Source organism: Triticum aestivum, chromosome 3A (assembly GCF_018294505.1).
Source record: "Triticum aestivum cultivar Chinese Spring chromosome 3A, IWGSC CS RefSeq v2.1, whole genome shotgun sequence".
In the NCBI taxonomy this organism is placed as follows: domain Eukaryota; kingdom Viridiplantae; phylum Streptophyta; class Magnoliopsida; order Poales; family Poaceae; genus Triticum; species Triticum aestivum.
In genome coordinates, this window is record NC_057800.1 from 134,656,652 (window position 1) to 134,728,740 (window position 72,089).

The 72,089-nt window shown below is 44.8% G+C and overlaps 1 protein-coding gene across 1 annotated transcript; it reads left to right on the forward strand.

The window, feature by feature from the left end:
- The first annotated feature begins 30,083 nt into the window (after window positions 1-30,083).
- On the forward strand, window positions 30,084-34,727 carry LOC123060687 (inactive TPR repeat-containing thioredoxin TTL3). The gene is made up of 7 exons (XM_044483506.1): window positions 30,084-31,135; window positions 31,770-31,965; window positions 32,052-32,236; window positions 32,384-32,717; window positions 32,797-33,001; window positions 33,964-34,070; window positions 34,162-34,727. Exons 1-7 carry the CDS (start codon window positions 30,297-30,299, stop codon window positions 34,312-34,314), a joined length of 2,019 nt encoding a protein of 672 aa, XP_044339441.1. The 5' UTR covers window positions 30,084-30,296; the 3' UTR covers window positions 34,315-34,727.
- The last annotated feature ends 37,362 nt before the right edge of the window (window positions 34,728-72,089 follow it).

A 72,089-nucleotide genomic window follows, 5' to 3' on the forward strand; every position in this document is an offset into this window, starting at 1 on the left:
GGAATTCTATACACGTATGATTGGAACTATTAGCAAGCATCTGCAACTACTAATGTTCATTAAGGTAAAACCCAACCATAGCATTAAGATATATTGGTTTCCCTTCAATACCATATGCATCAATTTCTATGTTAGGTTGAAACTTCTGTCACTCTTGCCCTCCAATACATAGTCCTATCAACATACAATTACCCCTAGGGTGTGATCCACGCGCGCAATCATATGATGGGCACCAAAGGACAGCAACATAACCACAAGCAAATTAAATCAATCATAGTAATTCATCAACCACCGATAGGACAACGAAAATATACTCAGACATCATAAGATGGCAACACATCATTGAATAATAATATGAAGTATAAAGCACCATGTTCAAGTAGAGGGTACAGCGGGTTGCGGGAGAGTGGACCGCTGTAGATAGAGGGGGGAAGGTGATGGAGATGTTGGTGAAGATGGCGAAGGTGTTGGTGTAGATCGCGGTGATGATGATGGCCCCCGGTGGCACTCCGGTGCCACCGGAAGCGAGGGGGAGAGCTCCCCTCCTTCTTCTTCTTCTTCCTTAACCTCCTCCCTAGATGGGAGAAGGGTTTCCCCTCTGGTCGATGGCATCCATGCCAAGGGAGGGAAGAGAGCCCCTCCGAGATTGGATCTGTCTCTCTGTCTCTCTCTGTTTCTGCGTTCCCAGATTCTTCCCTTTCACCGTTTCTTATATTCCCGGAGATCCGTAACTCTAACTGGGCTAAAATTTTGACACGATCTCTATCCGGATATTAGCTTTCTTGCGGCGAAAGAAGAGCATAAACCGCCTTACGGGTGGCCCACGAGGGTCAGGGGCACGCGCCCCTGCCTCGTGGCCACCTCGGGCACCGTCTCGCGTGGATTTTTCTTCCAAAAAAATCTTCGTCAATTTTTATCCCGTTTGGACTCCGTTTGATATTGATATTCTGCGAAAACAAAAAAACATGCAATAAACAGGAACTGACATTGGGCACTGGATCAATATGTTAGTCCCAAAAATAGTATAAAAAGTTGCCAAAAGTATATGAAAGTTGAATAATATTGACATTGAACAATCAAAAATTATAGATACGATGGAGATGTATCAGCATCGCCAAGCTTAATTCCCGCTCGTCCTCGAGTAGGTAAATGATTAAAAAGATATTTTTTTATGTGGAATGCTACCTAGCATAATCTTGATCACATATCTAATCATGGCATGAATATTAAGACACGAGTGATTCAAAGCAATAGTCTATCATTTGACATAAAAACAATAATACTTCAAGCCTACTAATAAGCAGTCATGTCTTTTCAAAATAACATGGCCAAAGAAAGTTATCCCTACAAAATCATATAGTCTGGCTATGCTCCATTTTCACCACACAAAATACTCACATCATGCACAACCCCGATGACAAGCCGAGCAATTGGTTCATACTTTTTAACGCGCTTCAGCATTTTCAACCTTCACGCAATACATGAGCGTGAGTCATGGACATAGCACTATAGGTGGAATAGAATGATGGTTGTGGAGAAGACAAAAAGGAGAAGATAGTCTCACATCAACTAGGCGTATCAACGGGCTATGGAGATGCCCATCAATAGATATCAATGTGAGTGAGTAGGGATTGACATGCAACGGATGCACTAGAGCTATAAGTATATGAAAGCTCAAACTGAAACTAAGTGCGTGTGCATCCAACTTACTTGCTCATGAAGACCTAGGGAATTTGAGGAAGCCCATCGTTGGAATATACAAGCCAAGTTCTATAATGAAAATTCCCACTAGTATATGAAAGTGATAACTCAAGAGACTCTCTATATGAAAAACATGGTGCTACTTTGAAGCACAAGTGTGGTAAAAGGATAGTAACATTGCCCCTTCTCTTTTTTTCTCTCATTTTTTTTCTTTTTTTCGTTTTTTTTCTTTTTTTAGGCTTTTTTGGCCTCTCTTTTTTTTGGGGGCTTCTTTGGCCACTTTTGGGACAATGTTCTAATAATGATGATCATCACACTTTTATTTACTTACAACTCAATATTACAACTTGATATCTAGAACAAAGATATGACTCTATATGAATGCCTTCGGCGGTGTACCGGGATGTGTATTGATCTGACGTAGCAATGACATCAAAAAACGGACAAGCCATGAAAACATCATGCTAGCTATCTTACGATCATGCAAAGCAATATAACAATGAATGCTCAAGTCATGTATATGATGATGATGGAAGTTGCATGGCAATATATCTCGAAATGACTATGAAAATGCCATAATAGGTAGGTATGGTGGCTGTTTTGAGGAGAAGGTATATGATGGGTTTATGATACCGGCGAAAGTTGCGCGATACTAGAAAGGCTAGCAATGATGGAAGGGTGAGAGTGCGTATAATCCATGGACTCAACATTAGTCATAAAGAACTCACATAATTATTGCAAAAATTTATTAGCCCTCGAAGCAAAGTACTACTACGCATACCCCTAGGGGGATAGATTGGTAGGAAAAATATCATCGCTCGTCCCCGACCGCCACTCATAAAGAAGACAATCAATAAATACCTCATGCTCCAACTTTGTTACATAACGGTTCACCATACGTGCATGCTACGGGAATCACAAACCTCAACACAAGTATTTCTACAATTCACAAGCACCCACTAGCATGACTCTAATATCATCATCTTCATATCACAAAACTATTGCAAGGAATCAAACACATCATATTCAGTGATCTACAAGTTTTATGTAGAACTTTATGACTAACCATGTGAATGACCAATTCCTGTCATCTCTCTAAATAGATATAAGTGAAGCTAGAGAGTTTAATTCTTTCTACAAAAGATATGTCCACGCTTTAACAAATATAATTGAAGTAAAAGAGTATTCTACAAATGGCGGTTGTCTATGTAAAGAGAAACAGGCAATCCAAACTTCAAATGATATAAGTGAAGCACATGAAGCATTCTATAAAGCCATACTCAAATGATATAAGTGAAGTGCAAAGAGCATTCTATAAATCAACCAAGGACTATCTCATACCAGCATGGTGTATAAAATAAAAATGAAAACTAAATGCAAAAGACGCTCCAAGATTGCACATATCGCATGAACGAAACGAATCCGAAAACATATCGATACTTGTTGAAGAAAGAGGGGATGCCTTCCGGGGCATCCCCAAGCTTAGGCGCTTGAGTCTCCTTGAATATTTACTTGGGGTGCCTCGGGCATCTCCAAACTTGAGCTTTTGCCTCTCTTCCTTCTTCTCACATTGAGACCTTCTCGATCATCGAACACTTCATCCACACAAAACTTCAACAGAAAACTCGGTAAGATCCATTAGTATAATAAAGTAAATCACTACTCTAAGTACTGTTGCAAACCAATTCATATTTTGTTTTAGCATTGTGTTTACTGTAATATAACTTTTTCATGGCTTAATCCACTAATATAAATTGATAGTTTCATCAAAACAAGCAAACTATGCATCAAAAACAGAATCTGTCAAAAACAGAACAATTTGTAGAAATATGAACATTCACCATACTTCTAATACTTGAACAATTCTACCAAAATTATGAAAAATAATAAATTTTTATAGGAAGACAGTGCAAAAAGAATCAGAACCATATGACGTTTCAGCTAAAAATGTAAAATCACGCACTACAGCCAAAGTTTCTGTCCTGCACCGTACAAACCATCAAGCAAATGTAACATCCTAAAGGCAAACCTTGGCACATTATTTTTATAATACAATGGAATTGTATAAGGGGATAATTATTTTTATTGAAAAGTTTCTGTAATCAAGATTCACAAAGTTTCCACGAGCATGAACAAAGTTTACGGGTAGCTCCCACTTCAACAATGTTTATATTTCTCACTTTCGCTTTCCTTTTTGAAAAAAATTTGGGTTCCACTCTTTATTTTTGTTGTTTTTAAACTATATAAAAGCACTCAACAGAAATAAATGACTCTCTAAAACTTCCGGGTTGTCTCTCTGGCAGCGCTTTCTTTAAAGCCATTAAGCTAGGCATATAGTGCTCAAGTAATGGATCCACCCGGATCCCAAGGTATATCAAAGCCAATTTTAATTAACTATGATTTATAATTTAGTAGTGAGCACAAAATAACATATATAATGTAATGACGAAGTCTAACTCTCTTCCTACGCATCGGCATGTCATAAAAGAACAATTCATGCACACAAAGTAAAGGCCAATGCATAGTATAAACAGTTTCTTGCAATTTTATCATATTGAAAACATAGAGAGGTGGAGATATAGTTACTCTCTCATAATAATTGCAAGTAGGAGCAGCAAGCACATGCATATTATATTCATCAAAATCATCATGTGCAACGGTAAAAGGCAACCCATCAATATATTCCTTAATAAGAGCAAACTTCTCTGATATAGTGTAGTTTAAAGAATTCAAAAAGATAATAGGACTATCATGTGTGGGTGCAATAGCAACAATTTCATATTTAACATAAGAAACTATAGCAAGTTCATCTCCATAAGCATAATTCATATTGGCATCTTGGCCACAAGCATAGCAAGCATCATCAAAAAGGTATATTTCAAAAGAATCAACGGGATCATAACAATCATCATAGCAATCATCCTCCGGTAAGCACGAAGAGAAATTAAACAATGTATGAGTTGAAGAGTTACTCTCATTAGAAGGTAGGCATGGGTAGCTAATCCGCTCTTCCTCCTTTTGTTCTTCGCTCTCCTCCTCATCTTTTTCATCTAATGAGCTCATAGTTTTATCAAATTCTTCTTCCATAAACTCCTGCAAAATATTAGTCTCTTCTTGGACAGCGGAGACTTTCTCAACAAGTGCATTAATATGGGAATTGTATTCATAATTCTCATAGCAATATTTCAATATAGCAAAAAAAAATAGGCCTATAAACATCATCATCAAAAGCTTCATACTTTTCAAACAAAGATTCAATTTCATAAGCACCCTTAAAAGCAACAAATTCTTCTATTTGTTCCACACCATAGTAATCATATATACCTCTAGCATAAGAAGCCAAGGTTTCATTATCATTAAATTCACATGAAAAGAAAAGGTGTGGAGCCTTCATCCTAGAGCAACAAGTATAATCATATCTCAAGCATAGTTGCCTAGCATACCAATACAACATATAAATTTGATCCCATAATAATTTCCCTTTTTGTGTCAAGCGATAATCCCTAAAGTATTCACATTAATCCAACGTTACTCCCATTACATAATTGAATGGGGTTTTCTCAGGATTATTAAAGTAGTACATAATATTTTTCACATAACCAGCATTGAGGGTTTTAGGAGGTTCCCCATCTCCATGAGTAGCAAGTACACCTATTTTTTTTGGTATTCCGTGTTCCATATCCATAACTAAAGATAGAGAACAACTAAGAACAGCAAATAAAAATTACTTAGTGATAAAGCAAACAAGCACACACGAGAATATTCACCCCACGCTATTGCTCCCCGGCAACGGCGCCAGAAAAAGGTCTTCATAACCCACAAGTATAGGGGATCGCAACAGTTTTCGATAAGTAAGAGTGCCGAACCCAACGAGGAGCTAAAGGCAGAACTAATATTCCCTTAAGTTCTATCGACCACCGATACAACTCTACGCACGCTTGACGTTCACTTTACCTAGAACAAGTATGAAACTAGAAGTACTTTGTAGGTGTTGTTGGATAGGTTTGCAAGACAATAAAGAGTACGTAACTAAAAAGTAGGGGTTGCTTAGATAAAGGAACAATAAAGTAAATATAGCGAGTGTGGAAAAGTGGTGGTAGGAGTTGCGAAATTTCCCCTAAGCAATTGACTACTTTACTAGATCGATAGCAAATATTATGTGGGAGAGGCCACTTCTAGCATGTCATCCCTGACTTGGAATTCTATACACTTATGATTGGAACTATTAGCAAGCATCCGCAACTACTAATGTTCATTAAGGTAAAACCCAACCATAGCATTAAGATATATTGGTCCCCCTTCAATCCCGTATGCATCAATTTCTATGCTAGGTTGAAGCTTCTGTCACTCTTGCCCTCCAATACATAGTCCTATCAACATACAACTAACCCTAGGGTGTGATCCACGCGCGCAATCATATGATGGGCACCAAAGGACAGCAACATAACCACAAGCAAATTAAATCAATCATAGTAATTCATCAACCACTGATAGGACAACGAAAATCTACCCAGACATCATAGGATGGCAACACATCATTGTATAATAATATGAAGCATAAAGCACCATGTTCAAGTAGAGGGTACAACGGGTTGCGGGAGAGTGGACCGCTGTAGATAGAGGGGGGAAGGTGATGGAGATGTTGGTGAAGATGGCAGAGGTGTTGGTGTAGATCGCGTTGATGATGATGGCCCCCGATGGCACTCTGGTGCCACCGGAAGCGAGGGGGAGAGAGCCCCCATCATTCTTCTTCTTCCTTGACCTCCTCCATAGATGGGAGAAGGGTTTCCCCTCTGGTCCATGGCCTCCATGGCAAGGGAGGGGCGAGAGCCCCTCAGAGATTGGATCTGTCTTCCTGTCTCTTTCTGTTTCTGTGTTCCCAGATTCTTCCCTTTCACCGTTTATTATATTCCCGGAGATCCGTAATTCTGATTGGGCTGAAATTTTGACACGATATCTATCCGGATATTAGCTTTCTTGCGGCGAAAGAAGGGCATAAACCGCCTTACGGGTGGCCCACGAGAGTCAGGGGGGCGCCGCCCTTCCTCGTGGCCACCTCTGGCACCGTCTCGCGTGGATTTTTCTTCCCAAAAATCATATATATTCCAAAAAAAATCTCCGTCAGTTTTTATCCCGTTTGGACTCCGTTTGATACGAATATTCTGTGAAACAAAAAACATGCAACAAACAGGAACTGACACTGGGCACTGGATCAATATGTTAGTCTCAAAAATAGTATAAAAAGTTGCCAAAAGTATATGAAAGTTGAATAATATTGGCATGGAACAATCAAAAATTATAGATACGACGGAGACGTATCAGTATCCCTCGCCGTATCCTCCAATCGTGTACACACCTCCGTAAACAGGTCTCGATTCTCTACACGTTGTAGAGAGGATCATAAACGAAGAGTCCCGGTACATCTATAGATAACCTGCATCAGAGAAGTACTTTTATCGGTAAACACCTTATCATTTCTACATAGCTAAAGCGACCAAAAACGGCAAGCGCTCCCACCCTAAGAATAGTTTTAAACCAATCTATCCCATGTAACCAGTTGCCAAATACTAGCAACACTACAAGAAGGATACAAGCTAGAAGCTATCTGGATGACTGATCATATAAAACGAGCCAATTTGCATTGAAAGAATAAATATTTTATTGTATTATCGTGACAAAAGACAAGCAGTGGAAAATTGTACATGCCAAAGCCAGTAACTCGAATATATTATGTTTTAGAGAGAAAGAACTTGGGTGTGTCTACGTCTCAAGTGATATACGGAGTAGTATGTAACAAGAATAAAAACTGAAGAAAAAATGTAGGAATCTTAATGCAAGATTAAAGAAATATAGCATCGATAAGTCTCAGTGGACTGAAACTTGGCAAAACTGAAAGAACTTATTTACGCGTCGGTCGTGAGAGATCGTCGTGACCCTCGTCAGAATCAGATGGACGGGTAGCGAACAAAAGAAGCTGCTCAAAATGGGCGTATGCATGCACGGTTGGTCGGTCGTACGAGGGAGCGAGCGAGCGAGCACACATGCATGGCATGGCATGGCGACGCCAGCGTGGTTCCGGGCTGGTCCACCGGGGCTCCAGCTAATCCAGCACAGGTGGTATTAAAGGGAGCTGGCTACACTAGACGATACATATTTCCAGCTAGGATGGAATAAGCATACTGTACGCCATGCCTGCATCCGCGGCTCTGCTGCTGCAATCTGCGTCCCCCATGCGGCCGTGCCTTCCCACCCACACCACCCACAGCGAGTGATTCGTGGCGGGCGTGGCGGCCGGCGCGCGCGCGCGTCCGAACCCATCCATCCATCCATCCTGGACAAATCGACCACCGAAACGTACTAGTAGTGCCACGTACTACGCGCCAGGGTCTGCCCTGGCGCCGTGCGACGTCCCGGCCAACGTACTAGGAGTACAAGGACTTTGGCGGCCTCTCGCAGGGCGACACGTAGTGCCACTAGTACAACGCTCAACACACACTCTCTATCAGAGAGAGAAAGAGAATGTGTTACCGGCATAAGACGCAGGCTTTAGGCTTAAACTAGGGATGAGCGCGGCCATGATTCGGCACGCCGCCTCACGCACGCACAGTGGCAGCGGCAGTGGGGGCTGGGCTGACAAAAGCGGCCCAAAATCTTATTTGCTCCGCCTTTGCCGTAGGTGACGCGGGGTGACGCCACCAAATATTCCCCTGCCCGAGGAGGACAGCATCGCCATCATGGATGGTTTCCACAAAGAGAGGTCGTCACTAGCCCCCCCTCGCCAAAGCGCAACGATTAACTTTAATCTAACCATGGCAGCACTGGTTGATTAATCGCAAAGTATATCTCACTCCCCTTTCCACTGCTGACTCACGCAGCGTCATCCCTTGCCTTGGCAATCAGTCGGCTTCAGATCCGAGCTGTGCTGCAGGCAGGAAGGCGCCGGAATTTTGAGGAGGAAGAAATCAATGCAGGTCAGGCGCGATTTTGGGGTTTTCCAGTTCCAGGCCCCTGGAAACGGCGCCGTGTTGACTTGAGAGGCCCAATTTGCCATGATATTCGTGGCAGCTCGTTGCATCTGAAAAATGCGTGCGTGATCAGAGACGACAGAGCTGAATCCTTCTTTGAAAATATGTTGGCGGGTCTTTTCAGGACGGATCGGTCGACCTGAGTATTGTGTGTAGATAGATAGATGCTGACATGGAGTAGCCGATAAAGTCTGGATTCCTGCTCAAGTGACCTGCCTACCCTGTGGCCAGGGGAAATGATAAACTAAGGGGGTCATCACATGGTTAACATGCCTCCTCTTTTAATCGCCCACGCCAGCTGTATTAAGGTGCCTACACAAAGAAAGAAAATAATCCAGATGCTGCTGCCAATGGCCTCGTTAGATCGTTAGATCGATCGATCGACACCATTTTGCTGCTTGGACAGCATATAGCCTTCTCGCAGCATCATGGCTTGCCTAAGCTACTACACGGGCGATTAATACAATTATACAAATATATGCTCCATATGCCTGCCTGCTAGTAGAAAAGGGAGGGCACTCCACACATGTGAATCCTAGGCACGATCATGATCATGAGATGCTCAGTTAGTTGCAAGCTTGCAGCTTCAGATTATAATAACCCAGCAGCTTCTACCATCATCGGTCGAGCGTCGCCACTTCGTCTCTAATTTCCTCATTTGTAATATTTTTTTGCACTGGCAATAATTAGTGGAATGTCGATCTGGCGGCCCATTTCTTTAACATGAATATGCGTTTTTTTCTTTCAAAACGATATGATTTCTTTTTTGGGGGGCAAAAGATAAGATGAATTTGCATATGACAGAGTCTGCTGCCACAGGCACTGTTAATACCTCGTTCATTTTTTTTTAGGAAATTAGTACCTCGATGTAGAAAGATAACATATCGGCTCGTACATCCCGGGCCTGAATTGCACGTTTTTGTTTTTTACCCAAATTTTCTCCAGTTCCAGTGGAAATGGAATCTTACCATGCTGGTAGTAGCGTTTTGTGGCTAGTAGAATATTCCATTAAAGTCCTACTGTGCAGGAAGAGTGGGCAGAAGTAAGAATCTGCAGAAAAAGGCCCCAGGATTTTGGATAATAAATTATACAGATAGGTGGTACTGCTCTTATTCCCGAAAAGATAGAATCAAGGTTAGCCTGAACAACTGGCTGTTGCAGGCTATATGCATAAACCTTAAGTTAAATTATTACTCTGGATGTAATAGCGTCTTATATTATGAACGAAGGGAGTATGAATACTCCCTCCATTCCAAAATATAGTGCGCCCACGCTTCCCGAGGTCCAACTTTGACCATAAATTTAACCAACGAGACCAACTGCGGCGAGAGAAAAAATTATATAATTGATAACTTCTTTCGAATACGAATTCATTGATATAATTTTTGCTCCCGCCGCAATAGGTCTTGATAGTTAAATTTACGGTCAAAGTTGAAGCACGTGGATAGAGAAAGCGCTACATTGTGGAATGAAGGGAGTATTATTTTTGCGCGGAATAAACCTCACGTTAATGACTGCGTAGATACCAAGAACGCAGCGACAACACAAACTGCACCATAACTACATAGCCATCCAACTCATGCGGCCACTGCCTCCTCGAGAAGAAAAAAGCTAGGGTTTCTCTGGCTCACGTCGGCGTCGCCTTCGGTCTGACTCATCACGTTGGCCCTAGGGCTATGGAGGCATGGTGGACCCTGGCCTTGCCGGCGGGAGGGATCTTACTCCGTTTTTAGGTGTTTTGTGTTGTTTAGGGTTTATTTAATGTTCAGAAAGACGAGACGGTGACGGATCCTGAAAATGGAATAAGGTCTCGTTGCCTAGCCCCCTGTACCGGTGATGCATCTAGCTTTGTCTGAGGGCCTGTGGAGGTGTGTCTTTGACGGATCTCACGGGATCGGTCAGCGTTGGTCTTCGATGGATCTGTTTGGATCCAGTCTTTGTTCACCTTCGTATGTGTGTCTATAGATTGGATTTTTCCGATTCATACTTCTCTTTTTCCGTGGTAGTTTGTCTATAGATTGTTGTTCTGATCGCCACCATTTTGCTGCTTGGACAATAGTACTCCCTCTATAAACTAATATAAGAGCGTTTAGATCACTAAAATAGTAATCTAAACGCTTTTATATTAGTTTACGGAGGGAGTAGTATATAGCCTTCTCGCATCATGGCTTGCCTAGCTGATGCTACACCAACGATTAATACAAATACTCCTCCATATGCCTGCCTGCTAGTAGAAAAAAAAGGAGGGCACTCCACATCTGAATCCTAGGCATGATCATGATCATGAGATGCTCAGTTAGTTGCAAGCTTGCAGCTTCAGATTATAATAACCCAGCAGCTTCTACCATCATCGGTCGAGCGTTGCCACTTCTTCTCAAGTTTCCTCACTTGTAGCATTTTTGCACTGGCAATAATTAGTGGAATGTCGATCTGGCGGCTCATTTCTTTAACATGAATTGGCGTTCTTTATTTCTTTCAGAAAGATATTTTTTTTGCGAATGTTTTAAAAAGATATTTGTGGGGGAAAATATCAGAGGCAATTTGCATGACAGAGTCTGCTGCCTCAGGCAGTGTTAATACTTCGTTTTTTTTAGGAAATTAGTACCTCGTTCCAGAAAGATTACATATCCGCTCGTACGCCCCAATGCACGTTTTGTTTTTTACGCAAATTATCTCCAGTTTCCCCTCCAAAAAAATCTCCAGTTCCAGTGGAAATGGAATCTTACCATGCTAGTACCGTTTTGTGGCTAGTAGAATATTTCATTAAAGTCCTGCTGTGCAGGAGGAGTGGAGCAGAAGTAAGAATCTCCGGAAAAAGGCCCGAGGATTTTAGATAATACTTCCTTCGTTTCATAATATAAAAACGTTTTTGTCATTAGTGTAATGGTAAAAACGTTCTTATATAATGTGACGGAGAGAGTAAATTATACAGATAGATAGCGCTCTTATTATTTTATAAAAGATACCCCGTTTCATAATATAAGAGTGTTTTTTACTAGAATCAAGTTTAGCGTGCACAACTGACCGTTGCAGTGCATAAACCTCAAGTTAATGATTACCGTGCACGTCACTGGGTTGATCTGCAGCCACTCTTCCACTGCTAAAACTATCGCTTGAAAATTGTTGGCACGCGGCATTTACTCACGGTGTCGATGATCACGTTCTTCTCCTTGGCAATATATGCTTAGCTCGACTAAGCTTAGCTTCTGAATTCGGCCGTTAGATAGTCTTGGAAACGTGGCACGTAGAGCAAGTTAGCCGCACGCCATGCATGCATGCTTCACTCACCGTGACTCTTTAACCACAAGGGACGAAGGGCGCCACGTACTACTAAATTTGTTTTCTCTCTCGGGGCGTTCACCTCATTCTCGTCACATATCCTCTACTTATCTGTGCACTGTGCTGGATCCAGGAAGGAACAAAACGCCCTTTTTTCCCGTGTCACAGCCAATTTGTTGGGCCGGTTTCCGGCACTACATGAGTTACTTTCGAGTTTCGACCGGTCCCTCCCCTCCATCCATCCGTTCCATACAACGCAACGGCCTCGTTCCTCCTACGGCTTTGCTTTGCTTGGTCCCGGCGCCGCCTAGCTGGGACTACTTGGCCATGCATGGCTCGGATCCAAACACCGCGTGCTCGTGTCATGCGTAGGCAGGTGGCCTTGCAACGGTTAGCAAGACGACGTGCTCCAATAAAGAGTTCGATGGCGCGTGCGCCTTATTAGCTGTGGCGTGCTTGGAAGCCACGGCTATGTGTATACACACGTTGCGGACTACGTAGCTGGAATAAATTGTGCTTGGCTTTGTCTTGCGGAGAGCTGAGGAGAATGCGTCGTGTATGCTACCACTGTAACTTAGTATAAAACGTTCGAAGTTACATAGGGGGTACAACTTTACGGTTAGAACTCACGGCGACCGACCTACAACTTGGTTGCACAAAGCCAACGCGAAAAAAAGGAAATTTATTTTAGAGGCCTGCTACGCGTCGGCCGGGTGATATTTAGAAAACATCTGCCGCCTCGGTAGCCGTAGGGTCGTGCGCTCGACAACCGCCCGATCTTCTTCCCATGAGCGTGCATCAACCTTTGCAACAAGACTTGTGTTGCGCTCGACGCTTCGCAACACAAACCTTGTTGCGCTCGTGCCGAACCGTTATAAAAAAACTTTGCTCTTGTCCCTTTGCAACAAAGGTAGTGTTGCGCTCGTTCCCTCTGCAACACGAGGCTTGCTGCGATCAGTGACCATCTATTATATGGTGTTATAAAAAATGTTTTGCAACATCAATGACCTTTTCTTGCAACATGAAGGATGTTGCAAGAAAAAAAAACATCATCGTTTGCGCCGACCGGCGAGCTCGCCCTTCCTCTTCCTCCCCTCCTTCTCCTCTCCCTCCCTCCCTCCCTCCCTCTCTCTCTCTCTCTCTCTTTCTCTTTCTCTCTCTCTCTCTCTACTACTCCCTCCTTACCGGTTTATAAGGCTCATATCTGAAATCTCACCAACCAAGGGAAATGTCTATTGGCTGGGATGAATTGAGCTGGTTTAGAAAGTGCCCAATAAGCTTTGGGCTTTTTCTTCGCGAAAACTGTGCGCGCCGCAATATTAATTCTCGGCCGTTCGACCCCCAACGCAATAACTCCAGCGCCCGCGTGCTCTATATGCTGCGCGCTAACGGCTGCATGCGCACGCTCTCTCCCGCCTCCGCTCTGAACTTACTGCATGCGCGCGCTCTCTCCCGCCTGACCTCAAAACTAAACCGGCCCGTGCGTGCGGTCTCTCCCACCTCTCTCTCTCTCATCTGCATGGCGCATGCATAGGCCAGTTTCATTTTCATGGTTTGCATGCACGGCGCCAAACAACAAATGAAAGAAGCACCGCCAAAATCCTCTGGTGCCATTAGCTCAATTTTTGGTTTTTCAGCGTCGGGGCCGCGAACTCGAACACTGCCTCTCCCGCCATAGCAAATCGTACATGCACTGTAGTATAAAGTGGTGGGCAGCAAGCAAGTTTAGCCACACCATTCTTCTCGACCTGGGTGATCGTGAGCTGGTGCACGAGCTGCTCGACCTTGTCGAGGAGCGCTGAGAAGTTATCGACGAACGCCTCGACTTGGTCCAGAAGCGCCCCCACTTCATCATCAGCATCGTGCTGACCCTCGCCTCCGGCGGGAAGCTGGCTCTCTGCGTGTGCATCAAACACATCATCAGCGGCGGACTGTGCGGACTGCATCTCCGTTGACAGCTACGTCAGCAGCGCCCATGGCTACGGCGCCGCCGGAGTTCTCCGTGCCCATCACCAATGGCTGGAGCTCCTTCTCGACGTCCGGAATCCAATCTGACATCGCTTTGCTGCTCCCGTTTCGTATGTGGATGAAAAGAGTAGAGGAGGGTGGGTGAAAGAACACGAGTGCTTCGAGTCATTTTAAAGAAGTGGGTGGTGCATGCATGCATGCATGCAGCGAGGGAGAGGAAAGGAGTTGGCCATTTCTCTTCGTACGAGAACAGCAGCCAGCGAATTAATTGTGTGCGTAGGGATCAAAACGACCGCAGCGCTTCAACCGAGCGGACCACGAATTGAGCCTTATGTTATGGAAATCTGGCGATTTTGAAATGAGCCTTATAAACTGGTAAGGAGGGAGTATGATGTGTACAACGCGGCAGCCAAGCACATCGGTTGCTTGACTTGCGGGTAGTGGTCGGGGTAGCACGGGGTGGCAGCGGCTTGACGGAGAGCTCAGGAGAAGCACGGGAGGCAAATGCTCTCGACGGATCCAGATCCCGCAACACACCAGTTGTTGCGGTGGGGGAGATTGCAACAAATGCTCATTTTGCAAAAAAAAACATGGTTTACGTAATGGCCGGTGCTACTAATCAACCGGATGATTTCTCTCTAGAAATCATCCGGCTAGGCAGCCGTTGGATGGGCGCATTGCTGGCCCTTAGATGACAGCGACGCCACAGTAGCAGTAACTAGTAAGCGGGCAAATGCTTCGACGCAGAGCTGCTGCACCCCGGCAGCTTTCATGGCACGCCGCCGGCGTCCGGCGAAACTCCAACACAGCACCGACGGTGCCCAGCGAAGCTTCAATGCAACTCCAGCGACTCCAGTGAAACTCCAACGCAACTCCGGCGACTCCAGTGAAGCTTCAACGCAACTCCGGTGAAGCTCCAATGCAACTCTGGCGACTCCGGTGAAGCTCCAATGCAACTACGGCTACTCCGGTGAACCTCCAATGCAACTACGGCAGAGAAATCCTGTTGCGGCATGGACGTCGCCTCCGGCGATGCTTCAGTGTAGCTCCAAGGACGCTTCATTGCAGCCCTGGGCGGCTTCAGTGCAGCCCCGGACGGCTTCAGTGCAGCCCGGCGACGCACCATTGCAACTCCGTCGGCATGGAAAAAGCTCCAACGCAGCACTGCCCACCTCCTCCTCGCGTTCTGTGTTGCATCACCGGCGACGAGCGGACGTCTGACTGCACTCCGGCCTCCATGCTGTGTTGCAACACGGCGACGAGCAGCCAACCTCCCATGCGTGCTACGTTGTAGCACCAACGACGATGAGCATCGGGTCGCAACGCCGACGGCACCGTCGAGTCGTCGGGTCGCAGCACGGGCATCATCTGAGTCACCGACGAGGCTGCGTTGCAGCACTAGCTCTCATCGACAAAAATCACCAAGTCACGGTGCTGTCTTGTGGACCTTGAGCTGCAGCATGTAAAGCTTGGGGCAGGCCATGGCGGACAAGACTTGGAGGAGAGGACCTTGAGCTACAGCAGATGAAGCTTGGGGGCAGGCCATGCTGAAATCGTTTGGTTTCAACTCCGGCGGCGATGGCGGTCAGCGCAGCCGTGGGCACCCTCTCTCTCTCGATTGCAACGAAAGAGAGGAGATCGGTGGAGGAAAAGAAACAAAGAGGAGAACAAGCGAAGGAGAGGACGAGTGGAGAAGATAAGGCTAGAGGAGGAAGCGGTGGACGCGAGGGAGACGTGTTGGGCGGGTGACCCGGTTTACACGATGATGTTTTCATCCGGATGTTTTTAAATGTTTTCCTTATGTAATAGGTTGATCCCAAGCCATGTGATTAAGATCAGATCCAATGGCCGCAAAGATGGCGGACACACACATCATAATCAGTCGGATGATGTTAATCATTTCTCTTTATTTTAAGGGGAATTGATGCTTTATTTATGCAATTACATCATGATCCGACTTTGACATGTTCGAGATACACCCTGGTGGAACATTAAACCAAGTCTTGCAAGCTTTATTTAAGCAGTCAATCCAAGCCAAACTATGAGTTGCCTTGTTGGCATGTCGCCTCACCCATTTGATTTGTCGTTGATCAAAATTCCGTAGTAACACCTTGATCTCCTCAATGAGAGGCCCATGCATGGCTTGGTCTAGATTGGTGTTCAAAAGCGCCTTCACCGCTCCTTGATAATCCATATCCAAGCTTTTGAACACCGACCTCCATAGCTAGTTGTGCGGCCCGTCGACACAGGAGCAACTTGATAAGTTTCAGGACACTAGAAGATGGGGGAAAATGGCATGCCCCCAAGGAACTCGCCACGGTGATCTCAGATGATCTCCCCACCGCCTCCGGAGTTCTCGCTTCTGTTAGTTGCTCCGCCATCGTTTGCCTTGACCTAACCCTCTTCCGGTGGACGCCACTACTCCTTCGACGTGGGTGTAGGCCTTGCGACATCGTTGTGGAGGCGTAGCCATTCACCAAGCAATATGCACACCTGATCCAATGATCCCCCTCGGATCTTTAATAGGCTTACCATCTCATGCATCATTCTGGGTGAGCCAAATGTGATACAACAGCATAAGCACACGGACCCTGTCCGGTTCCGCATCCTTCACCATCAAACCAAGAAGCCATCACCATAATTGTTCTATAATCGCTTTTGGCAGCTTGAAGTCAGGAACCACCCGATCATGGTACGGTAGTTTCCAACACAACTTTGCATGCAGACAAGACAAAAAGCAATGCAGTATCATTTCCAACCTTCTACAAGTCGTGCAAAGAACACATGCCTTGATCAGTCGATGTTGCATCTCAGTGCCTGCCGCCAAGCCATTTTTGATGAGGCATCGTGCATGGATGCATGTTGACCTTGCCTGGCTTGTATGTATCCCAAAGCCCAAGATAGTTTCGGTTGTACCCACGTGCCTATGCTTGAGCTCCATGCATATGTGATATGCAGACCTAATGGTGAACACCACATTCTTTTGTGATGTTCCGTACTAGATAGTCTTCTCTGTCCGGGCCGCCGACTACCACCTGCTACTGTATGTCATCTTATCAGTCTCATGGAAAACCTTCTGTAATATTGCCTGGCTCCAGCTCCTTCCGTACTCATCTAGCGTATCACCCACCAGATTAATATCTGGGTTGTCCTTAAATCCCAACGGACTATAATAACCTTGCCTCATTATCCATCTATATCCATGTACTCTTATTTTGGAGTCATTGCCAACTCTCCATATCAGGCCTTCTTTGAACAATTCCTTATCCCATAGGATACTTCTCCGTGTAAAGGAGCCATGCTTGGGGCAAGTCGTGATCCATTAAATCCTTGTCAACTTAGTATCTTGCTTTTAACACTCTAGCACATAATATGAATCGGGTAATGTGACCAACCTCCGCCATGCTTGTTTGGCTAGGAGGCCTTGCTTAAACAACTCAAATTCATGAAATTCCATGCCTCCTGTCCTCGTGTTTTTGCACGTCATATCCCATGCGACTCAATGAACCTTGAAAACATCGGGAAAGTTGAAAGAAATACGTTGGATTGACATATCCTAAGTTTTTTGAACCGGTAATAAGATGGAAGAATACCATGGATGAAAACTAGTCATGTTTATTAAAGTGGAACGAATAGTTGGCGTGAAGTGCATATACAACGCCTGTTGTAATTTTCGGGAGGATGCATCAGGTTTAAGGGAAATATGGCTCCATGCGGCTAACCACTTCATGCACGTTCACTGGAGTCTATTCTTAATACACTGAAAATGTACCTTCAATTTTTATTGGGTTTTGGTGAGTAGTAACAAGGAAATTAAGAGGGATAATGTTTATTGAGTTTTTTAATCATGGTTCGCCCAGCTATTCCACATCTCTTCATCTGTCTGGAAAAGTCAACAATGTTGTGCTTACGGAGCCGACTATGTGAAGAAACGAGTGTCCTAGAGATACGAGTGGCGACGCTCATTTCGACATGGTTAACACATGTAAACCACATATAGTCTGTGCATTCTCTTTCTTCGTGGAGTGCCAAGCTATTTGACATTGTTGTCTATTTGATTGAAAAGCCACTGTTATGCTACGCGGTAACCGTGTAACGTGCAACACCCTCCTCGGCAATCATGGTGAACAACACTTGTAAAACCATTTTTTTTTTGTCCTTGAGGATCTCGTTTAGTAGTAGTGTTGTTTGGCTAACCAGTGTCAAGAATGCAACTAGAAATCAACTGCTACTGCATAAGAACAATGTTGGACATCCTCCTGGCGGCCCCCACGGCATGCGTTGTAGTTTGCCGAAATTTTCCTCTTTCCTGGAAGTAACAACAAAGCAATGAGGGAGACCACGCGTGAAAAGCATTCTCACTCGCTGGGTGGGGGGTGCCTCCTTCTCTTTCCATTTTCACTCCACGACGCCATGTCGCTACGACACTATTTAGTGCCCCCTCCTCTCTCCAAATCTAGTCCTCATTGACAAGTGGAAAAATTATTGGTGACCTGCACTTTTTGTGCTAACGAATGGTTGGCCTCTTAAGCTCATAAAGTGTGATTTATAGTATTTTAGTGGATACAATATTCACACTATGTTTAATCACAACCGTACTATCCAGAGGTGGGTAGGCAAAACTAACTAGGGTTGAACTCCATGTCAAGATCCTCAACCAATTCCCAATAATTCCACTTCATTTCTCTAGGGTTTTCCCTTCTTCGTACTTTTGAGTGTTTTGCATGGTACTACTAAATTTGTGGCAATTGAGTGTTTCTGGTGAGATAACCAGATTCTTCAATTTGTGTTGGAACCATCCAGATGTTTTCTCCAGTATCAACGAGCTATGTTTTCACTGAAACTGTTTATGTTACATCTGATACCTCCGAGCCGAACCGTTTTTGACACTTCCAAACACTTCTTAGTTTGATTCAGGTTGATGTCTCGGGTGGTACTTCCGAGCAAAATCTGGCCCTACAAGTTGATGTTGGAAATATGCCCTAGAGGCAATAATAAAATAGTTATTATTATATTTCCTTGTTGATGATAATTGTCTATTGTTCATGCTATAATTGTGTTATCCGGAAATTGTAATACATGTGTGAATACATAGACCACAACATGTCCCCAGTGAGCCTCTAGTTGACTAGCTCATTGATCAATAGATGGTCATGATTTCATGACTATGGACATTGGATGTCATTGATAACGGGATCACATCATTAGAAGAATGATGTGATGGACAAGACCCAATCCTAAGCATAGCACAAGATCGTCTAGTTCGTCTGCTGGAGCTTTTCTAATGTCAAGTATCATTTCCTTAGACCATGAGATTGTGCAACTCCCGGATACCGTGGGAGTGCTTTGGGTGTACCAAACGTCACAACATAACTGGGTGGCTATAAAGGTGCATTACAGGTATCTCTGAAAGTGTCTGTTGGGTTGGCACGAATCGAGACTGGGATTTGTCACTCCGTATGACGGAGAGGTATCTCTGGGCCCACTCGGTAATGCATCATCATAATGAGCTCATTGTGACTAAGTAGTTGGTCACGGGATCATGCATTACGGAACGAGTAAAGTGACTTGCTGGTAACGCTATTGAACGAGGTATTGGGATACCGACGATCGAATCTCGGGCAAGTAACGTACCGATTGACAAAGGGAATTGTATACGGGATTGCTTGAATCCTCGACACCGTGGTTCATCCGATGAGATCATCGTGGAACATGTGGGAGCTAATATGGGTATCCAGATCCCGCTGTTGGTTATTGGCCAGAGAGTTATCTCGATCATGTCTGCATGGTTCCCGAACCCGTAGGGTCTACACACTTAAGGTTCGATGACGCTAGGGTTATAAGGAAGATTTGTATGTGATTACCGAATGTTTTTCAGAGTCACAGATGAGATCCTGTACGTCACGAGGAGTTTCGGAATGGTCCGGAGGTGAAGATTTATATATGGGAAGTCATCATACGGTCACCGGAAATATCCGGGGGTATACCGGTATTGTACCGGGACCACCGGAGGGGTTCTGGGGGTCCACCGGGAGGGTCCACCTGCCCCGGAGGGCCTTATGGGCTGTAGGTGGAAGGGAACCAGCCCCAAGTGGGCTGGGGTGCCAACCCCCCCAGGGCCCATGCTTCTAGGGTTGGGGGAACCCTAAAGGCCCCCCCCTTGGTTTGGGGGGCAAGCCCCCTCCCCCTTGGCCGCCCCCCCCCCCCCTCTAGATGGGATCTAGATGGGTCGGCCCCTTCCCCCTTCTCCCTATAAATAGAGGGGCGAGGGGAGGGCGCAGCACCACATCCAAGGCGCAGCCCCTCCCCTCCCCAACACCTATCCTCCTCCGCAAGAGCTTGGCGAAGCCGTGCCGGAGTACTGCCACTCCATCACCACCACGCCGTCGTGCTGCTATTGGAGCCCTCTTCCTCAACCTCTCCCTCCTCCTTGCTGGATCAAGGCGCGGAAGACGTCACCGGGCTGCACGTGTGTTGAACGCGGAGGCACCGTTGTTCGGTGCTAAGATCGGATTCGGTCGCGATCTGAATCGCTACATGTACGACTCCTCCAACTGCATTCTTGCAACGCTTCCGACTCGCGATCTTCAAGGGTATGAAGATGCACTCCCCTCTCTCTCGTCGCTAGTTACTCCATAGATTGATCTTGGTGATGCGTAGAATTTTTTTAATTTCTGCAACGACCCCCAACAGTGGTATCAGAGGTAGGTCTATGTGTAGTTTCTATGCACGAGTAGAACACAAGTTGTTGTGGGCGTCTATTTTGTCAATTTACTTGCCGTTACTAGTATTATCTTGATTCGGCGGCATCGTGGGATGAAGCGTCCCGGACCGACCTTACACGTACACTTACGTGAGACAGGTTCCACCGACTGACATGCACTAGTTATATAAGGTGGCTAGCGGGTGTTTGTCTCTCCCACTTTAGTCAGATCGGATTCGATGAAAAGGGTCCTTATGAAGGGTAAATAGAAATTGGCATATCACGTTGTGGTTTTGGCGTAGGTAAGAAACGTTCTTGCTAAGAAACCTATAGTAGCCACGTAAAAATTTTGCAACAACAATTAGAGGACGTCTAACTTGTTTTGCAGCATATGTCATGTGATGTGATATGACCAAAAGGATGTGATGAATGATATATGTGATGTATGAGATTGATCATGTTCTTGTAATAGGAATCACGACTTGTATGTCGATGAGTATGACAACCGGCAGGAGCCATAGGAGTTGTCTTAATTTATTTATGACATGTGTGTCAACATAAACGTCATATAATTACTTTACTTTATTGCTAAACCATTAGCCATAGTAGTAGAAGTAATAGTTGACGAGACAACTTCATGAAGACACGATGATGGAGATCATGATGATGGAGATCATGGTGTCATGCCGGTGATGATGATGATGATGATGATGATGATGATCATGGCGCCCCGAAGATGGAGATCAAAAGGAGCAAAAATGATATTGGCCATATCATGTCACTATTTGATTGCATGTGATATTTATCCTGTTTTACATCTTATTTGCTTAGAATGACAGTAGCTTAAATAAGATGATCCCTCGCAATAATTTCAAGGAAGTGTTCCCCCTAACTGTGCACCGTTGCGAAGGTTCGTTGTTTCGAAGCACCACGTGATGATCGGGTGTGATAGATTCTAACGTTCGAGTACAACGGGTGTAAGCCAGATTTACACACGTAATACACTTAGGTTGACTTGACGAGCCTAGCATGTACAGACATGGCCTCGAAACACGGAAGACCGAAAGATCGAACATGAGTCGTATAGAAGATACGATCAACATGAAGATGTTCACCGATGATGACTTGTCCGTCTCACGTGATGATCGGACACGGCCTAGTTGACTCGGATCATGTATCACTTAGATGACTAGAGGGATGTCTGTCTGAGTGGGAGTTCATTAAATAATTTGATTAGATGAACTTAATTATCATGAACTTAGTATAAAATCTTTACAATATGTCTTGTAGATCAAATGGCCCATGCTAATGTTGTCCTCAACTTCAACGCGTTCCTAGAGAAAACCAAGCTGAAAGACGATGGTAGCAACTATACGGGAACTTGAGGATCATCCTCATAGCTGCCAAGAAAGCATATGTCCTTGAAGCACCGCTAGGTGAAGCACCAGTCCCAGCAAACCAAGACATTATGAACGTTTGGCAGTCCCGTGTTGATGATTACTCCCAGGTTTAGTGCGGCATGCTTTACAGCTTAGAACCGGGCTTCGAAAAGCATTTCGAGCAGCACGGAGCATATGAGATGTTCCAAGAGCTGAAAATGGTTTTCCAAGCTCATGCCCGGGTCGAGAGATATGAAGTCTCCGACAAGTTCTACAGTTGTAAGATAGAGGAGAATAGTTCCGTCAATGAGCACATACTCAAAATGTCTGGGTTACACAACCGCTTGTCTCAGCTGGGAGTTAATCTCCCGGATGACGCGATCGTTGACAGAATCCTTCAGTCGCTTCCACCGAGCTACAAGAGCTTTGTGATGAACTTCAATATGCAGGGGATGGAGAAAACCATTCCTGAGGTATATTCGATGCTGAAATCAGCGGAGGTGGAAATCAAAAAGGAACATCAAGTGTTGATGGTGAATAAAACCACTAAGTTCAAGAAAGGCAAGGGTAAAAAGGATTTCAAGAAAGACGGCAAGGGAGTTGCCGCGCCCAGCAAGCAAGCTGCCGGGAAGAAGCCAAAGAATGGACCCAAGCCTGAGACTGAGTGTTTTTATTGCAAGGGAAGTGGTCACTGGAAGCGGAACTGCCCCAAGTACTTAACGGACAAGAAGGCCGGCAACACCAAAGGTATATGTGATATACATGTTATTGATGTGTACCTTACCAGTACTCGTAGTAGCTCCTGGGTATTTGATACCGGTGTGGTTGCTCATATTTGTAACTCAAAACAGGAGTTGCGGAATAAGCGGAGACTGGCGAAGGACAAGGTGACGATGCGCGTCGGAAATGGTTCCAAGGTCGATGTGATCGACGTTGGCACGCTACCTCTACATTTACCTACGTGATTAGTTTTAAAACTCAATAATTGTTATTTAGTGCCAGCTTTGAGCATGAACATTGTATCAGGATCTCGTTTAATACGAGATGGCTACTCATTTAAATCCGAGAATAATGGTTATTCTATTTATATGAGAGATATGTTTTATGGTCATGCCCCGCTGGTCAATGGTTTATTCTTAATGAATCTCGAATGTAATGTTACACATATTCATAGTGTGAATACCAAAAGATGTAAGGTTGATAATGATAGTCCCACATACTTGTGGCACTGCCGCCTTGGTTACATTGGTGTCAAACGCATGAAGAAGCTCCATGCAGATGGACTTTTGGAGTCTCTTGATACGAATCATTTGACACGTGCGAACCATGCCTCATGGGTTAAATGACCAAGACTCCATTCTCCGGAACAATGGAGCAAGCAACCAACTCATTGGAAATCATACATACTGATGTGTGCGGTCCAATGAGCGTTGAGGCTCGCGGTGGCTATCGTTATGTCCTCACCCTCACTGATGACTTAAGTAGATATGGGTATGTCTACTTAATGAAACACAAGTCTGAAACCTTTGAAAGGTTCAAGGAATTTCAGAGTGAGGTTGAAAATCAACGTGACAGGAAAATAAAGTTCTTACAATCAGATCGTGGAGGGGAATATTTGAGTCACGAATTTGGCACACACTTAAGGAAATGTAGAATCATTTCACAACTCACGTCGCCTGGAACACCTTAGCGCAATGGTGTGTCCGAACGTCGTAATCACACTCTATTGGATATGGTACGATCTATGATGTCTCTTACCGATCTACCGCTCTCATTTTGAGGCTATGCTTTAGAGACTGCCGCATTCACTTTAAATAGGGCTCCGTCGAAATCCGTTGAGACGACACTATATGAATTATGGTTTGGGAAGAAACCTAAGTTGTCGTTTCTAAAAGTTTGGGGATGCGATGTTTATGTCAAGAAACTTCAACCTGAAAAGCTCAAACCCAAGTCGGAAAAATGCGTCTTCATAGGATACCCTAAGGAAACCATTGGGTATACCTTCTACCTCTTATCCGAAGGCAAGATCTTTGTTGCCAAGAACGGATCCTTTCTAGAGAAAGAGTTTCTCTCAAAAGAAGTAAGTGGGAGGAAAGTAGAACTTGATGAAGTATTGCCTCTTGAACCGGAGAGTGGCGCAACTCAAGAAAATGTTTCTGAGGTGCGTGCACCGACTAGAGAGGAAGTTGATGATGATGATCAGAAAACTTTAGATCAAGTTGCTACTGAACTTTGTAGGTCCACAAGGACACGTTCGGCACCAGAGTGGTACGGCAACCCTGTCCTGAAAATCATGTTGTTAGACAAAGGTGAACCTTCGAACTATGAAGAAGCAATGGCGGGCCCAGATTCCGACAAATGGCTGGAAGCCATGAAATCCGAGATAGGATCCATGTATGAAAACGAAGTATGGACTTTGACTGACTTGCCCGATGATCGGCGAGCCATAGAAAATAAATGGATCTTTAAGAAGAAGACAGACGCGGATGGTAATGTGACCATCTATAAGGCTCGGCTTGTCGCTAAAGGTTATCGACAAGTTCAAGGGGTTGACTACAATGATACTTTCTCACCCGTAGCGAAGCTGAAGTCCGTCCGAATCATGTTAGCAATTGCCGCATTCTATGATTATGAGATATGGCAAATGGACATCAAAACGACATTCCTTAATGGTTTCCTTAAAGAAGAATTGTATATGATGGTATGCAAGCTCCAACGCTCAATCTATGGGCTGGTGCAAGCATCTCGGAGTTGGAACATTCGATTTGATGAGATGATCAAAGCGTTTGGGTTTACGCAGACTTATGGAGAAGTCTGTGTTTACAAGAAAGTGAGTGGGAGCTCTGTAGCATTTCTCATATTATATGTGTATGACATACTATTGATGGGAAATGATATAGAATTCTTGGAAAGCATAAAGGCCTACTTGAACAAGTGTTTTTCAATGAAGGATCTTGGAGAAGCTGCTTATATATTAGGCATCAAGATCTATAGAGATAGATCGAGACGCCTCATTGGTCTTTCACAAAGTACGTACCTTGACAAGATATTGAAGAAGTTCAATATAGATCAGTCCAAGAAGGGGTTCTTGCCTGTATTGCAAGGTATGAGATTGAGCACGGCTCAATGCCCGACCACGACAGAAGATAGAGAAAAGATGAGTGTAGTCCCCTATGCCTCGGCCATAGGGTCTATTATGTATGCCATGCTGTGTACCAGACCTGATGTAAACCTTGCCGTAAGTTTGGTAGGAAGGTACCAAAGTAATCCCGGCTTGGAACACTGGACAGCGGTCAAGAATATCCTGAAGTGCCTGAAAAGGACTAATGATATATTTCTCGTGTATGGAGGTGACGAAGAGCTCGTTGTAAAGGGTTACGTCAATGCTAGCTTTGACACAGATCTGGATGACTCCAAGTCACAAACCAGATATGTGTATATTTTGAATGGTGGGGCAGTCAGCTGGTGTAGTTGCAAGCAAAGCGTTGTGGCGGGATCTACATGTGAAGCGGAGTACATGGCAGCCTCGAAGGCATCACAAGAAGCAATCTAGATGAAGGAGTTCATTACCGACCTAGGAGTTATTCCTAATGCGTCGGGCCCGATGACTCTCTTCTGTGACAACACTGGAGCTATTGCCCTTGTCAAGGAGCTCAGGTTTCACATGAAGACCAGGCATATCAAGCGTCGCTTGAACTCCATTCATGAAAATGTTCAAAATGGAGACAAAGATATTTGTAAAGTGCATACGGACCTGAATGTCGCAGATCCGTTGGCTAAACCTCTTCCTCGAGCAAAACATGATCAACACCACAACTCTATGGGTGTTCGATTCATCACAATGTAACTAGATTATTGACTCTAGTGTAAGTGGGAGACTGTTGGAAATATGCCTCAGAGGCAATAATAAAATGGTTATTATTATATTTCCTTGTTCATGATGATTGTCTATTATTCATGCTATAATGTGTTATCCGGAAATCGTAATACATGTATGAATACATAGACCACAACATGTCCCTAGTGAGCCTCTAGTTGACTAGCTCGTTGATCAACAAATGGTCATGGTTTCCTGACTATGGACATTGGATGTCGTTGATAACGGGATCACATCATTAGGAGAATGATGTGATGGACAAGACCCAATCCTAAGCATAGCACAAGATCGTGTAGTTCGTCTGCTAGAGCTTTTCTAATGTCAAGTACCATTTCCTTAGACCATGAGATCGTGCAACTCCCGGATACCGTAGGAGTGCTTTGGGTGTACCAAACGTCACAACGTAACTGGGTGGCTATAAAGGTGCACTACATGTATCTCCGAAAGTGTCTATTGGGTTGGCACGAATGGAGACTGGGATTTGTCACTCCGTATGACGGAGAGGTATCTCTGGGCCCACTCGGTAATGCATCATCAGAATGAGCTCATTGTGACTAAGTAGTTGGTCACGGGATCATGCATTACAGAACGAGTAAAGTGACTTGCTGGTAACGATATTGAACGAGGTATTGGGATACCGACGACCGAATCTCGGGCAAGTAACGTACCGATTGACAAAGGGAATTGTATACGGGGTTGCTTGAATCCTCGACATCGTGGTTCATCCGATGAGATCATCGAGGAGCATGTGGGAGCCAACATGGGTATCCAGATCCCGCTGTTGGTTATTGACCGGAGAGTCGTCTCGGTCATGTCTACATGTCTCCCGAACCCGTAGGGTCTACACACTTAAGGTTCGATGACGCTAGGGTTATAAGGAAGATTTGTATGTGATTACCTAATGTTGTTCGGAGTCCCGGATGAGATCCTGGACGTCACGAGGAGTTCCGGAATGGTCCGGAGGTGAAGATTTATATATGGGAAGTCATCATACGGTCACCGGAAATGTCCGGGGGTATACCGGTATTGTACCGGGACCACCGGAGGAGTTTCGGGGGTCCACCGGGAGGGTCCACCTGCCCCGGAGGGCCTTATGGGCTATAGGTGGAAGGGAACTAGCCCCAAGTGGGATGGGCGCCAAGCCCCCAGGGCCCATGCGCCTAGGGTTGGGGGGAACCCTAAAGGGGGCGCCCCCTTGGTTTGGGGGGCAAGCCCCCTCCCCCTTGGCCGCTGCCCCCCCTAGATCCCATCTAGAGGGGCCGCCCCCCTTCCCCCTTCTCCCTATAAATAGAGGGGCGAGGGGAGGGCTGCAGCACCACATCCAAGGCGCAACCCCTCCCCTCCCCAACACCTATCCTCCTCCGCAAGAGCTTGGCAAAGCCCTGCCGGAGTACTGCCACTCCATCGCCACCACGCCGTCGTGCTGCTATTGGAGCCCTCTTCCTCAACCTCTCCCTCCTCCTTGTTGGATCAAGGCGCGAAAGACGTCACTGGGCTGCACGTGTGTTGAACGCGGAGGCACCGTTGTTCGGTGTTAAGATCGGATTCGGCCGCGATCTGAATCGCTACGTGTACGACTCCTCCAACCGCGTTCTTGCAATGCTTCCGACTCGCGATCTTCAAGGGTATGAAGATGCACCCCCCTCTCTCTCGTTGCTAGCTACTCCATAGATTGATCTTGGTGATGCGTAGAATTTTTTTTAATTTCTGCAACGATCCCCAACAGTTGAGACTTAGCCATATCTACACCGATCCTTTGTGGGACGTGCTTTTGTCGACTATTACATACAATAGTCATTCCTCTAGTATTTCCAAACATGTTCTTTATATCGCATAAACAAGCTACCTTTGTATCTGGTACCTTTGAGCTTTTTTGTTTCAAGTGTCTTTGGGATTTTGTATTTCTAAGAGGCTTACTCAACAATCTGGTACCTTCCGGTGCTGCACACTTCTTGGAACATTTGTTTCGCTTCCTACTGTTCAAATTTTGAACATGTATGGTAAAACCAAGAATCTTCTTTCGGGGCTAGCAAGCTAGCTACATTTTTAGTAACTGCCAGATTTATGCTCTTTCCAAAAATAGATCCCATACATCATTTGATGGGTGCATGTTTAGGAACCACTTGGTCATATCTTTGAGAGCAGAAACTTAAGGGTTTGAAGGCCAATATCCTTCCTTTTCTTGAACCCTTGCTTAGTGCTCCATCTCTCTTTACTTTCCCCTACCTTTGTGTATCTGTGTGTGTGAGAGAGAGATCATATGGGTTCTTGAGATAGTTGGTTGAGGTCTTTCGAGGATTTCATCTAAGAAAATTTGATTTGCTTGTAACTATTGGTGGGTATACGCCTCCTATATGGTTAGAAGTCACTTGAGAGCCTTGAAGGTGTGAAGGGATCAAGAGTATGTGCAAGGCACGAGGATCTCTTTCTTTGTGCAATATCAACCCTAGTGAGTTTCCTTAGCGGTTGCCATGGTGGAATAGGAGGCCAAGGTTCTTGGAGCATTCGAGGTTTATTGTGATTAGCCTTAGTGGTCGATCTTTGTAATCATTTGGTTGAGATATTTGTGGTCTTCGAAATATGAAGTGTTAAAGTATTCAAACCATAAGAAAACATCGTCACGTCAAATGTGTTTGCAATATCTTTTCATCCCGGGAAAACATCACCATCATCAAATGTGTTTACAATATCTTTTCATACTCCTACTTTTACAAGTTTCACTATCCATATTCGTGCTTTTGTTGTAAACTTGCATGTTTATGCTCGCTGAGGAACCTTGATATAAAAGCTAAATACTTGGCAACTACAAAATGGAGTAGAATTTCCAATATGTCTTTTCACCCCCTCCAAAACACAAAAATCCTACAAAACACACATAAATTCATCATGTTAGGTTTATACTAAAGCTTGTTCAAACCATTGGTCTTTGTTGCTCTGTGTTGATCAAGCTAGATTTTGTTCTTTCATATTGGTTTTTCATGGGACCCTCGTATTTGTTGACAAGACGGTTTGTATGCTCAAGCAAATTAGCAAAAAAGCACCCTCATCGAGTCATCGTATACGAGTGTTGCACACCTCCCAAAGCAAGCAATACTATTAAGCCCAAATATCATTCATATCAACATTCCTTGAAGCCTTTAGGTATTCAACTTTTGTCAAATTTCTTGAAAAGACAGCCAGTGTACACATGTAAGCCTAGACACAAGCGTTACTCATTGATATCACCGAAGCAACGCATACGCTAGCTCATTGTGAGTTTCATGCTATTCTACACTTGTCGTGTTACTTGAAAAGTTGGGCAGTTTTCTCAGTGTGCTTTGTAAAGCACCTTCTCGGAATAGTGTCCTACAAGGAACCTTCCCTGGATGCATCTGGCGCTCATCGTGTTCTACAAGGAACCTTCCCTAGACACACCTGGTGCTCATCTATCCCAGGCGACCAACGCCTGCATGCTTCTCTCTCATTTGAACGATACGACTTTTGTCAACTCACTTGAAAAGTCGCCTGGTATGCTTACGCGGTCAAGATGACGGCCCACAGATACGAGCGGCGATCGCAGAAACGAGGCGAACAACAACCATCAGTAGCACTTTAGATATATCTTTCTTCTATCATTGACCACCTAGCTATTCGATATCCCTCCGCCGATCGGAAAGGTCAGCGGTGCGGTGCGTACGTAGCCGGCGTGCGCGAGGAAGCAACCGGCCCAAAGATACGAATGACGATGCTCGTCGAGTCGAAATGGTCAAACATATCTACACTGATTTTGCATTCACATGTCCCAAAGATACGAGTGACGATGCTCGTCGAGCCAGAATGGTCAAACATATTTGAAACCGACCTTTACAATTCACCTTTTTCACGGAATGCCGAGTCGTTTGACATTTTGTATGTTCGATTGAAAAGTCACTGTAATTCTTATTGACAGTGCCACGAATGCAAAATTGGGAATCAAAAATCAACCGCAGCTGCATAGGAAGTGCGTTTGACCTCCTCCTGGCGGCAGGAAGAAATCTTTCTCTTCCCTGGGCGCGCTAGGCCTCCTTCTCTTTTCATTTTCACTCCACCGCGCGGCGCCGCTGCGGCGCTGTTTACTGCCCCCCCTCCTCGCCCCAAATCTACCCTCCCCTCCCCTCCCCTCCCGCAGCGCTCCACTCCCACCCCCGCCCGCCCGCCCGCTCGCCCGCTCGCCTTCATCATTCCTTGCTTGCGCCCTCCCCTCCCCTCCCCATTTCACGAGATCCCCATCCCCATCTCCGCCTCCACCTCCCCCGGCCAGGCCGCCGCCCCATGCTGCATTAGCGGCCGAGATCTGAGCGCGCGCGCGGGCAGGCAGGCAGGCAGGCAGGCAGGTGCTCCGCGGAATGGCCAGCCGCCCGCCGGCGCCAATGCCGGACACGCTCTCCGACGCCTTCGCCGCCGCCGTGCTCCTCTCCTCCAACGACAAGCCCGACACGCTCCCGCCGGGCCGCCTCTCGCCCGTCTCCCCGCTCCCTCACTCCTCCTCCAAGCACCACCACCACCACCACACCCCGAGCTCCTCCTCGGGCTCCTCCGGCTCCGTCTCCCGGGCGCCCGCCTTCGCCTCGCGCCGGAGCCACTCCGGGGAGATCCCGCTCCCCTCCGACGGGCCCCCGCGGGGCGCGCGCCCGGGCCACCGCCGCACCGGCTCCGGCCCCCTCATCTTCACCTCCGGCTCCACCTCCAGCTCCGCCACCTCGCCGCTCACCAACGCGCTCCCCGCGGGGAACATCTGCCCCACCGGCCGCCTCGCCAAGCCGCTGCCTTCCTTCTCCGCGGCCTCCACCCCGCCGCCCCCGGCCCCTCCCCGCGCCATCCGCCACGACGTGCTCGGCTCCGGCACCGGCAACTACGGCCACGGGAGCATCATGCGCTCGCGCAGCGGCGGCGTCGCCCCCGAGGAGGACGCCAACGTCAGGCGGGCCATGTCCAGCGCCGACCCGGAGGAGCTCAAGAGGGCCGGGAACGAGCAGTACAAGAAGGGCTACTTCGAGGAGGCGCTCAGGCTCTACGACCGCGCGCTCGCCCTCTGCCCGGACAATGCTGCATGCCGGGGCAACCGGGCCGCCGCGCTCACGGGGCTCCGCCGCTTCGGCGACGCCATCAAGGAGTGCGAGGAGGCCGTGCGGATCGATCCGTTGTACGGACGCGCGCACCAACGGCTCGCCTCGCTCCACATAAGGTGAAAGAATTGCTTGCTCTTAGATCTGCGGGGCTACCGCGAAATCATTATCCTTCTTGGCGCTCTCACTGTCGGTCGGCGAAAACAACTCAATTTTTTTTATACGTCACGTAAGATTATTTGCTCCGGCGATCTGAATAAATATGGTTTGCCCCCCCACACAGACCACAATGTAGCAGTAACACGAAAGCGAATTTGCTATTTTTAGTAGGGCTTACAAAACACACATGTGCATGCATGAAGTGTTTATTTCATTATTGGCTGGTAACGGAAGGCGATTTGTACAGTGGGCACACGTTTTCTCTAACTTTATTTCGGAAATGCTTTGACGAGTTGGCATCCATATATATGGAGACTGATTGATCTGAAATGGACACTGCTTTATGTGCCCCTGGATTTCCCTCCTTGGCATGAAAATATCTGCTCCTCCAGTTCCGCGAGAATCAGAAATAGCTGAATTTGGAAGAAAACGTAAATGGCAACGATGGGTACACGGATGTGCCCCTTTTTGCTATAGTTAGTAAATCGGTCAACACTAGTTACTACCTAGATTCATCACTGGTACCAGATTAAGTGAACCTTGAATTCTTCAGCTGTGCAAGTTATTCATCTGAAGGATCTTACTGAATTGCAGGTTGGGACACCTTGAGGATGCCCAGAGGCACCTTTCCCTGGCAACCCCACAGCCTGACCTCCTAGAGCTGCACAAATTACAAACAGTGGAAAAGCACCTGGGCAGATGCCTCGATTCGCGGAAGGTCGGGGACTGGAAGAATGTGCTTAGGGAATGTGATGCCGCCATTGCGGCTGGAGCTGACTCATCTGCTCTGGTATGACTCTGCCTGTTATCCAATCTGATATTGACTAGCGATTTCTTTAGCAGAGAGTATATACTTATGTGATTCACCTCTTGCAGCTCTTTGCCGCACGAGCAGAGGCTCTTCTCCGGCTCAATCAGCTCGATGAGGCTGATATGGCCATCTCCAGTGCTTCCAAATTGGATTATTCATCTTCCTGCATCTCAGACACTAAATTCTGTGGCTTCTTTGCCAATGCATATCTCTATTACGCACATGCCCAAGTTGACATCGCATTGGGAAGGTAATTCAGTGATTACTCATTATACTCGCACAAATAAGAGCATGTGAGTGTAGCTTGAAAAACAACTTTGTTCAAAGCGTTTTGTCTTGGCAGGTAAACTCATCGGTTGCCTGTTATAGCTCTGCCCTTACATGATTTGTTTTGCAGGTTCGATCATGCTGTCTCTTCAGCTGACAAGGCCCGAATAATAGACCCAAGAAATGTGGAAGTGATAACAATGCATACCAATGTGAAAGCTGTAGCAAGAGCACGATCTCTAGGGAACGAGCTATTTAAATCTGGAAAACTTTCAGAAGCTTGCATAGCTTATGGCGAAGGGCTCAAACATCACCCTGTAAATCCAGTCCTTCACTGCAACAGGGCAGCTTGCAGGTTCAAGCTAGGGCAGTGGGAGAAGTCTATTGAGGATTGTAATGAAGCCCTCATGATTCAACCCAACTATACCAAGGCTCTGCTGAGGCGTGCAGCTTCCTATGTCAAGGTAGCATATTGTTTATCTTTCTTGCCTTTTCTGATTTAGAATTGAAAAACTCAGAAATCGTTGCGCATTTGGTGTTTAGATGGAGCGATGGGCTGAATCATTGAAGGATTATGAGGTTCTCAGAAGGGAACTCCCAGGTGACACTGAGGTTGCTGAGGCCTATTTCCATGCTCAGGTTGCCCTCAAGTCGTCTCAGGGTGAGGAGGTATCTAACTTGAAGTTTGGAGGAGAGGTTGAAGCAGTTACAGGAATGGAACAATTCCAGATGGCTACTTCCTTGCCAGGTTTGTCTTATTCGCTGATGTCCTTCGTTTGAAAATGCCACTTCATGTCTTTTTTGGTCAGCACCATTTGCTAATTTGTTATAACCTTATAACACATACAGTTACTGAAAATAATGACAAACTATTATGTACTCACTCCGTCCCATAATATAAGACTGTTTTTTGCAAGGGAGTACTTAATGTAGAGTTCCTGAAATAATGAGACATTAAACACATTCCTTAAAATAAAGCATAAAACAGTAAGATTGTCATGTAAGCCTTGCATTTGATAATCGACACATTGATTCGGCCGTTCTTGAAAACAGTTAGTGGGTTATGGCAAATATTAGTGAAATGCGAAAATGGTGCCCCTTGATAAATCATGTTTCTTGTCTTTTTTGCTCGCTTTGAGGGTATTTCATGGACCTATTACAAAAGGAGTGGCAGTTGGCTTAGGTGCAGAGTAACCAAACAATGAACTGGAATCCTATTTTGCCAGGTTAACCTTGCCGCTGATTTTTTTTCCTTTGGGTGAAATGGAAGGCTTTTATTAACAACCTTGCCACATACGACAAACACATTATTTACTCTCTTCTATAGAAGTTGCTGCTTCTCAAGAATGAGCAATCCCGTTTGATCATTTTGATTAACCTTGCATCTTGGGAGTGTTTTGCTGCTTCTGCTTGTATCTTGCGCCTGCAGTTTATGATGTTGACTTGCAGACGAGCAGCATTTTACAGTACACTAGTACTGCAATCTTGACTTTTGTTGATAGGTATGAGGTTGTACCACGAGTTGGTAGTACTTATTACTGTTTAGTGCGTTGCAAGCAAACCTTCACGTGGCCTTTGTTTTGCTGGCACTGTACCATGGCTATTCTTTTGGAAGTCTGCACTTTTACCTTGCTCTCTCTATCTTGTAGCAGCGGTGAAAGTTGTTAGTTTTTATTTAATCTGATGCACTGTCATTTGATGGTTTTGCAGGTGTTTCGGTTGTCCATTTCATGACTCATTCGAATCAGCAGTGCTGCAAAATTTCCCCATTTGTCAATGCACTGTGTACCAAATACCCATCTGTTAATTTCCTCAAGGTAACTGATTGAGTCAAATGGTTGATCCTTGTCACCTTGCTTGCTATCTCTGGCCTATTCTTGACATATACTATTCTCTTATTTTACTTAGGTGGATGTAAATGAGAGCCCTGCCGTTGCGCGCGCAGAGAATGTGAGGACAGTTCCAACATTCAAAATCTACAAGAACGCCATAAGAGTGAAGGAGATGATCTGCCCCAGCCAACAGCTGCTGGAGTATTCAGTGAGGCATTACGGGACTTAGGCCAAGAAGCCGATGACTTCGACGTTTCTTCGCGCCTTGAGCTCCCCTCGAGCAAACCGTGGGCAGTGGGCTAAACCGGAGGGAGGTCCAGAGCAGAGCCAGTGAAGGTAATCTTTGATGATGAGGGCAGCGAAGCATGAAAGAAGACCAGAGAGAAGAGCAACTTCCTCTGATCTTTTTTCCATCCGAACCGCCCTTCCAAGTCGCATTTCGCCACCCTTTTCCCCCATTTGTTGATTACCAACTTGTTTTTATTCTTTTCATTTGTCCCGTGCGTACATCATTGTTGCCGAATTCCATCCTTTAGAAACCAAAAAACATTATCTTCCGACTATTGGAAGAGCGACTGTAAATTTTTTACTTTCATGTTTACCAGACCAGACAACCCAAGGAAAGAAAAAGTATAGATGCCATTTGTACTCTTGAAATTTGATAGTGTAATATGCAAGTCTTAAGCCTCCATATCTCGACATGATCAGTAGATCAAGTACATGCTATGTACTCCCTCTGTAATAAGAGCGTTTAGATCACTACAGAGGGAGCAGTATGGAAGAAATGTCCATTGTCCAAGCAGATGGGTCAACGATCGGTTTTGGCCAGCGTTGGGTTGGGGTAATTTAGGGCATCTCCAATACCGTGCATCAAAACAGGACGGACTTTGTGGACATCAGATAGTGGGGCGACCATCCAACTCAATGCACCAAAATTTCACCCTTTTCCCCTGAAAAAATAATAGAATAAAACTAAACCAAATGTCTGCCGCATGGGCCCACTTGCCGTGCGGGCTCACTTTGAATCATCGATCAATATCAATTCAACCATACATTTAAATCCTATAAAAGCGCCGGATGTTCAATAAGTTCTTAAATTCATTGATTTGAAATTCAACCATACTCCTTGAAAGCGGTCTTCATCTCAAGCTTTCTCTCCTCGAGCTTGACCATCTTCATCAACACATGTTGTTCCCCCAAATAATCTGCCCCTTGAGCTTCATCTAACAATGTGCTAATGTGAAGGCCCTGTCCTCCATCCTTTGGTATATCGCGGCAGCACGTCCAGGATATACAATGACGTGATCATCAAGTTGCAACATTGGGTGAATCAAAGAATTGACCAACACATAGAGCAACAAGAAGCGATCTCCATCACTGATGCGTCCGTTGGCCACATTCTTTCCACTTGTGCAATCGGATTGTAACACTTCATGAAGACGTTTGAAATGGTGTACCACCCATGGAGTAACGACTTCACACTGCAATCATGGATCATATCCAAATTGTAGTGCGCGTAGTGCCTGTGCTCATGAAACCAAGAATGCACATGCTACCAAAATATCGTGCCATTTTGCTTCACGCCTACAAACTCCGCACTTGTGGCCAACTATGCGTCGCACGAGAATGCACTCTCCCTCAGCGAGTCCCCTTGCCATCGTGCTTGCTTCATTTTAAACAAGGATAAAATAAAAAATATATTCTCAATGGCATTTGGTCGAACACTTCTGGGCGTGGTGTCCGCCATGGATGGTGTCGGTAGGGGGCAGACGAGTCGAGGGGTGCAACAACGGCGAAGTACAAAGCACCTGAGTGGAGCAACGGTGGTCCGACAAGAACTGGGCGGCGGCTGGAGTGGTGTAAAGGCGATGGCAGTCTTAGGCGAATACAAAGCAGGAAGGGAGGAACAGAGTGGGAAAAAAGGGTCCGAGAGGGGGTTTTGGGTGGGCCTTGTATGCCAGAGTCCAACATTACGGGCGTCCGGACTCCCCCAAACGTCGCATAAGTTTGTTTTCTGAGTTGGTGGAATTCGGACGTGCAGTCTGGTTCACAAACGTTTGATGCACGGCGTTGGACGACACAAAGTGTCCGAAACATGTTGCCTGAATGCTTGGCGGGGTAGGAGATACCCTTTACCTGTAGTAGGTCCCTGAAAAGTGAAGAGAGGCATTGCATGTTAGGTTAAACATGGCTCCAAATCTGGAGGAAACAATTATTGTGGCATGGCATATGGCCTCGCAGCTTGCCGTGCATTGGATCCCTCCCCTGTGTTGACCGTTTTGTTAGTTGTTTCGCTAGCGCCAGGTGGACCAGGTAATCCATCCACGAGGCCGACACGTTCACGCCTAGCCCCTGGCTCTGGCTGGCCGGTGTGTTGAGAGCCGTCGTTTTGGCATCTCCTCTCGGCCAGATCGGCACGCACTCCTCCTCCCTATCGCTGTCACCGGCGGCGCCAGGTCGTGTGCCCGTGATGCGTATGGGTATTTTGTTGGGCACCACCAGAAAGGAAAAGAATGTTGATTCTATATAAGTCAAGTTATTAACTGTCTAAAGAGTAAAGACGATGCCTCACAAACTTGTACTGCTCCTCAAGATGAGAAAAGCCCTTCGTCTGGTTGCTCAAAAAAAAAGAAGAAGAAGAGAAAAGCCCTTCGTCTAGGCGGGCGCCCATGCCTAGTTAGGAAGCAACTTCTACCACGGCTGACACATTATCTCCCGCAAAGACCAAGGACCCCTTCCGAAGAGAAGTTGACCGACGGGGATGTCTCAAGAAGAAATTCTAGAATTGTAGCCTCCCAAATCAATGTACCTGCAAGTTCCAAGCCCGGCCAGCTCCATGACGCTCGCCGATGACGGCACAAGGCGAAGTCGAGCCCCGTACGCGAGTAGATCGTAGTCTGTCTCCGAGGGGCGGTTAGGCCCGAAACCTCCTATCTATCGCATTCTGCCACAGAAAATGACGATGGTTCACAGAAGACGCCGAACTAACGGGCGACCCATTCGCATTGCCGAGCTGGTAGCAAACCCCCGCGACGGCCCAAAAAAATCCTGAAAAATGCTGGCCGCTAGCGTCGAATCGAATTCGCGACGTGTGACTCGCCAGTGCGTGTCCCAAGACACTGGAGCTGATGACAATCTATGATTAACTAGCAAACATGTCCATAAAGATAAAAATAGCACACGATGTTACCATTCGGACGTGATCAAATCGGAGGGGATGGGCTCCCGCTCCTGCATGTTGAGGATCTCGATGCTCGTCGCCATGTAAAGCATGTCAAACTCTTAGATAGCCGTTAAAGGGATGCACTAATGTTACCATGTGCTAACATACAACGGCAATTGGTATCTCATCAGATCATAACAAAATTTAACGAACAAACCACACATCACAACAAACATGGGGAGCCAATATGCATTAAAAATTCCTCAAATACTCATTTTTTTGCCTTTCTGTAGTAAAAGAAAAAGGGAAAACACATGATGGTAAGCAAATAAAATACTTACATGATTTAGAATTATATGGAAAGTTCGCCATATATAAAATCAAGCAAAATTGAATTATCTTTGTCACTCTGGGAATTAATAAAAAAAAGAATGTAGCACTGCAATTAGTCCTGGCCATGGGCAGCCCGGCCCGGCCGGCCCAACCCGAAAAAGCCCGACCTTGTCCACGGGCCGGGCTCGGGCCTAGGTTTTGAGTCCAATGGCCGGGCTGGGCCAGGCCTAGGCCCGTCATTTTTGCCGTTTAAGGAAGAGGCCCGGCCCGTGGCCCGAGGCCCGACAGGCTTTTAGCATGATGGGCCGGGCTCGGGCTCGATTTTTAGGCCCGACAGCCAGGCCAGGCCAGGCTCGGGCCTGGGTTTTTTGCGTCGGGCTTTGGTTGGCCCGGCCCGGCCTGAGGGATGGCCAGGTATAACTGCAATAACACACTCCAAGGCAAATAACAATCAACGGACTTATTTCTCCTTTGTAGTTGTACTGTTCAACAAAGAAGTAGTACTTACAATATCCACAATAACTGATTCATCCAAGAAATGTGTTCCCAGAAATTTTATATACCAAATGGTACCCCGCGTGTTGCTACGAAAACTTTTAATAAATAATTCGATGTTTAACAACATGAGAAAGTTTATGAAACATAGTATGCGTAGATGTGAAGAATTTTGTTTGGAAGAAATATTGTTTCGAGTAAGTATTTAAAGGAAATTTAACGAAAAACCAAAAATAAGTGTGATTTTTGTTCTGTTAATTTCATCACCTTGACAATATATCAACGAGGCGATATGAGGTGAAATTAACGTTGCGTAGAGACAGTGGAGATATCTCAACCCTTGGCTAAACCTAAAACAACGATATCAACTATAGATTTGCATTCATTTTAAAAAACATAGCTTGGATAGAAAAATAAAACACGAGTTTACTCATAATTTGATTTTCTATTGAAAAAAAGAAGGCCACTTACCTAGGTTGCTCATTCACCACAATATACCTAGGTAGCTATAATTCCTTTTGTTTGTCTGGTCTCGTGCGCAACCATGCATGCCTGCCCATCAGGTGAAGTTTAGTTCCATCACAAAAAAGTCTGATTAGCTACTGGGTGTATGCAATTGGATAAAATTGGGATTAAAAGGTTGGATGAGAATATTGGGTTCTTTAAAAGGAAAAAATTGATGAGCTACCTCTTTATACGCAATCGAATCAAATTGAGATTAAAAGGATGCTTGGAACAATGGAGGTTCAAGGGAACGAAGGCATCTAATGCAATTCTCTGACCTCTAGGGAGCAAAGAGACATGTAAAAAAGGTGCAAGAGAATGGTAATGAAAAAAGACGATCGTTTGGTCTTTTAGAATCCGGAGAACGCATTAACAACACATGAAGTCTAACCAATGGTTTGACAAGGACTCGTGAAGTATGTCTGGTGTGAATCAGATGACGTCAAGACATATACAAATAGCAAAAAACACATAGGATGATGTGCCTACTTGAGAGTGCATGCGAAAAATCGTTACTGATTATTTGCGGTAGACTGCATGTGCATGAAGAATTAGTGGGAGCATACACATAAAGAGTTAATGAAAAAATATTTTTAAATGGTGGATAGTTTGCATGTCAAGATAAATAGGATAGTGAGGATGAATCTCTTAGGTATATAGGATTATTAACACAATGTTAAAGGAATTAAGTTTTTCAGTTCAACGAAAACATGACATTGCTTGTCCTCGGAGGCAGCCCTTAATGGCCTGCACAGAGAAATGCATATGTAGCTTTAAAAGGACTAAGTAATATGTAAACGTCAGCGACGGAATGGAAAATGTTGAGAAATGCAATGCATACTTGGAGGGTTCTAGAAATATGAATAATGCCGCAAGAAGCTTCTAGAATAATATGGAATATTTTAAGAGAAAGGAGGATATTTGGAAAAAGGTTCTAGGAGCTACATGAATAGCCATGGTGGAGAGATTTAGAGATAACTCTAGAATTATGGAAAGTTCTAGAGTAAGATATTTTGGTGTAATAGGAAATATATAGAAACAAGATATTTGCCACAAACACCCTACAATAAACATTGGACATGGTTCACGGCTAATAGTACATAAATCTATAAATAAGGCATATATATGGAGTTCTCTAGAATTGTGTTGTAGGACTTTGGAGGTTACCACTTGGCAATGTTCCAACCATATTGTAATCCTATAAATAGGGGTGCCACCCCTCCCATGTAAGTAGGCAAGTAAGCAAGCTATGAAGTAAGAGCTACCGAGTGAGAGAGATAGACATGTCATAGTAGTGAAGAGGTAGCCATGGAGTTGTACCAAATTATAAGTTGTGAATAATAAAGGGTTGAGTTACCAAATTGTAAGAGTGTGATCTCCCACGTTTGTGAAGGTCCTTAAGAGTGTGGGTACTAGGGCCACCACAAGACGGGTTCCTACAGTTCATCTCGGAGCTGGGGAGCCCTCAGATTTTCAACAGTTGGTATCAGAGCAGACGGCAAGGGACCGACGAAAGGAGGAGTAATAGGTTAGTGTTAGGCACTTACATTAGTCGATGCAGTCTTCGCTAAGCATGTGGTGCTTATATTGATTGGAGTCTCTAAGAGGTGCTAAGGAGACTCTACCAGAGCATAGTCTGGAACTAAGTGAAGGGTGTAGGGCATCAATTGAGATGACAGATCTCATGAGCGTAGGAAGTGTCTTGAAGAGACTCAACAACCACAACTATGGCTATTGGCAGACCTGCATGGAGTAATATATGCAAGGCTATGACCTATGGGAGGTCATTACAACCACTGATATATACTACTCCTCCAGAGAGTGCAGAAGCCTTGTGGAAGTGGCGCATCAAGGCGAGCAAGACTATGTTTGCATTGAAGAACACCATTGAGGAGGACCTAGTGGAGCATATTTGAGATGTGGAGACACCGAAGGCGGCTTGGGAGACTTTGGCAAAGTATGAGCTCACATGTATCTCACAGGGCACCCTCAGTCAGTATTTACAAAGGTAAAGTATATTTGCTGTGAGATATCCTAGTTTGATCATGAAGAGAAGATAGGTGAGGCAAGGATGAGAAGGACAATTATCCATGGCCTAATACCAGACTACAATGGGTTCATAGCCATAGTGAGAGGATGTCCAACACAACCATCTTTGGTTGAGCTAGATAATTTGTTGGCTAATTAAGAGGCGTTAGCTAAGGAGATGGGAAGGATCACCTTGAAAAAGATGAATGAATAGGAGGTGCTCTTTGTCTAAAGAAACAAAGAGAAGTCCATATTACAACCTCGAACTACATTCAAAGTCTAAAACATAACCTGAACCATGAAAGCGTCTGGTTTACAAACCTCAACTTTCAAAATCGAACAAATAACAACCCTGGGCTGGGTTTTGACATGTTTTGGCTTGTTTTGACCAGTCAAGATCCCAGTCAGCATTAAAAAGCAAAAAAGAACTTTATAATACATCACACCGAGTCGCCCCCTCCCCCGCTTCTTCCACGGGAGCCCGAGCCCTCCGCGTCCTCCTCCTCCACCCGCACGATGCCGCCCAACGACCCGGCCACCTTCCTGCCCCGCGTCGTCGGCAGCGAGCACGAGCGCCGCCACCTCCGCATGCAGTCCTACCGCCACACACGGATAAGAGCGCCACTCCTCTATGCCGCCCAACTCCCCGCTCACCTCCGTCGCCTCCCCACTTTAGCGCCGCACAACTTGGTTGTCGAAGGCGATGACCCAAGCATGCTATTTCTACCTCTTGAGCATGCGTTGGTTTTCCCTTGAAGAGGAAAGGGTGATGCAGCAAAGTAGCGTAAGTATTTCCCTCAGTTTTTGAGAACCAAGGTATAAATCCAGTAGGAGACTACACGCAAGTTGCCTAGTACCTGCACAAACAATCAAGAACCTTGCAACCAACACGATAAAGGGGTTATCAATCCCTTCACGACCACTTGCAAAAGCGAGATCTGATAAAGATAATAAGATAAATGTTTTTGGTATTTTTGTTGTATAGATTGGAAAATAAAGATTGCAAAATAATAGTAAACTAGAATTATAGATCGGAAACTTATATGATGTAGAGTAGACCCGGGGGCCATAGGTTTCACTAGTGGCTTCTCTCATGATAGCATATATTATGGTGGGTGAACAAATTACTGCCGAGCAATTGATAGAAAAGCGCATAGTTATGATGATATCTAAAGCAATGATCATGAATATAGGCATCATGTCCGTGTCAAGTAGACCAAAACGATTCTGCATCTACTACTATTACTCCACACATCGACCGCTATCGAGCATGCATCTAGAGTATTAAGTTCATAAGAACAGAGTAACGCATTAGGCAAGATGACATGATGTAGAGGGATAAACTCAAACAATATGATAAAAACCCCATTTTTTTATCCTCGACGACAACAATACAATATGTGCCTTGCTACCTCTGCTGTCACTGGGAAAGGACACCGCAAGATTGAACCCAAAGCTAAGCACTTCTCCCATTGCAAGAAAGATCAATCTAGTAGGCCAAACTAAACCGATAATCCGAAAAAACTTGCAAAGATATCAAATCATGCATATAAGAATTCAGAGAAGAACCAAATAATATTCATAGATAATCAAATTCATAAATCCACAATTCATCGGATCTCGGCAAACACACTAAAAAAGAGTATTACATCGAATAGATCTCCAAGAACATCGAGGAGAACTTTGTATTGAGAACCAAAGAGAGAGAAGAAGCCATCTAGCTAATAACTATGGACCCGAAGGTCTGTGGTAAACTACTCACACATCATCGGAGAGGCTATGGTGTTGATGTAGAAGCCCTCCGTGATCGAATCCCCCTCCGGCAGATCGCCGAAAAAGGCCCCAGATGGGATCTCACGGGTACAGAAGGTTGCGACGGTGGAAAAGTGGTTTCGTGGCTCTCCTAGATGTTTTTAGGGTACATGGGTATATATAGGCGAAAGAAGTACGTCGGTGGAGCTCCGTGGGGCCCACGAGGGTGGGGGGCCTACCCCCCTGGGCACGCCCCCTGCCTCGTGGAAGCTTCGCGGACTTCCAGACTTGCACTCCAAGTCTCCTGGGTTGCGTTTGTTCCAAGAAAGATCCTCGCGAAGGTTTCGTTCCGTTTGACATTCCTTTTCTGCACACCACTGAAATAGGCAAAAACATCAATTTGCATTGGGCCTTCGGTTAATAGGTTAGTCCCAAAAATAATATAAAAGTGCATATTAAAGCCCATTAAACATCCAAAACAGATAATATAATAGCATCGAATAATAAAAAATTATAGATAGGTTGGAGACGTATCAAGCATCCCCAAGCTTAATTCCTGCTCGTCCTCGAGTACGTAAATGATAAAAACAGAATTTTTGATGTGGAATGCTACCTAACATAATTTTCAATGTAATTTTCTTTATTGTGGCATGAATATTCAGATCCAAAAGATTCAAGACAAAAGTTTAATATTGACATAAAAACAATAATACTTCAAGCATACTAACCAAGCAATTATGTCTTCTCAAAATAACATAGCCAAAGAAAGCTCATCCCTACAAAATCATATAGTTTGGCCATGCTTCATTTTTGTCACACAAAATGCTCCCATCATGCACAACCCCGATGACAAGCCAATCAATTGTTTCATACTTTAGTGTTCTCAAACTTTTTCAACTTTCACGCAATACATGAGCGCGAGCCATGGACATAGCACTATGGGTGGAATATAATATGATGATGGAGGTTGTGCGGAGAAGACAAAAAAGGAGAAAGTCCCACATCGACGCGGCTAATCAACGGGCTATGGAGATGCTCATCAATTGATGTCAATGCAAGGAGTAGGGATTTCCATGCAACATATGCACTAGAGCTATAAATGTATGAAAGCTGAACAAAAGAAACTAAGTGGGCGTGCATCCAACTTGCTTGCTCACGAAGACCTAGGCATTTCGAGGAAGCCCATTGTTGGAATATACAAGCCAAGTTCTATAATGAAAATTCCCACTAGTATATGAAAGTGACAAAATATGAGACTCTCTATCATGAAGATCATGGTGCTACTTTGAAGCACAAGTGTGGAAAAAGGATAGTAACATTGCCCCTTCTATCTTTTTCTCTCATTTTTTGGGCCTTCTCTTTTTTTATTTGGCCTTTCTCTCTTTTTTATATTTCCTCACGGGACAATGCTCTAATAATGATGATCATCACACTTCTATTTATTTACAACTCAAAAATTACAACTCGATACTAGAACAAAATATGACTCTATATGAATGCCTCCGGTGGTGTACCGGGATGTGCAATGATTCAAGAGTGACATGTATAAAAATTATGAGCGGTGGCTTTGCCACAAATACGATGTCAACTACATGATCATGCAAGGCAATATGACAATGATGGAGCGTGTCATAAAAAATGGGACGGTGGAAAGTTGCATGGCAATATATCTCAGAATGGCTATGGAAATGCCATAATAGGTAGGTATGGTGGCTGTTTTGAGGAAGATATAAGGAGGTTTATGTGTGAAAGAGCGTATCATATCACGGGATTTGGATGCACTGGCGAAGTTTGCACCAACTCTCGAGGTGATAAAGGGCAATGCATGGTACCGAAGAGGCTAGCAACGATAGAAGGGTGAGAGTGCGTATAATCCATGGACTCAACATTAGTCATAAAGAACTCACATACTTATTGAAAAAATCTACAAGTCATCAAAACCAAGCACTATGGGCATGCTCCTAGGGGTATAGATTTGTAGGAAAAGACCACCGCTCGTCCCTGACTGCCACTCATAAGGAAGGCAATCAAAGAACAGCTCATGCTTCAAATTTGTCACACAACGGTTACCATACATGCATGCTACGGGACTTGCAAACCTCAACACAAGTATTTCTCAATTCCACAATTACTTAACTAACATGACTCTAATATCACCATCTTTATATCTCAAAACAATCATCAAGTATCAAACTTCTCATAGTATTCAATGCACTCTATATGGAAGTTTTTATTATACCCATCTTGGATGCCTATCATATTAGGACTAATTTTATAGCCAAATAAAATTACCATGCTGTTCTAAAAGACTCTCAAAATAATATAAGTGAAGCATGAGAGATCAATAATTTCTATAAAATAAAACCACCACCGTGCTCTAAAAAGATATAAGTGAAGCACTAGAGCAAAATTGTCTAGCTCAAAAGATATAAGTGAAGCACATAAAGTATTCTAATAAATTCCGATTCATGTGTGTCTCTCCCAAAAGGTGTGTACAACAAGGATGATTGTGGTAAAATAAAAAGCAAAGACTCAAATCATACAAGACGCTCCAAGCAAAACACATATCATGTGGTGAATAAAAATATAGCCTCATGTAAAGTTACTGATAGATGAAGACGAAAGAGGGGATGCCTTCCGGGACGTCCCCAAGCTTAGGCTTTTCGTTGTCCTTGAATTTTACCTTGGGGTGCATTGGGCATCCCAAAGATTAGGCTCTTGCCACTCCTTGTTCCAAAATCCATCAAATCTTTACCCCAAAACTTGAAAACTTCACAACACAAAACTCAACAGAAAATCTCATGAGCTCCATTAGTATAAGAAAACAAACCACCACTTTAATGTACTGTAATGAACTAATTATTTATTTATATTGGTGTTAATCCTACTGTATTCCAACTTCTCTATGGTTCATACCCCCGGATACTAGCCATAGATTCATCAAAATAAGAAAACAACACACGAAAAACAGAATCTGTAAAAAACAGAACAGTCTGTAGCAATCTGGAGGTTTCGAATACTTATGTAACTCCAAAAAGTATGAAAAATTAGTAAGACCTAAATAATTTGTATATTGATCTATTAAAGTTGGAATTGGTATTTTATCGCTCTCTGGTAAAAAATTAAAATTAGTCTCGTGAGCGCATACTTTCTGTTTTTTTCAGCAAGATCAAACAACAATCACCCAAGAAGATCCTAAAGGCTTTACTTGGCACAAACACTAATTAAAACATAAAAAACACAATCATAACAGAGAATAGATGATTTATTTATTACTAAATAGGAATAAAAAGCAAGGAACAAAAATAAAATAGGGTTACCTCCCAACAAGTGCTATCGTTTGACGCCCCTAGCTAGGCGTAAAGCAAGGATAGATCTAGGTATTGCCATCTTTGGTATGCAATCCATAAGTGGATGTCATAATAGATTCATAAGGTAATTTAATTTTCTTTCTAGGAAAGTGTTCCATGCCTTTCCTTAACGGAAATTGGAATCTAATGTTTCCTTCTTTCATGTCAATAATTGCACCAATCGTTCTAAGGAAAGGTCTACCAAGAATAATAGGATATGTAGGATTACAATCTATATCAAGAACAATGAAATATATGGGCACATAATTACTATTTGCAACAATAAGAACATCATTAATTCTTCCCATAAGTTTTTTAATGGTGAAATCCGCAAGGTGCAAATTTAAAGAACAATCATCAAATTCACGGAAACCTAACACATCACACAAAGTTTTTGGAATCGTGGAAACACTAGCACCCAAATCACATAAAGCATAGCATTCATGATCTTTGATCTTAATTTTAATAGTAGGTTCCCACTCATCATAAAGTTTTTTAGGGATAGAAACTTCTAGTTCAAGCTTTTCTTCATAAGATTGTATTAAAGCATCAACGATATGTTTATGTAAAAGCCTTATTTTGATCATAAGCATGAGGATAATTCAACACGGATTGCAACAATGAAATACAATCTATCAAAGAGAAATTATAATTAAATTCCTTGAAATCCAAAATAGTGGGTTCATTGCTATGTAAAGTTTTGACCTCTTCAATCCCACTTTTATTAATTTTAGCATCAAGTTCTAAAAACTCCGAATCATTGGGACGCCTTTTAACTAAAGTTGACTCTTCTCCAGTCCCATCTTTATCAAGATTCATATTGGCAAACAAAGATTTAATAGGAGACACACCGATCACTTTTAGATCTTCATCATTATTATCATGAAAACTAGAAGAACACGCTTTTACAAAGCAATCTTTTTTAGCACGCATCCTAGCGGTTCTTTCTTTGCATTCATCAATGGAAATTCTCATGGATTTGAGAGACTCATTGATATCATGCTTGGGTGGAATAGATCTAAGTTTCAAAGAATCAACATCAAGAGAAATTCTATCCACGTTCCTAGCCAACTCATCAATCTTAAGCAATTTTTCTTCAATCAAAGCATTGAAATTCTTTTGCGAATTCATAAATTCTTTAACACTAGTCTCAAAATCAGAGGACATCTTATTAAAATTTCCATAAGAGTTTTTGTAGGAATTACCATAATTATTAGAGGAATTATTAGGAAACGGTCTAGAATTAAAATTTCCTCTATACGCGTTGTTACCAAAATTGTTCCTACCAACAAAATTCACACCCATAGATTCATTATTATTCTCAATAAAAGTGGACAAAGGCATACCATTAGGATCAGAAGAAACACTCTTATTAGCAACAATTTCATAAGTTCATCCATCTTTCCACTCAAAACATTAATCTCTTCAATCGCATGAACCTTTTTACTAGTGGATCTTTCAGTGTGCCATTGAGAATAATTAACCATAATATTATCTAGGAGTTTAGTAGCTTCTCCTAAAGTGATTTCCATAAAAGTGCCTCCCGCGGCCGAATCTAAAAGATTTCTAGAAGCAAAATTCAATCCGACATAAATTTTTTGTATAATCATCCATAAATTCAAACCATGTGTTGGGCAATTACGTATCATTAATTTCATCCTCTCCCAAGCTTGTGCAACATGTTCATGATCAAGTTTCTTAAAATTCATAATATCGTTTCTAAGAGAGATGATCTTAGCGGGAGGAAAATACTTAGAGATAAAAGCATCTTTGCACTTATTCCATGAATCAATACTATTTTTAGGCAAAGAAGAGAACCAAGTTTTAGCATGATCTCTAAGAGAAAACGTAAATAGCTTCAATTTAACAATATCATTGTCCACATCTTTCTTCTTTTGCATATCACACAAATCAACAAAGTTGTTTAGATGGGTAGCGACATCTTCACTAGGAAGGCCAAAAAAATGATCTTTCACGAAAGATTCAACAAAGCAGCAATAATTTCACAAGATTCAGCATCGGTAATAGGAGCAATCGGAGTGCTAATAAAATCATTGTTGTTGGTATTGGAAAAGTCACATAATTTAGTATTATCTTGAGCCATCGTGACAAACAATCAATCCAACACACAATCACACAAGAGCGGGCAAAAGGAGGCAAACGGAAAAAGGGGCGAATAAAACGACAAAGGTGATGTGGGGGAGAGGAAAACGAGAGGCAAATGGAAAATAATGTAATGCAAGGGAGAAGAGTTTGTGATGTGTACTTTGTATGTCTTGACTTGAGCATAGATCTCCCCGAAAATGGCGCTAGCAATCACTACAAAAAGATACACTTCCGTGATGATACGTGTTTGTCACAGTAGGTCACGTTTTCTGTCATGCATGTACATCCATGACAATTGTATGACAGAATCAAGATAGTGATACCTGTGCTGTCGTAGAAGTGTTACATGACATTACCAAAATTATCATCACGGAAGTGTCCACTTCCATGACGATAAATCGCGCGTCACAGAAGTGATTTCGTCAAGCGTGACTGTCGGTGTCAAAACCGGCGGATCTCGGGTAGGGGGTCCCGAACTGTGCGTCTAAGGCGGATGGTAACAGGAGGTAGGAAACACAATGTTTTACCCAAGTTCGGGCCCTCTTGATGGAGGTAAAACCCTATGTCCTGCTTGATTTATTCTTGATGATATGAGTATTATAAGAGTTGATCTACCACGAGATCGAAGAGGCTAAACCCTAGAAGCTAGCCTATGGTATGATTGTATGTTGTCCTACGGACTAAAACCCTCCGGTTTATATAGACACCGGAGAGGGTTAGGGTTACACAAGGTTGGTTACAAAGGAGGAGATATACATATCCGTGTTGCCTAGCTTGCCTTCCACGCCAAGTAGAGTTCCATCCGGACACGGGACGAAGTCTTCAATCTTGTATCTTCATAGTCCAACAGTCCGGCCAAAGGATATAATCCGGTTGTCCGGATACCCCCTAATCCAGGACTCCCTCTGTAGCCCCCGAACCAGGATTCAATGACGATGAGTCCGGCGCGCAGTATTGTCTTCGACATTGCAAGGCGGGTTCTTCTCCAATTTCCAAGTGTTTGTAAAGCAGTGTCCGGTCCCATAAATGTTTGGACCTCTTGGCTTCTGTGCCCAATAAGGGCTTTCTCCCATGCGTCGAATGAATATGAGGCGCCAGGGCACTTTTACATTCGCCCCCCTAGCCAGATAAATAAATTGTCTATTAAAGGGATGGGGATCCTTAGATCCGATCCATACCACCCTCCCCCAGCGAGAGTCTATCAGAGTGCGTTTCGGAAAGATCCATTCCAACATGGCCGACCTCCGCAGCTCCTCCTCCCGCCCCGGAAGCCCTAAGCCCGGTGATTGGGAAAGGTGTTCAGTTCCGCACAGTCGTTTAGTCGAACTGCAAACTAAGGGATTTCTCCCTCTGGCGTACATGGTGCGTGTTCGAGCCGGGCTTGCCACCTATAATGGCGGGGAGCAAGCGGAGAGCTTTCCCTGAACCTCCATGGGGGAACGGGTCTGCCTTGTTCCTTATTTACTAAGGGGACTCGGATTTCCAATTCATCCGTTCCTCCGCGGGCTCCTGGAGTTCTACGGCCTCCAATTACACAATTTCACCCCTGCCTCCATTCTACATATCGCTGGCTATGTAGCTCTCTGCGAGTTGTTCCTGGGCTGCGAGGCTCACTTCGAGCTGTGGAAAAGGCTATTTTGCCTCGTCCCCCGCACACAGAGGGGGTGACTTTATCAAGTGGGTGGAGCTGAAATATGGCGCATCGTCGATACCGGATACCTGTCCGGTACTCCGAAGAAGTCACCCGAAGACTGGCCTTCAGAATGGTTTTATATGGAGGACGTTCCCCTTCCGGACCCTGTTCGGCGGGGTCTTCCTGAGTTCAACAATACTCTGAAGAAACGCCGAAGTTGGCGCCCACAGAGCCCCCAGGAGGAAGATAATGGAGAAGTCCTCTATCTGATGAATCGAATTAAAGCTCTGGCTCGATCAGGATTGATAGTAATCGAAGTTATGTCGATTTGCATAATGCGGGGAGTGCAACCACTTCAATATCGTGGGCACCCCTTGTGGTGTTATAACGGGGCAGATGACGCCACCCGCTGCGGGCGTAAGGGTCCGGACAATGCTGCCGCTTTAGCAAAAATTCTGTCCGAATTGTTCAAGGGTGAGGAAGAGGAGTTTACCCGCATCAAGCCACGGGATGGATTCTCCATGTACAATCCTCCAAGCTGGGTAAGTTATATCTCCTCACTCCCATTTTTCCCGCATTCTTTGTCATATGTATTCACCTTGCCACTTTGCGGCAGGAACTGCGAAAAGCCATAAAGGAGGTCAGCATCCCTTCTCCACAACCAGAGGACCCTGACCGGGCCCTCGACTCCGGACTCGAAGAAGATTCGGTTATATCCGTGGAGCTGATAGACCAGCAGTTCTATCGGTTAAGCTGCGATGATGCCATGGTGGCCATTATGGCCGACTATCCCGGACTGCTCCCTGCATCGCACGTAAGAAAAAAACAAAAATCCCAACTCTAAAACTAGGATCCCCTTTTAGACACTTCACCCACCATATACACATGGCATTTTACAGGGAAGGCATTCGGGACGCACTGCCGAATCCACAACAACGCGCCAACAGGAGGCACCGAGGCCGGGTAGGCCAAAAAGGAAGGCGGTCAGGACGGAGACGCCGGCGCAAAGGTATAACAAACCCCGCTCCGTGGTTGTCGTCTTTCTCTAAATATAATGACGCCCGTGTTTCTTTAACAGAAAAAATGCTCGCCGGAATATGTCCGGCGATGTTACTAATCATGCTTCCACCAGCCGGGCGCCAGGACCGGACATAGAGGCGGAAGCCGATAAGGGGTGGGCGCCGGATAATCCCCCTACAGAGGATGCAAATAGATTATCCGCTATAAACTCAGAAGTGGAAAGCGCCATGAATCTTAGGCGCCGCTGGGCCGTACTCCGTGACGCTTGTTTCTCACCAGAGGCATTTGATGCCTTCAATTCTGGAGAGGCGTACCTCCGAGCTGCTCAAGATGGTCTAGCCAGAGCCACGGATCACTATGTAAAGGATGTATGGGTAAGTAAATCTGTCGATTTATATGTATCAGTAGCCCCTGAGACTTGAAACAGTTAGCAGAACTGATTTAAGGATCATCGTTATTGTACAGGTTCTTACAGAGAAGAATACTAGGCTGTCACAGGAGCTAGAGGAATGCAAGACCCAACTACGGGCTGCTATGGCCGCATTGCAGGAACCGAAAAGTCCCCTGATGGTAACATTTACTTTAAAGAATGATGGTTACCATATAATGTGCGGCATGGCTGCAGATCTAACAATAGATGTTGCAGATGAATCCGGAGAAAATCTGGAGGACCAGCATGTTATGCGACAGCTAGAGGCTGGCAAACGCGTGCTGACTGAGGTTAGGTGGGAGAAAAACAATCTCCAAGACGCCAATATTAAGCTGAGCGTGGAACTAAAAGACGTTCGGGGCCAGCTTGCAGACTCCGAGAAGGAGAATAAGCGGCTTCGGCGCGGCATTTTCAGTAAGTGCTTGAACGAATCCTTTTAAAGGAGTTCGGCGAAGAAGCCGACTAACAGCGTTATGTTTGTAGGTATGCTGACAGGTCATCCCGCGGGGGAAATGCCCGGGTCTGCGGGTGATCTTCTATCCGAGCTGTCACATCTGCACGAACAAGTTCGGCAGGTGATGCATGGTGTTGCCCAGGCCTTGTGGCCGTCCGTCTCCCTGCCCGAGGGCGTTGCAGAGCTTGCGGAGAAGCTCAAGGGAGCACGGCGGTGCTTCCGATTATGGAAGATATCAGCCTGTCGACAGGGTGTCAGAGAAGCCCGGGCCATGGTGAAGACGTGGTATACCAAGGCAGACCCAAATCACATGGCCGAGGTCGGACCTATGGGGCCCGACGGAAAGGAGATCCCCGTTAGCTTAGTTTATGGGCAAGTAGAATTGGCCGCAAAGTATTCTCAATAGGATTGTAAGCTAGACCGCCTGTTGGATGGTATAGAAGAGGAATTTAGTCAGTCTGCATGACTATGTAATTAAAGTGACATGTATAATGCCTTCTAGCCGGATTGTAGATCATTTGTCGTTGCAGACCTTTTCGCTTCAACCTCCGGGCCCAATAGTCCGGAGTGTATCCGAATACCCGCTCAGTTATATAAGAACCAGGGTATGCGTGGAGACCAGGCGTAGGGGTCATTAGTGCTTTATCACACAAGTGCCCAACTAGTTATGTTATATTACATGGGTAGTAAGAAACATCTTCCAGGGAGAATAGTTCCGTCAAGGGTTCCTTTCCCTGGGTAAGCATGCCCTAAAGTGCATGTCCGGACTGCAATAGGAAACATAGGAAAAACATCTGGGGGCAGATATGGACAATAAATAAAAAAATCATCTTTTGTTCACCGACCGAATATTCCCTTAAGAATGCTAGCTTTCGGCTTCACCCAGTCTGAGGTACACATCCGGCTGACCCGGCAGTAACAATCGCAGAGGTGCTCCCCTTATGCCCTAGCCGAATTAACGGGAACGTAGGGCATAAATACAAGAGCCAGGCAACCCAACTTGGCCAAAACTTAAGTCATATCGATGCATATAATGGTGAAAAAAGATACATGCGGAAGTATAACACATGTGTGGGGCATGAGGCCCAGATAAATAATTTAAGCTTCTGTGAAAGAAGCCCCCAGGTATGAAGAGTGCGGCTAGCGCATCTGTAATGTGCAAGCGAGGCACAAGGTGACCCTTGAAGGCCTAGAGGAATAATAAAAGAAAGAAAGAAAGAAAAACAAGACAGATAATGTATATGCAGAAAATGGACAAAGGGAGGGGACTAACATAGAGTCCGGTGCTAGGCGTAGAATCTTTGGAGCCTGGCCGTGTTCCATGGGTTCGGATAGAAGATCACCTTGTATGGGAGTGTTCGCTTGCGCCTATTATTTGACGCGAAGGTCTCAAAGACTGTTAACACCGTATTGTTATCCATGGGATGGTGCTCTGTGGTATTTGGAATAAGAAGATCCTCACCACTTTTGGCCACTTGCCGGAGCATCCAACATGCTCTAAGGCTGTGCGTTGGTGTTGTATCCGCTGTACTATGAATTTTGCAGGGTCCGTTGAGCCATCCCGCCAGTACGGTTCCATGCCCTGTAGAGGGTTTTTGATTTTTGGTAGTTGACCCGGGTGTATTGTGATAATGCACCCTTTTATTTCGGACTGGGTTTGTAGTCAGGGCCGGATTATCTCAAAACTTTGTTTCGGTTTTCCAGGCACTTTCCATCACACAGTACTTTCGTATTATGGACGCCAAGTCAGCAAAGCGTGTTATTTCACGGCGATTTATGGCGTTAAGGATTCCCTTGTCCGTGCAATTATTGCAAAAAAATAGGATTGCGTCTTCCTCGCGACAGTCCTTAACCTTGTTCATCGCAAGGAGGAATCTGGCCCAATAGTGATGTACTGTTTCCTGGGGCTCTTGCCTAATGTGGGAAAGATCGCTTATGTTTAGGTGGGTGGGTGGAATTGAATCCGAACCCTTACCTGATCTAGGATCCAGGGGCCGAGGAGTTTCCAATTTTGGAAGTTCTGGTTCCGGGGTGTTACTCGATAATCCTGGCCCGCTGCCTGACTCTAAGTTCAGGGATTAGATGTTGTCCTCCCGCGAACGGGCATCCAGCTCGAAGAGCTCAGGAATCCGGACATAGTTGGTCCTCAAGATAGAGGAAAGGTCGCCGCATTGTTCCTCCACCACTGCAATATGATGGGTGACCGGTGGAGAGTTAATCTCCCTTTGATCGGGTTTAAGCCCAATCCGATCATAGTCCGTAGCGACTCCAAGGCGGCGATGCGATCCAAGAGCTCATTTTAAGGAGGCAAGCTCCATTGGATCCATCTGTTCGGCGAGTGCCAATTTGACGTGGAGGCTGTTTTCGATGACTCGAGAAGTCATCGTCGGCGTGGCGGCCGAACAGGCGGTCATGATGAAACCACCTAGCCGGAGAGTTTGGCCGACAGCCAAAGCTCCCCCAACAGTAGTACCATCTTTAAAGACGAGACGGGACATCCTTCCTTCTGGCGACGACACAGTGGAACTCTCAATGAAAGCACCAATGTCGGTGTCAAAACCGGCGGATCTCGGGTAGGGGGTCCCGAACTGTGCGTCTAAGGCGGATGGTAACAGGAGGCAAGGAACACGATGTTTTACCCAGGTTCAGGCCCTCTTGATGGAGGTAAAACCCTACGTCCTGCTTGATTTATTCTTGATGATATGAGTATTACAAGAGTTGATCTACCACGAGGTCAAAGAGGCTAAACCCTAGAAGCTAGCCTATGGTATGATTGTATGTTGTCCTACGGACTAAAACCCTCCGGTTTATATAGACACTGGAGAGGGTTAGGGTTACACAAGGTCGGTTACAAAGGAGGAGATATACATATCCGTATTGCCTAGCTTGCCTTCCACGCCAAGTAGAGTCCCATACGGACACGGGACGAAGTCTTCAATCTCGTATCTTCATAGTCCAACAGTCCAGCCAAAGGATATAATCCGGTTGTCCGGATACCCCCTAATCCAGGACTCCCTCAGTGACCGACACATGGCATCCACCATAACGGAACGCTGTTAAGCTATCGAGTCCGGTTTGGATCCGAACCCGCTAACAGCCCCGGCCAATGGGGATTTTCCACGTGTAAAATCATCATTGGCTGGAGGAAACACATGTCGGCTCACGTTGGGACATATGTCATCCACTCATTGGACCGAAGGCGCCTATGATACGTCAACACATGGCATGGCCGAACAGAGGCCCATTCCTATGGAAAGGCCGGCCCGTTTGACTTGGTCAAAAGGTGGCGGGCCGGCCCACGGAAAGCCTGTTAACGGCCTCTTCGCATATAGCCCATTTACGGCCCGCTAACCCAGGGCCCGTTACGACCTATTCGAATTAGGCCCAGTAGCGTCATCTGGGCCGTCCAATAAGATTCCATCCCATTTTAAGTTCCGACCCATGTATGGCCCATGAAGTCTTTCGGCTCATATGAGGCCCTTTGTAACTCTTGGCCCATTAATAACCCGTGGTGAAATTGGCCCGTACTGAACAGTGTATCACTTTATACCCATTAACGGCCCATTAATCCATTGGGCCGTTTGCAGCCCATGTTATCTTTCGGCCTTCTCAGGGCCCATTTATTCTTGGGCTCATTTCCAGCATTCGGTTACTTACGGCCCGTTACTGCCATTTTCTGCTTGTAGGCCAAATTCAGCCCGTGGTTACAGTCGGCCCGTTTGTGGCCCATTAATACGTTTGGCCGTTTTCATAGCGTCATCAAATACGGCCTATTAATGACGGCCCATTATGGTTGGCCCATGAACGGACAACTCCAACTCTAGCCCGTTTACGGCCATAATGCAGTCTATTTTTGGCCCATGTTTGGCTAATCGATCATACGTTCCGTCTAAGGCCCATTGATGGTACGACCCGTAGAAGGCCCATTGTTTCTACGGCCCGTAGAAGGCCCATTGTTTCTACGGACCATAGAAGGCCCATTGTTTCTACGGCCCATAGGAAGCCCAGTGTCACTACAGTAAATATGTAGCCCATGGCCTGTTAAAGGCGGGAAACTACTATAGGTTTAGACTTGCTAATGGCCCAATATGATTATAGGCCCACGTTTTGGCCCATATGAGTAATGGGCCGGCCTGAAGACCGACAACACTGAGATCCACGGAACCTTCCGGCCTAAATTACAACATACCGACCAAAGAATAAACCTAGACTATACAACAAAGAAATTACGACATTATTACATCCACTGGGAATCAAAGTTTGCTACCGGTGATAATAAAGCGCAACATGACCACGGATTACATACACTAGGCATCAAAGGTCGCCACTAGTGCATATAAACGCGCCGACAAAAGAATATACAAAACTGAGAGCACTTCAGAAGGCACTAGACCTGGGAAGCTCGGGCCCCGCAAGCAGCCGAGCAAGCTGATGAGACCTTAGTTGTGTCAACGATAGATGCTTCATCCCTAGCTGTATGGCACCATAATGCGCAAGGCAGTCCCCTGACATCTTCATTACATCTTTGACTTCAAGTCGGAGCTGACCTGAAGCAAGCCTTTCCGCTTTAAGTTGAGACTGAAGAAGTCAAACTGATTGAGGCAGCGACTGCACAGAGGTTGTCTCACACCTACTGGTGAGTAGCTTCAACTCACTTTCTTCATCAAGACAGGACCTTGGGGTCATCTCGCTGTCCTCAAGATGGTTTGGCTCACTATCTTTCCTAAAGTTCTTCCTGGCATAAGAGATACAACTCTGAAAGAGAAACAAGGAGACATGTAACAGGTTTCACAATTACATAAGCAAATAAATGGATCTGTTTTGCATAAGGAACATGTTTTTACAACTACAATTTAAAACTAGTAGTTGTTGCAAACATCCAATTAGATGTAAACAACAGTGGAGGAAATGATGCCTATCCAAATCTATACTAGAACAAAGTTTGAAGGCTTGAGAAGGATGAACTTACATTACATGTTAACATGGGCTGGACAAATCCCTTCTCCATGTTGATGGAAAGATAATTCAATAAATTCCCTAAAGAAAATTCTTTATAAGCACTGCCATTATTCTACATTTTGCAAAGAGTAAATATAGATCAAATAATATTGGAAGAAATAGAGGATAATGAAGCTCAGGTGCAGACTGATGATACATAATCAAATAGCAATTAATTAAGTATAGCGTTACAAGGCAAAAGGTACTGACAAGAGGAATGCAGACATCAACGTGTGCAGTGGCATTGGCTTTATTCAACATTTTGGTAAGAGTAAATGTAGATATGATAATTTGGAGAAAGTGGAGGGCAGGGCAGATAAGATGCAGATTAATGCTAGACAATCAACCATCTCGCGATGCATGTACAATAATACCACCACCGTCCATTATTAGTTGTCGCTCAAATGGATGTATCTAGCACTATTAAGTTCTAAATACATCCAATTGATCAACAATTAATTCAATACAGAGGGAGTACATGACAACAGGTACTTACGTGAGCAATTCAAAACTTCATAACCATCATGTTAATTCTACATTTATCTAAGAGTAAATATAGATCTTATAATTTCAAGCAAAGGAAGGATAAAGAAGCGAACATTTACAGTGATGCTACATAATCAAACAACAATGAGTGTAAGTATGCTGACAAATGGCAAGAGGTACTGACAAGAGCAATGCAGAGCCCAGTATTGTCGTGAGATCCTATGATCCTTTGAGCAAGGAGATTCATCTAAAATTAGTTTTCATACAAGAGAGAAGGTAAGGCACATGCAGAAATTTAGGAGTTCAAATTTTGAATTGATATCATAGACAGTACCTGATGCTGGGCTGTCAACAGTTCTAATAGGGGTTTGGCCACTGGAGTAGGGGTAAAGTCTGTTACAGTTGGGCCTGTGTTTTCTGTGGTTGCTGATCTATCTGATTTAACAGGTATCACTACCTTTTCCAAATACCTAGGTTATACTCCTTGAGGATCTGCAATCACCCTCTTCCTTTTGGACATCTATTATGAAAGAACAACATTTTACTGGAAAAACATAGTATGACGACACATGGAATAGGTACAGAAAATGGATAGGTATGGCATATACTCATATATGCTGCTTAAACTAAGTAGATGGTGTAACAAAGTAGAAGTAATGCAAGAGGTTAGATGCAAAATATGTGCGACCAATACAACCTTGCCAAGTTAGAGCATGCACCTTGATGGGTGAATAAGATAGGCCATCCTCCACCATGCCAAGTTTGTTAGCCAGTGGATTGTTCCGCAATATTCCTCTCGTGCACCCATTCTCATATTCATTTTGATAATGTTCAATACCTGACATGCATGAAAACATAAAAACAAGTGAGATTATCTTTGTAATGCAGAAGTGATTCTAATCCAATACTTCCTCCCTGTAAACCCCTTTGTGCTATCTCTGCAATTCTTCTAAGAGGTGCCATGCATGCTATAATTTGGTGTGTGCATTAATATAATGTGGCCTATTACTCAAAATATGAGAGCTCCAGAAGTGATGATACTTCGCAGATGACAGCTTCAACATATAGTAAAGAAGAACAAGTCGACCTGACTGACGGATTCAAAATATACTAAGGGAGAATAACTCGACCTGACCAGTTGACCGCAAGTGAAGAGGATCATCTTAAAGAAGAGCAAGCAGATTGAAGATATTACAAGTCTTTCTATACAATGTCGGTTGGCCACCCATGATGAACCAGAGCGCACAGAGAAATACTACTCCTTCCAGTCTCTCCATATGTGGCTCACATGCATTTCGAAATTAAAGTAGGAAAATTTAGCTGACCAATTACACATCTCTCTGTTTTACTAATATCAGCATAATATCATATTTGAATTTGTACAACTAAGCTTGTTTAGCTCGATGGGTGGAGCAGTGCTATTACGACATGAACCACGTAGGCTGATCGTGGTCATCATAAAATGGGGAAACCGTAAGCATGATGAGTATAGTGTTGACCGTGGCAGTGGGATGGCAGATCTGAAGCTGCAAACCGCGCAAAGGGTAGTTAGCAACCGATATTTGCTTTGAAATAACAACTAAGATTTGGTATGGACAAGAAAGTATAGTCAACAAGTGACAAAGAAATGCAATTGTACTGTCTCTCTATATGTCGCGACATGCATTTGGAAACTCAAGTGGGACCTTTAGCTAACCAATTAAATGTGTCTGTTAACTAATATCAGTATCATATCACAATCATATTTGAACAACTAAGCTTTGGAATTTTGAGTGTTGTGTTGTTTAGCTTGAAGGGTGGAGTAATGCTAGTATGACAGAAAGCACCTACGCAGATCATAGTAGAGTAGATAAAAGGGGAAAACCCTAAGCATCAAGAGTAAAATCAGGAAAGTGGAACTAGCTAGACCAGTGGGTGGCGCACATGCTTTTCAAAACGAATATAGGAAAATTAGGTGACCAATTAAATGTTCTCTGTTTTAGTAATATGAGCATCATATCAGATTCATATTTCAACACGTAAGCTTTGGAATTATGAGTGGCATGTTGTTTCGCTTGATGGGTTGAGGTCTTGAGGAGCAGTGCTAGCGCGACACGAAGCAGTGAAGCACCAACAATGATGGTAGTGAATATAAAGGGGGGAAACCATAAGCTTTACGAGTATAGTGACCGTGACATGGCGGATCTGAAGGTGCAAACCGGACAAAGCTACTTCGCAACCAATGTTTGCATTCAACTAGCCACTACGATTTGGTACGGACAAGAAAAGTACAGTAAACAATTTAAGATCTATTTTCCAGGTGAGATCAATAACTTAAGCACATATGGAAGAGTGCCACCTCTCGTGCGACGCCGTGTAGGCCCCTGCTGATACGTTGAGGGTGCTGCGGGTGCGATGGCTGTCAGCGGCGGGGAAGAAGACTTTAGATGGCAAACGGACGGGTTGGCGGATAAATCCTGTTGCCGTGGATGAGGCGGTCGTAGGAGCGGCAATGGCGAAGTGGACGACAGCGCCGATGAAGTGAGACGACACAATGAAAGGATCCTGGTCCGGCGTCGTGGATGAGAGACGTCCATCTCTTGCAGTGGACGACGGGGTAGGGGTAGCGGCTCCGGCAAGGTGGAGGATGGGGTGGCGGACGGAGGAGGCTGGCCGCAGTCGGGAGGTTGTCGTGGCGCCGATGGTGTATGAATGGGGAAATGGAGGGGGAGGGGGGATCTCAAACTTTGGGACGCACTTGTCTGAAATGTGGGAAAGTTACGAACTTATCCCCCATTTAAAATTTCGGACATCACATCGGTTGGGGATAGGACGGTAATCTCGCATCTCCCAAATATTTGCCGATAACGATTTTGGGCGATGAGAGGGTGTTTTTCCGCCCACGGTTGACACCCATGGTGTATGAACGGGGCTGACAGGTAGAGCGGTTGTGTCACATCTGAGGGAAGTTACACATTTGCCCCTATTTAAAATATTAGCCTACATCGATTTCAGACGAGGAGAGTTTGTTTTGCCACCCATTGTGGATGAATGGGGAAATGGAGGGAGAGACACATGTCTTTCGGACGAGCTTGAATCAAATGTGTTTTGCCGCCCATGTTTGGCGCCCACCGTGTCTGAATGGGCTCAGAGGCCGTCGTGTCACGTTTGATTGAAGTTACTAGTCTACCCCTATCGACAACAGTGTAAATCTGGTCGGTAAGGATGTCAAGTGTCAGGGGTAGACAATAATTTCCATCTCGCAAACACTTGCTTTGGGAAGCCCACAAATGATAGTGGGTGTTTAGCCGCTTCGTTCAAAACTTGGTAGAATTAGCATTCACGTTTGCCCTGGGCCTTGGCAACTAAATCCAAATCCAATTTTTATTCGATTACGAATATCCATAGATAATTCTATGTTTTGTTATTTATTTCTTCAAAACCACAACAAAGATTTATTCCACATTTATATATGATTATGATTTAGAAATGCCGCGATCTTCGAATTCAGTAGATTGGATACACTTTGAGTCAAACAGTCATTTCATCCAATACAATATGCTCACACGAAAAATAGTTCACCTTATGTCAATCATACAAGTACTGAGGATTACCTCGCCTAAAAAATTCGTATCATTACAACACATGGACAACATAGGGGGTCTCACAACATAATCAATTCAGAGACATGACACAACATGCAAGTACAATAATCTAATGACAATTTCAACTGCTATCTAAAGAAGAACTGGGATTACCCTGGGCTTCAGATAGCAGAATGTAACACCCACGATGCGGCTATATCTCCCACATGTCGGAGCACGACTTAGAGGCATAACCACATAGTAGGCATGTCGTAAGAGGGGTAATCTTTACACATCCCATGTACTGAATAAGAAAGGGATAAAGAGTTGGCTTACAATCACCACTTCACACAATACATGAGTATAGCATTACATCATCCAGAATACAATCAAGGTCCGACTACGGAACCAAAATAAAGACAACCCCAAATGCATAAGATCCCTGATCGCCCCAACCGGGCTCCACTACTGATCAACTGGAAACGAAACTACACAATGAACATGATCTTCATCGAGCTCCTCCTTGAGCTCGGTTTCGTCACCTGCACGGTTATCATCGGCACCTGCAACTGTTTGAAGTAATATGTGAGTCACGGGGACTCAGCAATCTCACACCCTCGCGATCAAGTCTATTTAAGCTTATGGGTAGGTAAAAGGTATGTGAGGTGGATCTGCATCAAGCACTAGCATATATGGTGGCTAACTTACGCAAAAGAGAGCGAGAAGAGAAGGCAAAGCATGTTCGAGAATCTATGATCAAGAAGTGATCCTAGAACTACTTACGTTCAAGCATAACACGAGACCGTGTTCTCTTCCCGGACTCCGCCGAAAAGAGACCATCACGGCTACACACGCTGTTGATCCATTTTAGTTAAGTTAAGTTTCAGGTTTTCTACAACCGGACATTACAAATTCCCATCTGCCAATAACCGCGGGCATGACTTTCGAAAGTTCAAAGCCCTGCAGGGGTGTCCCAACTTAGCCCATCACAAGCTCTCACGGTCAACGAAGGATATTCCTTCTCCCAGGAATTCCCGATCAGGCTCGGAATCCCGGTTACAAGACATTTCGACAATGGCAAAACAAGACCAGCAAAGCCGCCCGGATGTGTCGACAAATCCCGATAGGAGTTGCACGTATCTCATTCTCAGGGCACACCGAATGAGACATCCTATGAGTAAAAACAAACCTCAAGTTGCCCCGAGGTGGCCCCGTAGTCTACTCGTTTCTGACCAACACTCAGAGGAGCACTGGCCCGGGGGGGGGGGGGGTTAAAATAAAGATGACCCTTGAGTCCGCGAAACCCAAGGGAAAAAGGCTAGGTGGTAAATGGTAAAACCAAGGTTGGGCCATGCTAGAGGAGTTTTATTCAAGGCAAACTATCAAGGGATTCCCATTATAACCCAACCGCGTAAGGAACGCAAAATCAAGGAACATAACACCGGTATGACGGAAACTAGGGCGGCAAGAGTGGAACAAAACACCAGGCATGAGGCCGAGCCTTCCACCCTTTACCAAGTATATAGGTGCATTAAAGTAAACAAGATGTAATAATGATATCCCAACAATAAACATGTTCCAACAAGGAACAAACTCCAATCTTCACCTGCAACTAACAACGCTATAAGAGGGGCTGAGCAAAGCAGTAACATAGCCAAAAACGGTTTGCTAGGACAAGGTGGGTTAGAGGTTTGACATGGCAATATGGGAGGCATGATATAGCAAGTGGTAGGTATCGCGGCATAGGCATAGCAATAGAGCGAGCAACTAGCAAGCAAAGATAGAATTGATTTCGAGGGTATGGTCATCTTGCCTGAGATCCCACAAGGAAGAAGAACGAGTCCATGAAGAAGACAAATGAACGAAGTCGAACGAATCCTCACAAACGCGACGTTAACGGAACCAACCCGAAGAAGCACACCGGAAAGAAGCAAACAACATAGTAAACAACCATCACATGAGCGTGGGGCACGGGGTGATGGCTGGACGAGGGGATCCAGGGGAGGCGCCGGTAGGATCGTGGGGGTCTCGGAGTTTGGGCAGGTGGCCGCTCTCGGGATCGAGCCTCGTGCTCGATCTAGAAGCGGGCACGAGGATGGATCGAAGGGAGGAGGTGGAGGCTGGATGGATCTGGACCAGGGAAGGATGAGACTGGTGATTGGCTCACTGGTGATCCCGAGGGGAAAAATGAAGAGGAGACAAGGTGGAGGTTTTTGCGGCAGCGGGGAGGAAATGATTGATGGGAGTTCCTAGCCTAGGGTTTGGACTGATATATAGGGACAATAGGATTAGGTTTGGACCCTTGGATCAAAATTGGACGGTCTCGGATAATTAGGTTAGGGAGCCCAATTAACAAAACAGAGATGGTTTATAGATGTTTGGGGATGATCCGAACACAACAGTAGCGACAGTTCGAGTCGGGTTCGGGACAACTTTCGGACGCGCCCGCGAGGAGGGCCGCGGGCTGATGAGAGAGAGAGAGTTTAAGTTGGGCCTGGCGGTGAGTGGTAGTGCAGAAGGCAATGTGCTGAGAAGAGAGAAGAGAGAGACCCGGCGACTGTTTTTCGGAGATCAAAAACGTCCGATGTTTGACTGGCTATACTGTCGGTATAGTTATCCGTTGGGGCATCAAACGAACTCTGAACGCGATGAAACTTGGAAGGCGGCCTACCTACAACATAAAAACACCGCATGCCAACTTTAAACCCATTCCGAGAACATTTTCCGGCCACTTATAAAATACTATCTCGGACATGCCGCGGGCGCGTGCAAGTGTGTCTGGGCTGAGAACGGACAACGGAAGGAACTGGGTGACCCGGGCTAATGCAAGTTTTGAAAACATGATGATGCAATGCACATGATGACATGACAAGATGCAACACACAAGCGAATGACATGGCAACGACAACGAATAACTGGAGGACACCTAGCGCAATGGTCTCGGGGCGTCACAACACTCCACCACTACGAGAGGATCTCGTCCCGAGATCTAGGATGGCACCGGAGAGAAATGGAAGAGGAAGAGGTAAAACAAAGTTGCTTCTTGACAAAAGAGTGAAACCAAAGAACCTTGCGAGGTTGAACAAATTGAAAGAAAGAATGCAACGAAGAAGAACAGAGTTGCAAACACTCGGTTAGACAAGAGGAACAAGGAACATTACGAGAATCTTGAGGTTGAAGGGCAAGATATATATTGAAACCACTCCGGTTAAAACAAGATAGAGAAGGATTAAGAATGATATAATTTGGACAACGCTCCGACTGAAAATGGAAGGAATAGAACATGAACTTGATAAGATGAGAAGATACTTGATGAAATCAACACCACAGTGCCTCCAGAACTATTGAAAGAAAGGCACAATGGGTAAGAAAGATTTCAGACAGCACTCCGGTTTAGAAGGGAGGCAAAACTTGATAGAATGGGGAGAACTTGAAAAGAGGGCACGCCACTCCGGTTGAATGGATAAACAAAAGGAAAGAACATGATCTTTGACCAAACGAGATGATGGGTGAAAATGGCAACAACATCACAAAGCCCCCGGAAGAAATAATAGAAGATAGGTCATTAGAATAAAAGAATGGAGAAGTTAATGCCAACTTATGCCCCAAGTGAGCTTGAAGATCACCCTTCCAAGCAAGTTAAAACGGAGTTGTTGGAAAACCAACAACGAAAAAGGATAAGCTTGATATGGACTTATAGAAGACATCTCAAAATTATGAGGTGACAACTTGCCACTCACGGAAAAGATTTGATTGTGAGCTAGAAAAAGATAGAAATCTTCTTCCACCGAGGTGATAAGGATAAAACTTGGATCATAGTTAATCACCACAAAGAGCAACATTCCCATTGGAAGGCTTTAGGTGAAATTTATACCAAGATAACTCCATGGAAGAAAGTAATGGGTTTAAATACCTCATTCTTGTGAATGAAGAATGATATATTACCACCTCAAAAGATAAGGGAGAACAATTGCACTCCGGATTGCAAGACAAAGAATGCTTGAGCTCCTCTGAAAAGAATCTCAATGAACACTCCGAGAAGGAATTAAATCCTTGATGAACCATCAGGTAGAGCCTCCATGAAGAACTCCGGTAATAAAAGGATGATCAAACGAAAAGAAAGAGAAGTTGAAAACACAAGGTGAATCCTTGCAATGATTTAGATGGAGCTTCACGATGATAAAACCGAGAAAACTTGGAACTCCGGGAAAAGAAAAGATGAAACAATAGAAACTGAGAATTTTGATGAACCTCCGGAATAAGGAATTGAATCATTTGGATGAAACAAGAATAAGAATTACATTATGCTTATCCTTCACCAATTTAAATTAATGACAAGCAATGGATTTGGCATACTACTTATTCCCGTAGAAAGGATTAAGATAGATATGGCGCAAACTTGAGAAAAGACTTCAACGAACCACCGGTAGGATTGAAACGAACGAATGAATCGATATGATACCAAGAGAAAAGGAATCTTGAATGAGCCACCGTAAGAATTGGAAATGAATGAAGTAAAGGGATGAATCACCGGTAAGAATTAGCAAATGAACGGAAATACATGAGAGAGTTTAGATACAAGAGAACGAAGAGATCAAGAACTGACTGGAGAATACTTGAGCGAAGCACCGGTCAGATTTGGAGAATGAGAGCTGAAAGCTGAGAATGAATAACCCAAAATGATGGTCTTCGGACAATCGAACTGAAAAGACTCATGAATTGCTCCGGAAAGGTGAAAAGAATTCTCACAATCAAAAACAATTATGAGAGGAAGGCATCAAGCTAAACCAAGAATCTTCAAGAGAACAGATATGATTGCAGAGAAACTCTTCTTCGGTCTTCAAATGTTGATAATGACGATGAAAAGCACCACCAAGAATTGTTGAGGCACTCCGGAATTAAAAATTAGAAAGGTTGAACCGACGATAAAAAGAATTTGAAAGATCTTGGAGAAACCATCTGACTGATGATGAATCATTCTTACGTCAAACTTTGAAAAAGAATTGAGAATAACTTCGAGAAAATAAGAAGAGTCAGGTAAGATCCTGGAAAAAGACCTGTGGGTTAGGGCCCACTCAAAAGAAAACACCGTTGAAATGATTGCTTAGGAAGAGATAATGCACCGGTTGATTTAAATGGTTTGAATGAGATAATATCCTCAAAAGAACATGAACGAATTGAGAATGGAAAAACTTGAATCTTCTGAGATATCTTCAGCACTCCGGAACAAATGAATAGCGAGAGGTGAATGATTAAGAGGTGCATTGGCAAGAGAAAACATTTGGAACGAGGAAAGATATGATCGACAAGGCTTGACTTGAATCCACCGGAGAAGAAAGAGAACGAATAATGATGAACTTGAAGCTTCCTTAGCAACTGCACGATAAATCACCGGATCAAAACTTGAAAGAAAAGGATGAAGAGGCTTCACATGAATAAAATGGATAATTGATTTAGAAATCTGAGTCCTCGAAGAAAAAGGGTGGGATGGTGGGAAAACAAAGGCAACTTGGGATGGATGAAACAAACACCGTTGAGAAGAAGTGATAATTGATCTTGATGATGTTGAAATGATCGGATCCACTTGAAGAGAAAACATGCTGATTGAAAAGGATTGACAAAACAATCTCAATGATCAAGAAGGATTAGTATTCACATAGAAATATGAGAACACCGCTTAGGAAAGGTATGGAATCAACACTTGACATTGAAGCAACTCGAATACCACAGCTTAAAGCAAAACAAAGGTTTGGCTTGCAAAATAAGCCGGAACAAACATATGATAGAGATTTTGTCCGAAGTTTTTGTGGTGGGGCCCACACGGGCTCGATCGTACAGCACCATCATGTACAAGGCAGTGCACATGACATACGAAGCGTCCCCGAGTCAGCATAGCCAAGGACTCTTTAAGACACAACGGGACCACTATAAAACCAACCGTGGATAGACGGACCACTAGACGTCGAACCCCAATTTCATATCATACATCTGTCGAAAAGATATCCTAAGAGCTACTTGAATTCCCACTTATAAACTCCCGAAACTTTCTGGTTATGCAATCAGGTGTTGGGGATACAGGGAAAGCATACTATCTCACCCAAAACTAGCAAATCCTACATCCAGCTGTATCCATGGCGAGGCGCTGCTTGCTGGGAGCGGTTGCTGGGCCTGGCGAGGCAGCAGGCCCGTGGCCCAGTTCGGTCAACGGCGAGGAGGAGAGACCGGTTCGGGCGAAGCAGTCAGCAGCGATCGGGAGGTGGCCTAGGCGCGTGGAGAGGGAGCGGTCAACATGAGCGCAAGTTGTCTCATCCTGTCTCTCGAAGCGGAGAGCACAACTGGGCGAGGCGGACGCAGGAGGTCTCCGGCGAGGTCAGTAGGGCAAGGACGACGGCAAGAGGACACGGGAGCGGGCGAGGGAGGTAGCTGGGTTCGGATCCGGCGGCCGGCGCCTTGTTGTGAAGCAGAGGACAACCATGGGCTCAGGTCTGCATAAGTAACGGCGGCTGGACAATCAGCGAGGAGCGACGCGAGGGGAGGAAAAGGAAGACTCCAAGGCGCTGCTCGACAGTGGAGCTCACCTCTAGTGATGCGAGGACGACGGGGCGGCAGCGGCAAGCTCCATGTTTGTCGGCTCCTATCAAGAGAAACAGGGGAAAGATGAGAGGCGGGAAGGAGGAAATGAGAAAGGAGGAGGAAGGTGATGGGCACGATGGGGTCCTGTGGGTGGTCACCGGCGACGGCTGCCGGAGAAGGCTCGAGCAACAGCGATGAGGACGCCTTGGCCACAAGGATTGGGAGCTCCTCTCCCGTCCGTGCGTGGAAGACCAGCATGAGCGTGGGGCATGGGGTGATGGCTGGACGAGGGGATCCATGGGAGGTGCCGGTAGGATCGTGGGTGTCTCGGAGTTTGGGCAGGTGGCTGCGCTCGGGATCGAGCCTCGTGCTCTATCTAGAAGCGATCACGAGTATGGATCGAAGGGAGGATGTGGAGGCTGGATGGATCTGGACCAGGGAAGGATGAGACTGGTGATTGGCTCACTGGTGATCCCGAGGGGAAAACGAAGAGGAGACAAGGTGGAGGTATTTGCGGCGGCGGGGAGGAAATGATTGATGGGATTGCCTAGCCTAGGATTTGGACTGATATATAGGGACAATAGGATTAGGTTTGGACCCTCCGATCAAAATCGGACGTTCTCGGATAATTAGGTTAGGGAGCCCAATTAACAAAATAGAGATGGTTTATAGATGTTTGGGGATGATCCGGACACAACGGTAGCGACAGTCCGAGTCGGGTTCGGGACAACTTTCGGACGCGCGCGCGAGGAGGGCCGTGGGCTGACGAGAGAGTTTAAGTTGGTCCTAGCGGTGAGTGGTAGTGCAGAAGGCAATGGGCTGAGAAGAGAAAAGAGAGAGACCCGGCGACTATTTTTCGGAGACCGAAAACGTCCGATGTTTGACCGGCTATACTGTCGCTATAGTTATCCGTTGGGGCATCAAACGAACTCCGAACGCGATGAAACTTGGCAGGCGGCCTACCTACAACATAAAAACACCGCATGCCAACTTTCAACCCATTCCGAGAACATTATCCGTCCACTTATAAAATACTATCTCGGACATGCCGCGGGCGCGTGCAAGTGTGTCTGGGCTCAAAACGGACAACGGAAGGAACTGGGAGACCCGGGCTAATGCAAGTTTTGAAAACATGATGATGCAATGCACATGATGACATGAAAATATGCAACACACAAGCGAATGACATGGCAACGATAGCGAATAACTGGAGGACACCTGGCGCAATGGTCTCGGGGCGTCACACAGAAGCAGCAGGACCTCATCCATCTTCAAATGTAACATTCTTACTTCCTCCAATTCTTGGGTTGCTTGCATAATGCGTGCAGCTAATTGCATAATTTCCGGCTTCAAGATCGAGATCACCTCATTCATGGCAGCCACACCATCTCTATCTGCCTCTAGTAGAGCCTCAAGAACTATAATATCTGTGCTCAGACTGCTCTCCAGCGGTGTTGCCTCTGAACTGCAACCATCTGGTAAAATGGATGGCGCACTTCTTCCACAAATAGATTCTAGGGTTGTACATTGTGTCCTAGTGTGAACGACATCCTGAAAGGTTTCCGCTGGACATAAGTAAGAGATAGTTATCGCATGATCTAGGCAGTAAGCTTACATGGTAAACGACATACAAATTATTGCCAAGCATGGCAAGCTATATTTAAATGGTTCAAAGTAGCATCAGCCAAAAAGAAATTAAAATGGTAAGATGAAACTAGGGATGTAAGTGGAAAATAAACGACATCCGCCAGTCCCATCTAGTTAGTTTTTGCTAGCTCCCTGGTTCATTTTCCCCAAAAAACCAAAACTCTTTTGAACTATCATACCACTAGTGGACTTTAATCGGGATTAAACGGGACCCAGTTGACATCCCTAGTTGAAAGGGAGTGTACCACCGCTATATTTAAGTTGCCAAGGCATCTAAGCAGTTGAAATAATCTGAGAAAGCACTTAACAGTGTGGCCTCATATAAACTTCAAAGACAGTCTTGTGATGAAGTTCGGAGGAAAAGTTAAGGACTCAAATGAACTAGGCATGCATTTCTTTACAATAGTACAACAGACACTGCTGACATTTTGGCCAACTCAGGTATAGCATAACATGTAACAAACAAGCATTCGAATCAAGCAATACAACAAAGTAGACAACTGAACTATTTGTTATTCTGTAGGACTACAGGTTGAGGGCACAAGCCAAGAAATCAGCCCACACGCATTACATTTCACATGTACTAAAACACACTGGCTTACTATATGTTGCTGTGAAGCCTCGCTGCTGTTGCAATGTTCTTTGAAGATATCGTCAGCATCCCGTGGTTGCAAATCTACTTGTTGTAGTTTATTCTGCACCCTCTATTTAGGTAAAATTAATTTTAATCGCATGCACTGGTTCGAATTGATCATCAATGGTTCATCTAAACTAATGAAAGAAGGGTGTGTGCATACACGACAATATATCTGCTTCCCTCTATTTTTATGCTTGTTCGAGGTGCCAACCCCAAAAGAACAAATATTTTGCTTGATGGGGTTGGCAGCTCCATAATTAATAGAAGCATCGAATTAGTCATGCAACTTGGGAAGATCAAGAACACAAAAAAATTAATGAACAGAGGCTCGTAGCAGTGATGTAATAGCTAGCATCAGAAAATGTAGGGTAAAACAAACAAAAACTAGCGGAACCACATGCTAGTTTGCTGATGTGTAATTAAGCATAGAGAACATGAAGCAGTCTGATGGAACCAACGGGTGGCGTGAGAACAACACCATTATCATAAATATAGCATGCAAGAAGTAAAATAGTATGCAGTGATATCTAGGAAGTACAGTAATACTTAGGACAAAACTAAAGCATATTAACTATATCTGCACTGGTATGTAATTTAGCACATGTAACATGTTCACTGCCAGAAGTATGGCCCTACAGGTGCAAGCAGAATAACGCGTCTCATGAAAAATTGAATGATGCCCTGAAGAAATTCAAAGGTGCGGTGCTTATGCTAAGAAAGTGAACGTAGGTGCCAGCCATTGGATAATAGTACCTGATTCTCGGCGGCGTATGGGTATCGTTGGCATACTTGATAGCTAAGGATCGTTGATGGTGCTCGTGTTGCGGTTGAGTTTGGGCCGGCTGTCACCGTCGCTGAAGCGGCTCCGGTGCTACGGTTGCGGCGCCTGTCGACATACAAGAAATCTCATGTGTGGTAAGTGAACAGTTGCACGATAAAGAGAAAAACCAAAGGAGTACAGATCGAAATAACCTGATGAGGATGTGGCGTCGGTAAAGCAGAGCCGGTGGAGTTGAATATGGCTGATGTCTACTACACAACCTTCTTCTAGTAGACGTTATTGGGCCTCCAAGTGCAGAGGTTTGTAGGACATTAGCAAATTTCCCTCAAGTGGATGACATAAGGTTTATCAATCCATGGGAGGCGTAGGATGAAGATGGTCTCTCTCAAGCAACCTTGCAACCAAATAACAAAGAGTCTCTTATGTCCCCAACACACCCAATACAATGGTAAATTTTATAGGTGCACTAGTTCGGCGAAGATATGGTGATACAAGTGGTATATGGATGGTAGATAAAGGTTTTTGTAATCTAAAACTATGAAAACAGCAAGGTAACTAATGATAAAAGTGAGCATAAACGGTATTGCAATGCGTTGAAACAAGGCCTAGGGTTCATACTTTCACTAGTGCAAGTCCTCTCAACAATAATAACATAATTGGATCACATAACTATCCCTCAACATGCAACAAAGAGTCACTCCAACGTCACTAATAGCGGAGAACGAATGAAGAGATTATGGTAGGGTACGAAACCACCTCAAAGTTATTCTTTCCAATCAATCCATTGGGCTATTCCTATAAGTGTCACAAACAGCCCTAGAGTTCATACTAGAATAACACCTTAAGACAGAAATCAACCAAAACCCTAATGTCACCTAGATACTTCAATGTCACCTCAAGTATCCGTGGGTATGATTATACGATATGCATCACACAATCTCAGATTCATCTATTCAACCAACACAAAGAACTTCAAAGAGTGCCCCAAAGTTTCTACCAGAGAGTCAAGATGAAAATGGGTGCCAACCCCTATGCATAGGTTCATGGGTGGAACCCGCAAGTTGATCACCAAAACATACATCAAGTGGATCAATAGAATACCCCATTGTCACCACGGGTATCCTACGCAAGACATACATCAAGTGTTCTCAAATCCTTAAAGACTCAGTCCGATAAGATAACTTCAAAGGGAAACTCAATCCATTACAAGAGAGTAGAGGGGGAGAAACATCATAAGATCCAACTATAATAGCAAAGCTCGCGATACATCAAGATCGTATCACCTCAAGAACATGAGAGAGAGAGAGATCAAACACATAGCTACTGGTACATACCCTTAGCCCCATGGGAGGACTACTCCCTCCTCGTCATGGAGAGCGCCGGGATGATGAAGATAGCCACCGGAGAGGGATTTTCCCCTCCGGCAGGGTGCCGAAACGGGTCTAGATTGGTTTTCGGTGGTTACGGAGGCTTCTGGCGGCGGAACTCCTGATCTATTATGTTCCTCGAAGTTTTTAGGGTATATGGGTATATATGGGAGGAAGAAGTACGTGAGTGGACCTCCGGGCTGTCCACGAGACAAGGGGCACTCCCAGGGGGTGGGCGCGCCCCCACCCTTGCGGGCAGCCCGGGACTCTCCTGGTCCAACTCCGATATTCCGTGGGCTTCTTCTGGTCCAAAAATAAGTTCCATGAAGTTTCAGGTCAATTGGACTCCGTTTGATTTTCCTTTTCTGCGATACTCTAAAGCAAGGAAAAAACAGAAACTGGCAGTGGGCTCTGGGTTAATAGGTTAGTCCCAAAAATAATATAAAAGTGCATATAAATGCATATAAAACATCCAAGGTTGATAATATAATAGCATGGAACAATCAAAAATTATAGATACGTTGGAGACGTATCAACATCCCCAAGCTTAATTCCTACTCGTCATCGAGTAGGTAAATGATAAAAACAGAATTTTTGATGTGGAATTCTACCTAACATATTTCTCTAAGTAATTCTTCTTTATTGTGGCAAGAATATTCAGATCCATAAGATTCAAGACAAAAG

Bases quoted from the DNA above. Each gene is read 5' to 3' on its own strand.
- LOC123060687 (XM_044483506.1), top strand. From the start codon at position 30,297: ATGGCCAGCCGCCCGCCGGCGCCAATGCCGGACACGCTCTCCGACGCC. The intron at 32,237-32,383 runs GTAATTCAGTGA...TTTGTTTTGCAG, and splicing joins GTTGACATCGCATTGGGAAG to GTTCGATCATGCTGTCTCTT. The intron at 32,718-32,796 runs GTAGCATATTGT...TTTGGTGTTTAG, and splicing joins GTGCAGCTTCCTATGTCAAG to ATGGAGCGATGGGCTGAATC.